This window comes from Medicago truncatula, chromosome 6 (assembly GCF_003473485.1).
Source record: "Medicago truncatula cultivar Jemalong A17 chromosome 6, MtrunA17r5.0-ANR, whole genome shotgun sequence".
NCBI classification, from domain to species: Eukaryota; Viridiplantae; Streptophyta; class Magnoliopsida; order Fabales; family Fabaceae; genus Medicago; species Medicago truncatula.
Genome location: NC_053047.1, coordinates 18,407,963 through 18,480,051, shown reverse-complemented (window position 1 = coordinate 18,480,051; position 72,089 = coordinate 18,407,963). Strand labels below are relative to the sequence as shown.

Here is a 72,089-nt window from a genome sequence, read left to right as displayed (position 1 = left end):
GACAGATTAACGAAGTTAATTAGAGATTCTGTCAAGATTGTGATGGATCAGGTGTATACATTGTTAATATTTGAGACATTATATTTTTAACAATTATGTTCCTGTTTCCTGGTGTTTTTGATAAACAAAAATGCTAGTTTTAAATTTATTGTTTGTAAGATCAAACTAGAATATGATTTTATCGGACCTTAAATTCGAATCTATATGTTTTGTTAAACTTTAAGAGATATCTTACCCTTTGATTCAAATTTTATTGAATATTTAAAGATTACGATTATTTGTCAATGTAAAAAATTGTCAAAAGATTACGATTATTTGTTAATGCATTAATTTAATTATGCAGCCTACATTGCGTCCCTTAGTTTTGGGATGTGATCAATCCGTATCATTATCTGTTGTTAGAACTATATATGAGCAGCTTGCCGGTCCTGTTGATGTTCTTCATTTTGGTGCACATCTTGATCATGAGAATCCCTTAGTTCAATCCAAGGAGAAGGGCTATGTGAACCGACTAGTGCAGGCACTTTTCAATTCTATTCTTTTCTTTTGTGGTTATAAATACTTTTATTTCATATTTTCATGCCTTTAATTCTTTAATTTATTATAGGTCGGTTTGCGATCAATAACACCTGAAGGACGTAAAGAAGCCAAAAAAAATAATGCAGAGATACATGAAATGAAAGATTTTGAAAAAGAACGCCATGATTTAGAGAAACTGGTATATTTCTTTATCTTTTCTCTCGCTCTCTCCACGCAACACTAATTAATTGTGAAAGCTTGCATACCAATTGAAAACTTGATGAAACAATTGTATGGTGATTAATCAAGAAACAAATGAATGAAAGTGTGCTACACCGATCCGAGTGAATCCCTAGCCGCACAGTGCATCTCACAAGTAAACCCTAGCAGAATAAGGACTTCCATAAGACTTCAGTAATAATTTATGTTATTCAAACGTGAATATACCAAACGTTATATTTTTCTACGCATAATTATTATTACGGTTTGACAAATAAACATAATTAATTTGACAACACATAAATATATATTTTATTTTTTAGGGATATTTTTGACCAAATAATTATATTTTTGCAGAAACTAGGAGTTGGTGAAGGTGTTAAAGGAGTATATGTATCAATAGATGTGGATTGTCTTGATCATGATTACGCTAGAGAAGTGTCTTTACATGAATCAAGGGCACTTTCTTTACAAGATGTTCTCAATATTCTTCAAAATCTCGAAGGTGATATCGTTGGTGGAGATGTTGTCGAGTACAACCCACAACATGATGATACTAATTATAAGACGACTGCCCGGGTTACTGCTAAACTGATCAAAGAATTAGCGGCAAAAATGTCCAAATGATGAATCCATCTCTGAACTGCCATCTGCTATTTGAATTATTGCGTTCTTTTTAATTTTGTTTTGTGTCGACTATGGCGATACTTAAAATACGGAGCAACTCTTCGCAGAAGACACTCAGTTCCAATAAAATAAGAGTTATGTGTATTTGTGTTTTAGGCTTTAGCAGGTCTACTCAAAATCACATAACATTTGTGTATTTGTTTTTAATTAAGTTGTTTTGAATTAATTCTACGTTCCCAATGTGTCATCACAGTGTACCAATTCGATTTTGTGATCATTAATGGCATAAATTGAATTTCGAATAAATGGCACAATGACATAGTTTGAATTTCGAATAAATGAAACAATTAATAATAATAATAATAATAATAATAATTTTATGGCAAGAAAGGGATAAAGAAAATATAAGTTTTGCATGGAAAGTCTGTTTACTCTCAATCAATAGTTATGATATGTAACCAAAAAAAATCAATAGTTATGATATTAGCTGTGTTTTTATTATTATTAAAGATCATTAATGTTAACTTTATTTTTTTTAGAGGAAGATTAATTAACTTAAATAAATGTGAAACTCACAAGAAGGAATAAATAAAATATGATTATCAAAATAAAAAGGAATGTAGACGAAACTGTTTTTTCAATATGTCATATTATTTCTTCGTTACGACAAACGTTCTCACAAAGGCTACAAAAACTTACGTAAGTTTTATTATCATTTTGCTGAAGTAGACATCATTCATTACATTATTTATACTAGGAGCACTTAGTTCATCATTTCCATCATAGCATTCACAATATCAATTCAATTAAATTTTTGTAACCACAATTTCAATTAATCACAAAGATTCAACAATTTCAAACCAATATTAACTCAAAATAATAATATTTCCATGGTAGAAAACTATTTGAACGAAAATTTATACTAAATAAATTAGCTTCTCTGTTAGCCGGCCCTAGTTTTCTAGTGGGAGAAACTCCAACTTCTTTCTAAACTTTCTTTCTCCTTCGTTCATTGAGGAGGGGTGATTTTAGGTCACTTTTTGACCTAGAATCATCCCTCTACATCTTTTTTCCCCTTTTCTTTCAATCTAAATAAGTGGTTTTCACATCTATCAAGTTTTTCCTTTTGTGTTTTTCGTGATTTCGTCGTCTAAGTGCGGCGTTGTGTTGTTTGTGGCGTTTGATTTCGCGTTTTGTCGCGGTGTTTGTTCATTTCCTCTTAAAAGATCTACGTTAGTCAATTACAAATTCAACCAATGATTTGGACGTCAACGTTGCAGATCCGGAAGCATGGATATTTCGGTGACTTAAGTTTTATCATATTATTTGTAGGCATTTTGCCATTGTATGCTATTAACTTGGGTGCTGTGAGTTTGTTCGCAGATTCACCCTTTACATTTTTAATGAATGAATGTCGTTTTGTTTTTGTCAAAAAAAAAAAAAAATAGCTTCTCGCAACTATGAATCAACATCTTTGAAAGGACTACCTCCAAGCATTTCAAAATTTGTATAATCTCACTCTAAGAGATAACTCTGTTTTTTGAAAGGTCTTTGTTATTTCACTTGGTTATTGTTTACCGTATATTGATGAAGTTGGATTAACTAATAATTATTCCCTCCGGTCCTTATTATTATAAAAAAAAAATTAAAAAAAACTTTGGTTCTATTTATAAGTAAATGTCACAACTTTTAAGGTGTATTTATTGCTTAAAAGATTTTTTTATCCCTCATTTAATAATTCTCTTTTTAATTTTAGTTGGTGTATTTAATGTTTCACAACTTTTTATGAGGGTATAATTGTAAAAATATTCAAAATGTTACATTAATTAATGATTGTATTGGTTATCATTTTTTTATTTTATTTTGTTTCTTATAAAAAAGATCGGAGGCCCTCCGGCGGAGGGAGTATATTTGAGAGATCTTCAAGAAAGATATTCCAAGGTTGATCGTATATGCATTGCTAATCTACGTTCTACCATTAACAACCTCAAGCAAGGTACTAAGTCTGTTTTGGATTATTTTACTGAAATGAAGACACTTTGGGAAGAATTAGCTTCACACAGACCTATTCCTAGCTGTGTTTGCATTCATATACTTCGTTGTGAAGCTTCTACGTTTGCCAAAACTCATAGGAATGAGGATCAGATCATGCAGTTTCTTACATGTCTCAATGATCAGTTTTCAATTGTCAAAACACAAGTTTTACTCCTTGATCCAGGAGCTAATGAACATGTTTGTTGCAATCTATCTTGTTATAGTTTCTTTTATAGAATTAAACTGGTTCATGTTTCTTTATCTAATAGAAATTCAATTTTGGTTCATTATGGTGGCACTATCTCTTTTACTTCACATATTTATCTCAGCCATGTTCTTTATTCACCAACTTTTACTCTTCATCTCATTTCAGTTGCTAAGCTGTGTCAGTCCTTATTTTGTTCTTTACAATTTTCTCTTGATCATTTTCTTATAAAGGACAAAATGTCTTTGAAGATGATTGGTTTGGCTAAGCAACCGGATGGCTTATAGAAATATTTTCCATCTTCATGTTCTTCAAATTTTGTGTCTTTTAGTATTCTCAATAAATCTTGCAATGCAATTTTTCCTCTTTCATGTAAATCTAGGAAAATAATTCCTGCTAATGCTTTGGGGCACTTTAGGCTTGGTCATTTATCACACCAAAGATTACGTTCAATGTGTCTTTCTTCTCATGCTTCTAACAATTTTGAACTAATTCACTTAGAGATTTGGGGTCCCCTCTCTATTGCTTCTGTACATGGCCAAATATATTTTCTTACCATATTAGATGACCATAGCAGGTTTCTTTGGGTTATCTTACTTAAATCAAAAGCTAAAGTTTCGACACATGTAAAAAATTTCATCACCATGATACAAATACATTTTCATACTACACCCAAATACATCAGAACAGATAATGGCCCTGAATTCTTGCTATCTAAATTTTATGCTTCTCATGGTATTCTTTACCAAAAATCTTGTGCAGAAACTCCTCAACATAATGGTACGGTAGAAAGGAAACATAAACATATCCTCAATGTAGGCAGAGCCTTACTTTTTCAATCTAAACTAGTTACAAACCCGTGCTTCGCACGGGTTGAATAACATATCTTGTAAAAAATTTGTTCCAAAGGAAAAATGAGCAAATTAATGAATATTGCACAAACTCGGATATTATAAATGAATCACTTTTATTGTATTTTTGAAAAACTTTGTTATAAAGAAGAAATGAGCAAATTAAGGGAAATATCTGCATTTTTCTTAAGAAAATGTTGTCGTTCATAAATGTGAAAATCAAGCAAGCATATTGCACAAATCTCAACTATATGTACATTTCTAAAACATTTACCAAAGCATTATAAAGATTTGATGTAGGAAAAGAGCATGTTCTATTTTGTTCAAGAGATTAGGAAAACAACTTTATAATTAACATGATACTAATTGAAACCAACGAAGGAACCAACAATGTGCATATTAACGTTACATAATAGTTAGGTTTATAAAAGAGACTACAAGTGTCATAGACTAACAAAAAATGAATTTTTGCCAATATTTACATCAGATAAAATGAAAAGAACAAATGGCATCCCAAAGACAAGATAGTTTACGATTACAGTCCAAAACGGTATGCCAAAATAGTAGAAGTTCAAATAGTTCAGCAGCAAAGATCTATTTTAACTCGAACGTGCAAGTTCTTCAGTGACTTTTCGAGATCAAAGATGAGCTTGCCACCTTCTTCCATGACACGTTCTCTGCAGAAATTAAACCACTGCCCATCCAAGTATTTTTCATAGCATGCTCTTTCGGCGGTAATGAGGCGACACTTATACTTTCTCTGTCTCTGGTCATAAAAGAGAATGTTTGTTTTGCGCTTTTCTTTCAGAATTGTTCTTGAAACCTTTTTTGGGAAATGCTAAACAGGGAAATAACTGCAATATTAGTCTAATGCATATTAACATGGATAAGATGTATGGGAATATAGTTACATATAATTTATAAAATGAAGGTAGCATGACAAATTTTAAGCTAAAGAAACCTGATCAATTTTTGTATCATCAAATCAACCTGATCATAAATCAAATATGAAAACTGTTACAACTTTATGATTACTCAGAAAACCTAAAATAACTCACATGCATCAATTTTTTTCAACTATAGTACGAGAAGCTAAAATAACAATTGTGTCAAAATCTTACCATGAGCTAAAATTCAATCATCATGACCTCTACTATACTCCACATCACAATGGAAGATTTTTCTACAACCATGCAACATAAAAATTTCTGGTACATAATCCACTAACAATTGGAAAAAAAAAAAAAAAAAAAAAACTCTTAAAATGTAGAATCGTGAAAAAAGGAAGAAAATCACCTATGATGAAGCAAAAACTCAAACAGTGTCAAAAATGAACCCCTCAAGCCATAAAAATCAGTCAACTCAAGTCATGCATGGTCTCAGAACCATGAAAAAAGGAAGAAAATGACCTCTTAAGAAGAAGAAAGTGTAACAGTTTTCCCATCCGAACTCTGATATCGTTTGACCAATGGTTTTTACGGTCTAAATGTTATTTCAAAACAAAGTTAAAATAAAGGCCTTTAAGAAAGAATCTAAAGTTGTTTGGTTTCTTTGTTTTCTTAATTTTAAAGCTATTTTTAAGTTAAATGTTGTTTGCAAAAATATTGTACAAACTTTGAATTTTTTTTTATGGTGTCCGGGGTTCAAAACCCGGACCTGACATATATTTGTGCATTGTTCCTATCAACTGAGTTAAGCTCACAAGGACAAAACTTTGAATTTATTATGAATTAACATAATAAATAATAAAATGTTTAAAATATTTTCTGAAGGCTAAATATGTTAAAAAATAAAAGATATTTTTTGACAAATACTATATTTACTCAATAACGTTTATTTTGTGTAACATGATACTAATTGAAACCAACGAAGGAACCAACAATGTGCATATTAACGTTACATAATAGTTAGGTTTATAAAAGAGACTACAAGTGTCATAGACTAACATAAAAGGGATTTTTGCCAATATTTACATCAGATAAAATGAAAAGAACAAATGGCATCCCAAAGACAAGATAGTTTACGATTACAGTCCAAAACGGTATGCCAAAATAGTAGAAGTTCAAATAGTTCAGCAGCAAAGATCTATTTTAACTCGAACGTGCAAGTTCTTCGGTGACTTTTCGAGATCAAAGATGAGCTTACCACCTTCTTCCATGACACGTTCTCTGCAGAAATTGAACCACTGCCCATCCAAGTATTTTTCATAGCATGCTCTTTCGACGGTAATGAGGCGACACTTATACTTTCTCTGTGTCTGGTCATCAATGAGAATGTTTGTTTTGCGCTTTTCTTTCAAAATTGTTCTTGACACCTTTTTTGGGAAATGCTAAACAGGGAAATAACTGCAATATTAGTCTAATGCATATTAACATGGATAAGATGTATGGGAATATAGTTACATATAATTTATAAAATGAAGGTAGCATGACAAATTTTAAGCTAAAGAAACCTGATCAATTTTTGTATCATCAAATCAACCTGATCATAAATCAAATATGAAAACTGTTACAACTTTATGATTACTCAGAAAACCTAAAATAACTCACATGCATCAATTTTTTTCAACTATAGTACGAGAAGCTAAAATAACAACTGTGTCAAAATCTTACCATGAGCTAAAATTCAATCATCATGACCTCTACTATACTCCACATAACAAAGGAAGATTTTTCTACAACCATGCAACATAAAAATTTCTGGTACATAATCCACTAACAATTGGAAAAAAAAAAAAAAAACTCTTAAAATGTAGAATCGTGAAAAAAGGAAGAAAATCACCTATGATGAAGCAAAAACTCAAACAGTGTCAAAATATGAACCCCTCAAGCCATAAAAAGCAGTCAACTCAAGTCATGCATGGTCTCAGAACCATGAAAAAAGGAAGAAAATGACCTCTTAAGAAGAAGAAAGTGTAACAGTTTTCCCATCCGAACTCTGATATCGTTTGACCAATGGTTTTTACGGTCTAAATGTTATTTCAAAACAAAGTTAAAATAAAGGCCTTTAAGAAAGAATCTAAAGTTGTTTGGTTTCTTTGTTTTCTTAATTTTAAAGCTATTTTTAAGTTAAATGTTGTTTGCAAAAATATTGTACAAACTTTGAATTTTTTTTTATGGTGTCCGGGGTTCAAACCCCGGACCTGACATATATTTGTGCATTGTTCCTATCAACTGAGTTAAGCTCACGAGGACAAAACTTTGAATTTATTATGAATTAACATAATAAATAATAAAATGTTTAAAATATTTTCTGAAGGCTAAATATGTTAAAAATAAAAGATATTTTTTGACAAATACTATATTTACTCAATAACGTTTATTTTGTGTAACATGATACTAATTGAAACCAACGAAGGAACCAACAATGTGCATATTAACGTTACATAATAGTTAGGTTTATAAAAGAGACTACAAGTGTCATAGACTAACAAAAAAGGGATTTTTGCCAATATTTACATCAGATAAAATGAAAAGAACAAATGGCATCCCAAAGACAAGATAGTTTACGATTACAGTCCAAAACGGTATGCCAAAATAGTAGAAGTTCAAATAGTTCAGCAGCAAAGATCTATTTTAACTCGAACGTGCAAGTTCTTCAGTGACTTTTCGAAATCAAAGATGAGCTTACCACCTTCTTCCATGACACGTTCTCTGCAGAAATTGAACCACTGCCCATCCAAGTATTTTTCATAGCATGCTCTTTCGACGGTAATGAGGCGACACTTATACTTTCTCTGTGTCTGGTCATCAATGAGAATGTTTGTTTTGCGCTTTTCTTTCAGAATTGTTCTTGACACCTTTTTTGGGAAATGCTAAACAGGGAAATAACTGCAATATTAGTCTAATGCATATTAACATGGATAAGATGTATGGGAATATAGTTACATATAATTTATAAAATGAAGGTAGCATGACAAATTTTAAGCTAAAGAAACCTGATCAATTTTTGTATCATCAAATCAACCTGATCATAAATCAAATATGAAAACTGTTACAACTTTATGATTACTCAGAAAACCTAAAATAACTCACATGCATCAATTTTTTTCAACTATAGTACGAGAAGCTAAAATAACAACTGTGTCAAAATCTTACCATGAGCTAAAATTCAATCATCATGACCTCTACTATACTCCACATAACAAAGGAAGATTTTTCTACAACCATGCAACATAAAAATTTCTGGTACATAATCCACTAACAATTGGAAAAAAAAAAAAAAAACTCTTAAAATGTAGAATCGTGAAAAAAGGAAGAAAATCACCTATGATGAAGCAAAAACTCAAACAGTGTCAAAAAATGAACCCCTCAAGCCATAAAAAGCAGTCAACTCAAGTCATGCATGGTCTCAGAACCATGAAAAAAGGAAGAAAATGACCTCTTAAGAAGAAGAAAGTGTAACAGTTTTCCCATCCGAACTCTGATATCGTTTGACCAATGGTTTTTACGGTCTAAATGTTATTTCAAAACAAAGTTAAAATAAAGGCCTTTAAGAAAGAATCTAAAGTTGTTTGGTTTCTTTGTTTTCTTAATTTTAAAGCTATTTTTAAGTTAAATGTTGTTTGCAAAAATATTGTACAAACTTTGAATTTTTTTTTTATGGTGTCCGGGGTTCAAACCCCGGACCTGACATATATTTGTGCATTGTTCCTATCAACTGAGTTAAGCTCACGAGGACAAAACTTTGAATTTATTATGAATTAACATAATAAATAATAAAATGTTTAAAATATTTTCTGAAGGCTAAATATGTTAAAAAATAAAAGATATTTTTTGACAAATACTATATTTACTCAATAACGTTTATTTTGTGTAACATGATACTAATTGAAACCAACGAAGGAACCAACAATGTGCATATTAACGTTACATAATAGTTAGGTTTATAAAAGAGACTACAAGTGTCATAGACTAACAAAAAAGGGATTTTTGCCAATATTTACATCAGATAAAATGAAAAGAACAAATGGCATCCCAAAGACAAGATAGTTTACGATTACAGTCCAAAACGGTATGCCAAAATAGTATAAGTTCAAATAGTTCAGCAGCAAAGATCTATTTTAACTCGAACGTGCAAGTTCTTCAGTGACTTTTCGAGATCAAAGATGAGCTTACCACCTTCTTCCATGACACGTTCTCTGCAGAAATTGAACCACTGCCCATCCAAGTATTTTTCATAGCATGCTCTTTCGACGGTAATGAGGCGACACTTATACTTTCTCTGTGTCTGGTCATCAATGAGAATGTTTGTTTTGCGCTTTTCCTTCAGAATTGTTCTTGACACCTTTTTTGGGAAATGCTAAACAGGGAAATAACTGCAATATTAGTCTAATGCATATTAACATGGATAAGATGTATGGGAATATAGTTACATATAATTTATAAAATGAAGGTAGCATGACAAATTTTAAGCTAAAGAAACCTGATCAATTTTTGTATCATCAAATCAACCTGATCATAAATCAAATATGAAAACTGTTACAACTTTATGATTACTCAGAAAACCTAAAATAACTCACATGCATCAATTTTTTTCAACTATAGTACGAGAAGCTAAAATAACAACTGTGTCAAAATCTTACCATGAGCTAAAATTCAATCATCATGACCTCTACTATACTCCACATAACAAAGGAAGATTTTTCTACAACCATGCAACATAAAAATTTCTGGTACATAATCCACTAACAATTGGAAAAAAAAAAAAAAAACTCTTAAAATGTAGAATCGTGAAAAAAGGAAGAAAATCACCTATGATGAAGCAAAAACTCAAACAGTGTCAAAAAATGAACCCCTCAAGCCATAAAAAGCAGTCAACTCAAGTCATGCATGGTCTCAGAACCATGAAAAAAGGAAGAAAATGACCTCTTAAGAAGAAGAAAGTGTAACAGTTTTCCCATCCGAACTCTGATATCGTTTGACCAATGGTTTTTACGGTCTAAATGTTATTTCAAAACAAAGTTAAAATAAAGGCCTTTAAGAAAGAATCTAAAGTTGTTTGGTTTCTTTGTTTTCTTAATTTTAAAGCTATTTTTAAGTTAAATGTTGTTTGCAAAAATATTGTACAAACTTTGAATTTTTTTTATGGTGTCAGGGGTTCAAACCCCGGACCTGACATATATTTGTGCATTGTTCCTATCAACTGAGTTAAGCTCACGAGGACAAAACTTTGAATTTATTATGAATTAGCATAATAAATAATAAAATGTTTAAAATATTTTCTGAAGGCTAAATATGTTAAAAAATAAAAGATATTTTTTGACAAATACTATATTTACTCAATAACGTTTATTTTGTGTAACATGAATACAAATTTGTATCATCATATAAATGACTTGTTAAATATTTGAATAGGAGAAACAATTTAAGAAGCCTGAAATAATAACATAAATAATATCAAAAGAGTTAGTTTTTTCTATTTCAATTATACTCTATAACAAATTTCGTTATAAGAATACCATATTTTTTGTGTCTTTCAAAAATATAAGAATTTATATTATATGATATTATATTTGTTACATTGTTTGTGTCATAGAAACAAATTGTTTAGTTTTTTTTTAATAAGAAAAAGATATGCATAGTTTGTTATAATATAAAGGTGCAATATATATGTGTGAGTTTTATAATGGCTTTGCCATTTCGTCTATCTACCCAAAAAAAAGGTGCAATATATATATATATATATATAATTTTTTTAGGCATCTATACCTTTTTTGAAGAAAAGACATCTACAATTTTGCTTTTAATTAAAATAAAAATTTTATAAAAATAATCATACGTGTTATGCAACGCCAAAAAAAATTATAAGCATTAGCGTAACAAAAAACAGACACACATAAATATTACTCTAAATGCTAATGTGTGTGTGTATATTTTAGCGAGGTTGAAGAAAGAAAATAAAACTATTTGAAAAACGTGAATAAAAATATTTGTGAGGTTGTGATGATTAAACGATATTAAAATTAAATAGATAAGTGATAAAAAGATAATAAAATTCCTTTAAAAAAGGTAATAAAATTAAATGGAACCTCCTTCAAAAAAATTAAATGAAACAGTTAAAAAATATTAAATGGAAGAAAAACACATATAGAAATATAATATTAAAAAAAAAAGGAATAGGTTCCAAACATAAATTGAAGAGAGATACTTGTGAAATAAATTGTCGAGAAATAGTTTTTTGAAGTAGAATTCAACAACTTTTGGCAATAGCTCATTTCCATTCAATTTTATGCATTAAAAAAGTACATTTTTAAATAAGTATTTAATCGATATTTTATTTGGCCTAACTTCTCCTTAAAAATGTAGATAAGTTGAAAAAAAACCGAGTCAAACAGTATCTTAATATCTCACAATGGTAGTGTAGAAGCAACTGAATTTGGGAGAAAAAATTGGAAAATAGTTAAAAATAAAAAAATTGAAAAATAGTTAAAAGTTTTCTAAAATATTAAAATTGAAAAATAGATAAAAAAATAAATAAATAGGTGAGGTAGCACTCAACCAAGCAACAATAAAAAAAATTATATGCATTCGCGTAACAAAAAAACAGACAGACCGACATAAAATATTACTCTAAACGTTAATGTGTTTGTGTATATATTCGCGAGGTTGAAGAAAGCAAATAAAAATATTTTGTATTATTAAATGACAGCGTGATGATTAAACGATATTGAAATTAAATATATAAGTGATAAAAGAATAATAAAATTCATTTGAAAAAAAGATAATAAAATTAAATGGAACCCCCTTAAAAAAAATAAATGGAACGGTTTCAAAAAATAAAATAAAGTTAAATGGAAGAAAAAAAAAAATTGAAATATAATATTATAAAATAAAATAAAAGGTTCCCAGCGTGAGTTCAAAAGAGATGCTTGTGAAATAAATGATCGAGAAGTAGTTTTTTAAAGTAAAATTCAACAACTTTTGGCCAAAGTTCATTCCATTCAATTTTAGGCATTCAATTTTTTTTTTTAGTAAGTACTAAATTGATATTGTGTTTAGTCTAACTTCTCCTTAAAAATGTAGAGAAGTTGGAAAAAGTCGCGTCAAACGATACCTTAATCTCCCACAACGGCAATGTAGAAACAACTGAATTTAAGATTATTTTTATTAATATAAAATAAAAAAGAAAATAATATAAAATAAATAAAAAATAATAAATATAAAAAAGAAAATAATACAAAAGTAAAAAAAATTGGATGAGGTGGCAATCCCCAAAGTTAAGAAATTATGGAATTACCAAATTGCCCCTTTTAGGGACAAAATTGTAAATTTATATGGCATTAATTTTAATAAATAGTTAGTAGAAGAGACTCCATTCTTCCTTTTGATCATATGTTATTCTTCATGCTGTCTTTCTCATCAATAGAGTCCCTACACCTTTGCTCAAAAACCACTCACCTTATTTTTTCATGCATAACAAGTTACCTGACCTCAATCTGTTTAAAGTGTTTGGTTGTGTATGTTAGGGTTCAACACTTAAATCTCATAGAACCAAATTACAACCTAGAGATATAAAATCTATTTTTTTAGGATACAAGTCAGGTTATAAGGGATTCACTCTTTATGATTTGGAACCAAACATGTTACTTTTCATGAAAATTTTCTTCCTCGCCATCTTACTTCTTCTTCCACACTGTAACGCCCTAGTCGTTATTTTATTTATTTATGATTTATTTAGAGTCTTCTATATGATTTTAAATAATTATTGTTGATTATGTGGTGTGTTATATTTTATTATATGATTTATTTTGACATTAATTAGAATAAGTGAGAATTATTATTATTTTGGAGTTTGGGGGATTAAATTATAATTAATAGAATTAAGAGGGAGTTAAATAAAATAAAGGGGAGTTAAGTTAGGAGTTAGGAAAGGGAGAGGTCAGAAGCAGTTTTACGTACAATCAAGTTTTGGGAGAAAAACCAAGAACAAGGGAGAAGAGCCAAGAGAACCAGAATTCTATAGAGTTTGTTCGTCTGAATTAAGGTAAGGGTGAGGTTTGTTCGTCTGGTAGAAATTGGGAATTTGGGTCTAGGTTTTGGTTCTTTGATTTTTGGATGGAATGAGTGTAGGAATCATTGTTTTAGTGTTAGAAATATGTTCAGGTTGCATACAGCATTTCATTACACTTCTGTAAACTGTTTTGGGGAGTGAAATTGAGGAAATTGGGATTTTTGGGAAAAATTTGCATTTTGCCCGTACAGACATTCATCGCTTGCCCCCGCGAGTAGGCTGTCTCGCCTCGCGAGTGAACAACTTCATGGCTTGCCTCGCGAGCAGAACCACTCGCCATGGCGAGTAAGTGAGTTAGAGATCATGATTTTCAGATTGTTGTTATAAGGTATAAGTTGGTTATTTTTGAGTGCCTGAATGTTTTTAGAGAGGACTGGGACAATTTTTAGATTAAAAAGATGAATAGGGAGCTTAAAAATTAAGATTTAGTGAGAAAAATTTCAAAACTTCCGAGAGCGCCTTTTTCTCGTTCGCCTCGTACTCGCCACGGCGAGTAACCCATTGCCTGAGTTCGCCATAGCGAGCAGATGTGCTCGCGAGGCGAGTTGTCCAGTACCAGAAGCTGATTGTTATGTAATCGAATAATGTTGATTAACTTTGGTGTAGGACCAGGATTATAATTAATTGTGTTACTTTCTGGAGCTGTTGAATTAATTATGATGGATTGTTGATGGTTGTGACGTATATTTATATTTAAACAAATTATACATGTTGTTGAATTCTTTTCGAATGTTTAAGTATCATTAATTGAATTGTTGAGGTGTAAGTCATATTTACATATATGCATTGATGAGTAGTGGCTGTCGTTGTATGCATTGTTGAATTGTATGTAGATATACACAAGTGGAGTCCATTGCATAATCATATAAAGTGGTGAGGGCTCATGCCCTGGAACGCCTTGTCGTTCAAAGCGGTAAGGGCTCATGTCCTGGAACGCCTTGTCATTCAAACGCGTAAAATGGTACCACATGCATGTGCATTGGCGCATTTTGTTGTTGAGTCGTATTGGGATCGTCATGTCATTGCATGAGTCGTTGTTGTTGGTTGAAATTGCCATATGTTGATGATGTTGTTGATTATGATATATATATATATATATATATATATATATATATATATTGATGAATTATATATTTGTTATTATTGTTTGTGAATCGCATCCCTTCTGCTTGGAAATGTTGTCCTTCCTATGGGTAACTTGCAGGTGATCCAGAGTAGTAGATATGTTGGCTCAAGTGTCTAGGGCTTTGATACGTAACGGGATGGGAAATAATTGTTTTAGTTTTTCATTCCTTATGTATCAAATTTTGGATCATGTTGTGGAGCCTTTATTTGTTGTTTGAAACAATATTTGATGATTAATTATGTTGAGGCCTTTGTGCCAGAATTTATTGTTGGAGAATTTAATGTTGAATGATGAAGTTTAATGATTGAAAAATATTCCGCTGCAAAGTGTTGGTTTAACTATTAAGTTGATTTATTAAATAGCATTTTATTCTGTTTAGAAATTTAAAAAGCAGTGTGACATTCTCGATTGATGGTTGAGCTCTGATTTATTTATTTAATATTTAGCTGTTTGGAATAACGGGATGTTACACACACCACCTGATTTGGAATATTTCTCACTTTCTTCTCCTTCTTCTTCTGACATCCCCACCCGCATACCTACCTCTAGATGACATTATACCTATTCCTCACTATTCACATCTTCCTTCTCCACCCCCTTTACTTGTTGTTCTTGTCATTCCTAGACATTCCACTAGACAAACCACTACTCCTTCTTACTTACAGGATTACATCTGCAATAATATTTATGCATCCACATATCCTATCCATCATTATATTTCTCATCACAATTTATCTAACAATCATTCTTCTTTTGTTATGTCACACACATACTGAGCCAAAATCATATGCTGAAGCAAGCAAGTGTAATAGCCCGATTTTCGCTAGATTTATTTTTAATTGTTTATATGTGTTTGTGTGTGATTATTTATCATTGGGTGCATTTTAATGGGTTTTAGTGCAAAAAGGATAATTTGGTCATTTTGTGAGTAAGGGTAAATTAGAAATTTAGTGGTGAGGGTTATTTTTTTAGTGTTTCTTTTATAGTTTTTCTTTTATAGTTGTGCGGACATGGGATTATTGTTGTTTAACTTGTGTGCGATAATAAATGTGGTACCCTAGCTCCTTGTGGTTTACTTTCAACGTTGTATTAATTGTACTCATTTGTTTTCTATATAATCCACCACAATAGATATTTATACAACCATAGAAAGTTTAACAAACCAATATGAAAAAAATTCTTAATAAAAAAATTAATTAAAAAGCATTAATATAGGCACAAGATGTGCAAAGATTAGGACCAAATCCTACAATGAGCTGTATATATTAATTCCAATAACTATACCATAGATATAACCTTAATCTAAGAAAAATAAAGCACCAAAACTACTTGTATCTCAATCACAAACAAAATGACATCCTGACTCCTTTCATTTAATTTGAACAGAGCAGTCTCAATTGAACTCAAGCACATTTTTCATGTATACTTGACAACGTTACAACAACCTACTAACAAAATAGCAGTAATGCAACGATTTTTATGAAAAGTTCAGCTATCAAATTAAATATTAATGCAAATTGATTACCATATGTTGGCTGAACCTTTTAGGGTTGTTCAAACTAATTGATTACACTTAGAGAAAGAAAACGGAGAGACCAGTTAACAAAAAACCCTATAAAACCCTAACAATTTAGACTTCACACTCTAAAAAAGTTCTTAGAGAAAGTGTTTAACCTGAAGAAGGCGTTGAGAGAGAGAGAGAGAGGATTTGAAGATTTCTGAGTCTATTTGCAAATTGATTCAATGAGTAGAAAAGTGTGTGAGTATGGTTATATATATGTGTAAGTAAAAAGAGTTAATTTATCAAAAAAACATTGATATCAAGCCATTTTCCAAATGATGGTTGAATCGCTTCAAATATGCATGGGCAAGAAATCGAATCGAATCATGAAGTCCAGATGAAGTTTGATACGATTCAAAGAACATTGATACGAATCAACCAAGCCATGATCAAATATCAAAGAGCCCAAACGAATTGATTCAAAAAACTCAATGGAAGGTTTGAATCGAATCACATCCATAAAAAACCAAAGACGACCGAGACAAGGGATGATTTGATTCAGAAATGCTTGGCAACAATTTGAATCAAATCAATAACACATAAAAACACAATTTGAGAAAACTTGACTTCCAAGAAACTCCTAAACATAATACAAATGTTTATTATCTTAGGACATTATTGTAGAGGACCTAAGATCATGGATTGACTATATGCTTTCACAATTAAACTAATTGAACAAGAGCAAAGAAACATAAAACATCATCTACATAAAAACATCATCAAAACTAAAACTAAATGATTGAAGGAGCAACTACAATCACAATTTATCTAATAAAAAGAGATTGATTTTACAGTTGATATACAATCAAATGTGCATTTAACTTAAAGAACAAGTGACTTAACAATTAAGAAATTCTAAGATTGTAAGTTTGTACTAATATTTCTAAGTGTTTGTGCACTTTTTAATTTGAGAGAGTATTTGTACTTGTAAAATAATAGAAGTCAATTATAATTCTTCAGCCGCTCAGGTCCTTGTATAGGATAGAGTAAGAGAGTTGTTGTTGAAGAAGTGCTAGCGCATGAAAATCTTTCTTGAGAAGCTTGATCAAAGTCGTCGGAACTTTGCTTCTTATGAATAATATCGTTGAATAGTCATTCGAAAATCCTTTGATTCTTATAGAATGATTCGTTACATTCTCATTGTCCTTGAATTTTCTTGTTTGTTTATGCACGTGGTCAGAAGAAGACAAAATGTATTATTCACAGTCTGAAAGCGATATTCCATCAAGAGAAGCCAAACCAGATTCGAGTCTCCTACACTGCTGATGCCATCTTCAAATGCACTTCCTTTAGATTCTCATTCCAACACAAAAGAGAGTTTAGTTATCCATGAGATGCATGACTAACAAGGGAGAATTGATGAATGTTGGAGAAGCATCAACAAGCTTGTCTCCAAGCTTTCCTAGCCCTCCAATGACTTCAGCTCCTCTTTGCCCTCATTCTATCTCTATATTGTTTCTGTATGTACAAGTGATTTCATATTACAAATGACCTACACCTCTAATTATAGAGGTTATGAAATATGAGATTCGCTAGGTGCAATTAAGCTTGCGTAGTGAATCGAGGTTACTTCAAAGGAAGGAAAAACCATTTGTCTTCATTTATTTTCCTTGAACCGCCTTAGCTCACTTAGCGGACCGACTTGTGCCACTACAAGAAACATTGCCTTTTGCCAGGGGCAAAATCCCTGTCAAAAGGACAAAATCCCTGGCAAACGGGACATTTGTGAGGGAAAAAACGAGGGGCAGATGGCCTGGCAAAAGCGCTCATCGCAAACACTTTGCCAGGGGCTACACCCCTGGCAGAAAAACGAGGGGCAGAACCCCTGGCAAATCGCCACGCTTCCTCCCTGGCAGAACCCCTGGCATGTTCCCTCACTTTCGTCTGCAGCTTTCCTGCACCTCTGACTACGACTGACGTCTGACTGCTGCGGCTCTGACTGAAGTGACAGCAGCAAAAAACGAGGGACATGCGAGGGGTTTAACCCCTGGCAAATGTCCTTATTTTTAAAAAAAAAATATTATTTTTATGAAAACGATTTTTTTTATTAATTAATAAAATATATTTAAAAATCGATTTTTTTTTAAATTGTTTTTGGAATACAATTAAATGGTTAAAAAATCAATTTAATTAAAAAATATATATTTAAAAAATTAATTTTTTTTTTAAAACACAATTAAATGCATATAAATAAAGTTTAATCAAAGAAGACATAATTAAGATATCATTAGAATTGTTTTCCAACAATAGAAATTTTTAGTATAGTATTTTTTATGAAGCATGTTTATAAACAGACTATATAAAGCAGTTTCAACAAAAAAAACACACACAAAACAAAATCTTTCTCTCTCTAAGTATGTTTTAGAGAGAGAAGCTTTGCAACACAAAAGCTTCTTCTCCGATGAGATCATGTTTACCGGCGCGGTGGCCGGTGGTGGCACCACCGTGCCGGAGTTCGAAACCCTTCCGATTCACAAACTTTTTACAATTTTAAACATCCTTTTTCCTCCTCTTTTCAAATATCAACTCAAAATTTTCAAAACAACAACACAGAAGTCTAGATCTAAACTTTTATTTTCGAAATTTTTGAAACAACAACCTCATAAAACTCTAGATCTACACTCCTATGTAAAGAGGAACACGAAATATTACTCCTTCTCTTTCTTCGATTTGGTTCGTGAAACTCTTGAGGGTGTGATTTGTGGTGTTAGTGTTAGTGAAAATGTATGAAGGTCACAATGAAGTGTTCATGTGTTCTTCATATGTTCATCAATTTTTGTGAGTTTTTGGTGTTTGATCCGTATTTGGTATGAGAGAGAATTGAATAATAGAATTATCAAACCGGTGCTACACTTATATAGGAAAGGGAAAAAATCAGGGCCTTTGCCAGGGACATGTCCGTCGGAAAAAGCAGTCAAATCCTAGCTTAGGTAGGCGCAGAACGGGTTGCAAATTGCGACGGAATTTGGCAAAAACCGAGGGGTTCCGCCCCTGGCAGGCCGGCAGCGCTCAGCTTTTGGCAGGCCCTTGTCAAGTCAGCTTGGAAAACCCAGGGATTCCTTTGATTTTCGCAAACCGAGGGGCAGTTCCCTGGCTTTTTCCGTCGGTTTTCTCTGATTTTCAAAATTTAAACTGGCGCCTTAATAAAACCGACGGATTTTGGCAAAAAGCGAGGGGCAAATCCCTGTCTTTTGTGCCACCGGTTTTCCTTGGTATTTTCCCTGGCAAATTTGCCAGGGGTTTCAAAACCTTGTCAAAATCCCTGGCAAAGGGTCATTATTCTTGTAGTGTGCTTAGCGAACCGCCTTTGGCTTTTCCATATGGAACCTGACCATGCTTGCGTAGAGAATCGTCATTTCTGTAGATGTCTTTGCAAGACTTTGGCGCGCGCTTGCCTTATATTGCTCCGTAGAAATGTATTGAGATTGAACATAATAGCTTTTGGCACTATTTACTAATATAAACGATATTTTTTTCAAATGAGGGGGGGGGGGGGGGGGGGGGGGGGGGGTTGTAATAGATTTCTCGCAAAAGAATTCGATAAATGCTATATAAAACAACGGTAATTTGGTTGGCAATCTCGGGGGGATTCTATGATCGTCATCAGTCTGTATATACACATATGCTAAGATTGATTATTTTGTCATAAATATCATAGTGAATCTCGTCGTCCTCGGGCTCTCTTGGAATCCCTCATAAGCAGCTCGTCTTTCTCTTCTAGTTCCCTCCGGGCCTTAGCTAGCTCTTTCTTCAACATCAGATTCTCATGAGTCTTCTGCTCATCTCTACCATCCAAAGTCATGATTAGATTCTCGGCTTGATTGTACCGAGCTTTCCACACTTGCTTCTCACGACTCTCCATAGCTAGATGCTCCTGATACATATCCTGAGTCGCGGGGAGCAACGGTAGAGGCATAGATGGGGTAGATGAAGACACATATCTCATAGCTGGATAAGGCATACCAATCTCCTCAGCTCGATCTATCACCCACTGAGTATAGGCTTCAAGAGCGACACCGGATCTCACACCTAGATGCCTCACACTTTTCCTTCGAACCTTGGACCAAGCATCCACGAAAGCTTTCCTTTGTCCGGTAGGAGCATTCGTGTAGAAGAAGAACTCTGGAGATGTGGCAAGATTGATGGGCTTCGACTTCATAGGAAAACCAAACTGTCTCATAGCAAGCTCGGGATTGTAGTTGATTCCTCCACGGGTACCAAGAAGAGGTACATTGAGAAAGTCTCCGCAACCCATGATGATTTCCTTTACCTGAGCGGCCGGAGTGAGCCAGACGACCTCATTAGGAGTGAGAGCCATAATCCGCTGAGAGTAGGACCAATTTTCCGAGTTATCATGGAAGGAACTCGGAAGGTGCGAAATAAACCACCTATACAAAAGAGATGTGCAGCAAAGAATATACCCACGGCCCTTGAGAGTCCTGTCATGGATGGCGTGGTAGGTATCCGCTAGCAAAGTAGGAACCGGGTTCTTGGAATGAAAGATCTCGATAGCATTCATGTCCACGAAGTTGTCGAGGTTCGGGAAGAGAATGAGCCCGTAGATAAGCAAAGCAAGAATAGCCTCGAGTGTATCCTGACGAGTAGTACCGAGATTAGCCTGATCAAGAAGATACTTCGAAGTGAACCCCCGGATGTGAGACTTGGTAATAAGATGGTTGGAGACGTCGGAAGTCTTGAGGTAGAGATCCTTAGCGATAACCAGAGGAGTAAGAGAAGTCCCGGGACCGGTGAAAGGTGTCTTCTCGGCTATAGGTAAACCCACTAGATTGGAGTAAGCCTCGAGAGTAGGAACCAACTGGAAGTCCGGGAAAGTGAAGCAGCGGAAGCTCGGATCATAAAATTGCACCAGAGTGTGCACTAGCTTCTCGTCCACATCGGTTCGGAGCAAAGTAAGCAATCCCCCGTACCGGAGTCGGAACCCTGTTTGACCCTTGACCTTGAGTGCCAACTCTCTCAAGCTAACCAAATCCACTTCCTTGAACTTGTAGCACTTAGTCTTCTTCATACCTGTGATTATTTACAAAAATTCTCATTTGTTTAAACCCTTCGATGAATGCATGAAAAATGTTTATGCATGAATGCATGTATGCATGATTGTTTTGTTTAGTTACAAAGAACAGGGTGGGTTGAGATTCAAAGTAACAGATGGACACGGCGTCCGGTGAACTAAGGCTTTGGATAGTAGTAACCAAGGTTCTAACACAGTTCCCAAACTGCAACCTCTCTCACATATATCATGGTAGTACAGGACGACACCCGTTCCATGATTATTTGTGAGAAGGTCTAGTTTGAGTGTAGTATCGCGTGACGACTAAAGTTTGAGACAACACTCAATTTAGCCACCGCACTACGTCCTAAAAAGGCTAGGATGGGTTTGGTAACTACGGTTCATAGCTTCGTCGAACAATTGAAAGTGAAGTGCCTAAGCATGACAACACACGCCGACAATATCACCTTCAAAATGCCTCAGCTATGTGAGATTGATCGCATAATCCAATACACGAGGCAACCCCCGGATCGAATTGTCGATTATATCTCTACCTAAACATAAGTTCACTCAGCCCGGGTTAGGACTTTTGATATTCTCACCCCACACGTTGAATGAAAGTAAACAAATATTCACATATGTAAGCAATAAAATAAAGCGTAAATATAAACTAAGGAAAACTAGGCGCGACCCGCTAAAAAGGTCCCCAGTGAAGTCGCCATTTCTGTTATCATGGTTTTTGGGTGCCAAGCCATTTAATTGGACTTGTACCTTTCGACCGTTGATATCTCTCTTTTTTCTTGGGAAGGGAAAAATTGAGAAAAAACCCTTAGATTCTAAGTTCGGGGGTCGGTTTTACTACGGGAAGGTGTTAGGCACCCGGAGTAACTATAGTCCTCTATAGGAGCCGTTTTCCTAAGTTTATTTCTACGCTTTAATTTTATTGCTTATTTGTAAAAGGAGGAGGTATGTTTAGTGAAGAATGGGGGTGAGAAGAAGTAGAATTTGATTTTTATTTCGGCTTGGATGAGTTTTGACTCATTGCCTACGTACCGTTTTACGGGATCAAAACCGGCGTAGTTCTTGCTCAAAGATGGTTTTTGTTTTTATTGGTTGATTTTAAGTTTGAAAAGAGATTTTTGAAGAATAGAGATGAGAGGCCTCAAGGGCATTAGATTTAGCAAAAAGTGAGGTTTGATTAGTGATTAAAAAGAAAGTCTAAATGATTAAGATGAATTGAATTTTTCTTAAGAAAAAGAAAAGAAAAAAAAATGAAGTGTTGACTTCATATTTATTATGAAAATTTTTGAAGTGAAGTTCAATTGTTTTTTTTTGAAAAAAAGATGGATTTTCTCTAAGTGTTTAAAACCTAAACGCTTATTTAACCATACAATCCTATGCATACATCTAAGGTGAGTGTGTGCGTGTCGGTGCGTCATAGTGTCCATAGTCCATATTACAAAAATTGCCTAAATACATTCTATGGCCCCTTTGCCAAGCTACAAAATAATGATGACAAATTACATCTCTAAAACGAAGTAAAACTTGCAAGAATAAATGCTAGGCTAAAGAAGGTGGAGGGAATGCTAAATGAGATGCATGAAACATGGAAATAAACTTGTTAGTAAAAAGAAAAAAACATAACAAGTGCTAAGAAATAAAAGCATGCAAGATGGCACAAAAAGTTAACAAAATGACATTAAACCCTAAAAACTTAGGTATGAAACCTAAAGCATTCTTGGCCTCTAATTCTCATGCTTCAACAAATTTTGAAAGAGTTTTCTTTATCTCAAGTTATAGCATGGAATTATTGGAAACATGCAAGCATGGTTTCATGCCATATTTTCTAGAATAAACTTGGCATTTTATATCTTTCAAAATAGGCATATATTGTTCATAAAATCAAGAACTTATGAACCAAATCAAAACAGCAAATCAACATGAAATTATAGGCACAAATTTCTCATATTAACACATCAAGTAGTTTTTATTACATATTCTCACATCAAGGACAAATGTGTGAAGAAGAATCCATAACAAATAATTCAAAAAGAATTAAAATGCTATGAATTAATTATACAAAAATTTCATAGATCCTTAATGTGCAAAAATGTCATAAAAACACTAAGAAAATATCAAGAAACATGTATGAATTTTTCTAGGAATTTTATCACAATTTTAATCAAGACATAGGTGCAGATAGCAAAAAACAGGGGTGTGAATAGCACAGGAAAAGCAAAAACGTAAAAAAAAAAAGGATAAAGTCCAAGCCCAATAACCACAAGATCCGGATGCACAGGAGACGCACGATTGATCCAGGATCATAAAACCCTAGATCAAACGGCCAGGAATCAAAGGGGAATGGACCGGTTCTGGACCGGTCCGGTTCACTGGCTATATAAGGGTACAGGCACCGGTTTTTTCATTTTACTCTCTTCTTCCTCTCTCTAAACTCCTCTCTCTCTAAAACTCTTCTCTCTTCTCTCACCTCCCTCCTCTCACCGGATTCTGGAAAAGATGGAAGATCTTCATCTTCCCCGGTGAGGCTTGTTCCTCCGGCACGGTGGCCGGCCGCCCAAGGTGGTGGCGCCGCCGCCGGAGTTGAACGAACTTCACCATTTTCAAAAAAAACTTACGTTTCCAGACATCCTTTTTTATCCTAAACACGAATATGGCACTGGATTTTGCATGCAAGGTCTGAATCGTTGTAGATCTGAGGTTTTATGTCACGGTTTTGAAACTCTTTTTTTCTTTGAAACTTTCTTGGATCAAATCCTCTTTTATCCTTCTTGATCTGTAACGATTCGCTTGCGTTGATGCTTTTTGAAAAGAGAAAAACGAGATTCACGCGTTTTACGGTTACGGTTACGGTTACGGTTTTTTTTTGTGATTCTGGAAAATTGTTAAGTTTGCTGCTTGCGTGATTTTGCAGGTTTAAACTATGATTTTATTTTGCAAAGAGGTTCTGAGTTTTTACCTGAAATTTTTGATGGAGATTCTGTGCTTTCTGTGTTGATTTCCGGCCTTGAAACTGAAAATAAATCAGTGATTCTTCCTGTTCTTCACCGGTCCAGATTCTTCGTTTTCTTTCCCTCTTCTTCTTCACTCTGATCTCTGTGATCGTGCAGGGATTCGTCGCCAAACGGTGATGGATCTGCGCTTGAATTGCAGAGAAAAAGTTCTATGATGATGATTCTTCAGTGAATCACTGAGAACTGTGATGGATCTATTGTATTTCGTATTGGTTCTGGATGATTTTTGGTTGAATCTGAAACGGTTAGGGTTTGTGATTGTTCAGTGTTCTTAGTGATTTCTGGGTTTTTGATCCGTAACTGAAATGAGAGAGATTGTAATTTCTGTTTGTGATGTGGCGTGTAGTTAATGGCTTTGACTCTGACTCACTGCTTTTATAGCTGACATGTGTGCATCTGAACCAATGAAAACAGGACACCTGGATTTGGAGAAGAAAATGGCACGGCTTTGTACAAAAAAATGGACTTTTCTGCAAAAAACAAAACTTAAGGACTAAACTGTAATTGACCAAAAAAGGACTGAAATGAAAATTGGAAAAGAAACCGGACCAAAATGTAATTAAAAATAAAAATTGAATAAAAAACGTAATTTGACCAAACGTAAAGCGAAACAAAAATACAATTGACAAAACGGACTAAAACGAACCAATGGCCTAAATGAGGTACTTCAAAGTAACCTCCCCATGCCAAAATTTTATGTGAAATGACCAAAATGCCCCTAGGGCTAAAAACGACCTAAACTGAATCAAATCGACTCGACACTGACTCAGATGCAAGTTTGAAATGAATTTTAACAAAGTTTACTGATGAAATGTTTAAAAGTAATCTGAAAAGACTCAGAGACAGTCACAAGGATGAAAATGGGTCCCACTGCAGGAAATGACCAAAATACCCTTCTGTATGACTTTTTGCAAATTTTGAAATAAACTGTAGAAAAAGCAATGTAATGATTCAGAGACACTTTTGAATGACTTACAAGACAAGTAAAGATATTTTGAAAGATCTTATGCAAGAAAAACATAGGTAAAATTGTGATTGAAAATACTGCGAGGCAGAGACAATTTGAACTGTGCAGTTGAAATTTGATAATCGACAAAGTTTGAAATGAAATTGGGCCCAGTATTTTTAGGTCCAAAAAACGGGGTATAACAGCTGCCCCTATTTAAGTTTCTTTGTCTGGAGAGTCAAGAGACGGAGTCTTTGGCTTGACAGGACGAAGATACTTAAATATTAGCATTTGCACTGTGTTTGGACGTAAAAATACGCCTACCCATTTTCAAATAATATGCATGCCATGCATCATTTGGATTATGAATGCAAGACCTCATGGGGATTGGAATTAACAAAATATGTCGTATCCATGGCGGGATTGATAGACATTGACAAAGATAGTGAATAGCAGAGTAACGGGAAACTAGAAACAAGTTGGACAGGTATAAGCTGTTCTTGGATTCGAACTGGTAACTTCACAGGGGATAGAGGTTACTGGACAAACATGAGTTGTTCTTATGGATTCGAACTGGTAACTCACTTGGGGATATTGGAAAGTGCGAGTTGTTCTTATGGATTCGAACTGGTGACTCGACTGGAAAAAAAAGGAAAATTGACAAGTACGAGTTGTTCTTACGGATTCGAACTGGTGACCCGACTGAAAACATGGCAAATAGACAGGTGCGAGCTTGTTCTTAAGGATTCGAACTGGTTACTCCACCGGAGACAAATACAAAAATGGACAGGCGCAAGCTGCTCTTGGATCGAGCTAGCCACTTGAGCGAACAGAAACAGATAGACGGGTACAAGCTGCTCTTGGATTGAGCTAGTCACTTGACTGAACGGAAACATATTGACAGGTACAAGCTGCTCTTGGATTGAGCTGGGCACTCGACCGGTAATATAAGCAAATTGATAGGTACAAGCTGTTCTTGGACTTGAACTAGCCACTTGACCAAACAGAAACATATTCACTGGGGATTGTTTTTTATTTTTTTTGACAAAATATAGATTGAGATTGACTTGACGCCGATTTAAATTGAAAAGTAGAAATCGACCGATATTATTGGCTCACAAGGTTTTGACAGAGAACCTGACATGAGTATTGAATTGAGACTGATGTTGACATTGGAAATGCGATATGCATGAATGATATAACAGTTTCATTAAATGGATGGGCACGTAATATGCATGATTATGCATGTATGAATGCTTGTAATGCATGACTGTTGGCAGTTTGTAGGCACGACTTCACGGGGAAGACAAGACATTAGAGTATTGGGCACGTAGTGGCTCGTGCTATATTACACATTCTTGGAAATCCTCTTTGGAAATGACGTCGTTGGGAGACGTATTGGAACCATGGCTGAGGGCAGGTAGGTATGCAACTTGCTGGGGATAGAATCTTGAGAGACTTTACTGGGGAAAACGCCGTTGTGCTGGGCATTTCAAAGCTGGGTATGTTGTAGACATTGCATCTGTGGTCAATGCTTTTTGCATGTTATATTCTCATTTTCATCATTCATTTTTTTTGCATCCCATTTTTGCCTGGATCGCCCTTTCGGGTTTTCAATCCAGCGGGGTGCTCATTTTTGCCTAAGCCGCCCTTTCGGGTTTTCAACTTAGCGAGCTCATTCACTTTCATGCATTTTCATTCTGTTTTTTCATTCTTGCCATTGACCACAGACTATCCTGGAGGAGAACCTGCTTGTATTGAAATAGACATTGACATACTCTCGCTCATGCATGTTTCATTTGAATGTACCCTGTTGCTCAGGTTTGCTTTTCAAAATAGACAAAAAGTTTTTAATTTTCAAAAATGTTCGTTTCAAGCATTGTCATTATCAAAATAGAAAGAAAATGTTTCGTATATAGCTTTGAAAGTAGAAGAAAATAGAATTTCAAACAAAAGCACAAGCTCAAATTGATGTATAAGAGTGGTGGTCAGCCAAAGGCGTGACTCCACGGATTTACAAAGCTTGGAAAATGGTAATTTTATTGGTTGGTGGTACATTGAACACAGTAATCATGACATTTCCTAGGAACTTTGAATTCGCAAGCATAGGAGCTTTTGATGAAGATGGTCATTAACAGCTGCAGATGTCCCAAGGGGGACGGTGGTTGGCCAGATATAGTTACTTGCTTTTTGTTTCAATCTCATTTTTGCATGAACCGCCCTTTCGGGTTTTCGGCTCATCGAGACGCTCATTCTTGCCTGAGTTGCATACAATCTCAGCGAGCTTTTCATATATTTTTTTTGTCCCTTATTTTTGCCTGGACCGCCCTTTCGGGTTTTCGATCCACCGGGAAGCGCATTTTTGCCTAGGCCGCCCTTTCGGGTTTTCGACCTACCACGCTGTTCTTTTCATATTTCTAGGCAAAGTATTTCTTGACTATATCGGCATTCACTGGATTCGGAAGTTCTACACCGTCCATGTGTGTAAGGATTAAAGCACCACCGGAGAAGGCCTTCTTTACAACATAAGGACCTTCATAGTTAGGCGCCCACTTGCCCCTTGGGTCAGGTTGCTGGCTTATCCTCCTTTTCAATACCAGTTCCCCTACCTTGAATTCTCGAGGATGGACTTTCTTGTCAAAAGCAGTCTTCATTCTTGCTTGATATGAATGTCCACGAGCCATGGCATCCATACGTTTTTCCTCAATCAAATTCAACTGGTCATACCGGCTCTGGCACCATTCAGCCTCGGATAACTTTGCTTCCATGATCACACGGAGAGATGGGATCTCCACTTCCAAAGGAAGAACTGCTTCCATACCATATACAAGAGAGAAAGGGGTTGCCCCGGTTGAACTGCGCACAGTAGTACGGTAGCCATGCAGAGCATAGGGTAACATCTCATGCCAGTCCTTGTAAGTGGTTACCATCTTCTGGACAATTCTCTTGATATTCTTGTTGGCGGCCTCAACTGCGCCATTCATCTGAGGTCTATAAGGAGAAGAGTTATGATGCTCAATTTTGAATTCTTCACAAAGAGCTTGCACCACATTGTTGTTCAGGTTGGTACCATTGTCGGTAATAATCTTGCTGGGAACACCATATCGACAGATGATGTTGTTCTTGATGAACTTAGCTACCACTTGCTTGGTCACATTGGTATAAGATGCTGCTTCAACCCACTTGGTGAAGTAGTCAATTGCCACTAAGATGAAACGATGACCATTTGAAGCCTTCGGTTCAATCCTTCCAATCATGTCGATGCCCCACATTGAGAACGGCCATGGGGATGACATAACATTGAGAGCGTGCGGAGGCACATGAATCTTATCAGCATAGATTTGACATTTGTGGCATTTTCTGGCGTACTGGTAGCAATCATGCTCCATGGCCATCCAGTAGTAACCTGCCCGTAACAACTTCCTCGACATAGTATGCCCTGTAGCATGGGTCCCGAAGGTACCGTCATGTACATCATGCATTAACTGCTCCGCTTCATGTTCATCAACACATCTTAACAATACCATGTCATAGTTTCTCTTGTACAGAATATCTCCATCTAACAGGAATCTACTGGCCAATCTTCTCAAGGTCTTCTTGTCTTGTTTGGAAGCACCCGGCGGATACTCACGGCTCAGCAAGAACTGTTTGATGTCGTAGTACCAGGGTTTACAGTCAACCACATTTTCACCAGCCTGATCGATCACATCCCCAATAGCAAACACATGTGAAGGTCTTTCAAGGCGTTGCACTTTGATTAATGGCACATCATTCCAATGGTTTACTCGAAACATGGAGGATAGAGTAGCAAGAGCATCAGCCATTTGGTTCTCATCACGAGGAATATGGTGCAGCTCAACCTTTGTAAAATATGTCAGCAAACGTCTCGCATAATCACGATAAGGAATCAACTTAGCATGGTGGGTCTCCCATTCACCCTTTATCTGATTGATGACGAGCGCAGAATCTCCATAGATGTCGAGGTGTTTGATTCTCATGTCAATTGCTTCCTCGATCCCAAAGATACATGCTTCATACTCAGCCATGTTGTTGGTACATTCGAACAGAATTCGGGCGGTAAAGGGAATGTGATGCCCTTGCGGGGATACAATGACTGCCCCAATTCCTTTGCCATAAGCATTGACAGCACCATCAAAGACTAAACCCCACTTGCTATTGGGATCTGGACCTTCATTAATCAACGGTTCTTCGCAGTCTTTGGATTTTAAATACATGATCTCTTCATCAGGGAAATCGAATTCAATTGGTTGGTAATCATCAAGAGGTTGATAAGCAAGGTGATCGGCGAGGATGCTGCCTTTGATTGCCTTTTGAGTTTTGAACACAATATCATATTCAGACAAAAGCATCTGCCAGCGTGCGATCTTCCCAGTAACGGCCGCTTTCTCAAAGATATACTTTATCGGATCCATTCTGGATATCAGCCAAGTTGTATGATTCACCAAATAATGACGCAGGCGTTTGGCAGCCCAAGCTAGAGCACAACAAGTCTTCTCAAGCATTGTATACCGAGTTTCACAATCGGTGAACTTCTTGCTCAGATAGTAGATAGCATGCTCTTTCTTTCCGGTTTCATCTTGTTGACCAAGTACACATCCCATGGATTCATCAAATACTGCCAAATACATGATCAAAGGCCTTCCTTCCACGGGTGGGACAAGGATAGGTGGTTCCAGCAGGTAATTCTTGATGCTATCAAAAGCTTCTTGGCATTCATCATTCCATACAACAGGCTGGTTCTTTCTAAGCAGCTTGAAAATCGGCCCACAGGTTGCGGTCATATGAGATATGAATCGGGAGATGTAATTCAAACGTCCCAAGAAACCTCTGACTTGCTTCTCTGTCTGTGGAGCCGGCATTTCTCGGATGGCCCGGACTTTATCAGGATCGACTTCAATGCCCTTTTGGCTGACAATGAAGCCTAATAACTTTCCGGACCTGACACCGAATGTACATTTGTTGGGATTCAATCGCAGCTTGTATTTTCTCAACCTTTCAAACATCTTTGTTAAATATTCAACATGCTGCTCCTCATCTGTTGACTTCACAATCATGTCGTCCACATATACCTCGACTTCTTTGTGAATCATGTCATGAAACAGAGTGGTCATTCCCCTTTGATAGGTAGCACCAGCATTGATTAGGCCGAACGGCATCACTTTGTAGCAGAAGGTACCCCATGGAGTGATAAAAGATGTCTTTTCTCTATCTTCCGGAGACATTTTGATCTGATTGTAACCGGAGAAACCGTCCATGAAGGAAAACACCTTAGATTGAGCAGTATTATCAACAAGCACATCAATATGAGGTAATGGAAAGTTGTCTTTTGGACTGGCCTTGTTCAGGTCTCTGAAGTCAACACACATCCGAACTTTACCATCCTTCTTTGGCACAGGCACAATATTGGCAACCCATTCGGGATACTCAACTGTCATGAGGAAACCCGCATCAATCTGCTTTTGAACTTCATTCTTGATCTTGAGAGCCATATCAGGATGAGTCCTTCTCAATTTCTGCCTGACGGGAGGACATTCAGGCTTGGTAGGGATCCGATGCTCCACGATCATAGGGTCTAGACCTGGCATATCTTCATAGGACCATGCAAAAATATCCGGATATTCCCGGAGGAGTTGGATGATCTTCTGTTTAACCCCTTCCTCTAGAGTAGCACCAATCTTGATTTCTCGCTTGTTTTCCTCGGTACCTATGTTGATAAGCTCAATCTCTTCTTGGTGAGACTGAATGGCTTTCTTTTCTTGCTCAAGTAACCGAGTGATCTCATACGGTATGTCATTACTTTCCTCATCTTCGGCTTCATACCCAGGGAAATCAAAACTTGGAGGAACCGTAGGATTACTGTGTTCAACGGGTTTATTATGGTTCAACCTGCATATAATGATTGGATGATTTTAGAAAGAGTTTTTTTTTTTTTTTTCATGCAGATTTTTGAAATTAATAAGAAAATACAGACGTTTTGGTTTTTTCTGGCATTACCATTGTTTCCAAGGGAAAAAGCACTAAAAAAAAAAAAAGTAGTCGTGGAAGAAACGACAAAATTTTATTAATCAACGGCAATGCCGAAACAAACATGCCCTTACAGAAAATATCACTCTCACTTTGGGCAGAGCGAGAGGATTGTCATTTTGAAAACAAAGCAATAAAGCAACAAGACACATTACTCAGAAACATGCATGATTGAAGGAATGTCAATGGCATCCCAATTTGTCGTAATGCCTCCTGGTGTAACAAATGCAGGTCTGAGACCAGATCCAGTGGCTTCTTCAGAGATAGCATTAACAAAACCTGCACTGTGGAAGACTCCCGAGGAAACCCTTGATGACGGGGAGAACCCGAGACCTTCTTTACGCTTGTTCTCACAGAGCTGTATTACCTTGCCCCAGCCGGCAGTCTGACCTTCTTGAATGGCTCTCTGAGCATCCTTCAATGAAGCCATAGCGGCCCCAGCTTCCTTAGACTCTGCACCTTCAATGGTCAAACCTTGGAAAGCAGTTCCCTCAGCAGACCCTGCTTCAATACAAGAAAAAGAAGACAATTGGCTGACTAAGTACGCTTCTTCACCATGGATTGTAACGAGTTTTCCATTCTTCACAAATTTCAACTTCTGATGTAAGGTGGAAGTAACCGCACCTGCATCGTGTATCCACGGTCTTCCCAGCAGGCAACTGTAGGATGCATTAATGTCCATCACCTGGAAAGTAACCAAGAAATTCTCAGGGCCAATGGTTATCGGCAAGTCTATCTCCCCCAGCACGTTCTTTCGAGATCCATCAAAAGCTTTGACCAAGAAAGTACTTCTTCTCAAAGGGGTCCCACGGTAGCTCAACTGATCTAGGGTTGTCTTAGGCATTACATTGAGAGAGGAACCAGTGTCCACCAACACATTTGATATCATGTCCGATTTACAGTTCACCGAGATGTGCAAAGCCAGATTGTGACTCTTTCCCACTTCCGGCAGCTCTTCTTCACTAAACCAGAGATTGTTACAAGCAGTAATATTTCCCACTATGCCACCGAAACGATCTACCGTAACTTCGTGGTCAACATAAGCCTGCTCCAGCACCTTTAACAAGGTATTCCTGTGAGCCTCGGAGCTCAAGAGTAATGACAATACAGATATCTTCGAAGGAGTCTGCAGCAACTGATCAACGATCTTGTAGTCGCTTCTCTTTATTATCCTCAAAATCTCATCTAAATTTGAATCCTCAATAGACTTGCCTGACTGGTTCACATCTGTAGCAATGGGTGAAACAACGGTTGGAGTTGCTTCTTCAACTGGTGGAATGGTCGGCGTAGCTACCTTCTTCTGAAATAACGGCGGACGGACCTTCCCGCTTCTTAGCGCTGCAGAAGTCCCTTCGGCAATATTGCTTACTGTGGCAAACGAGGCTAGAGGCACCTCTACTCCATTTTCTATCATAGTAGCATTGTACTTGTATGGCACTGCTTTGTCCGAAACATAAGGAATTGGTCCTGGCAACCTTATCACCAAAGGCTCAGCATTCTTCTTCAAAGTTACACTCTTGACAGGTGGATCGTGAAAAACTGGCACGATCACGCAAACATCACTGACAGTCAGAAGATTATCATTCATCAAGCTTTGAATGTCGTCTTGAACAGCATGGCAACCCAAAGGATCACGGAGACATCCCAGACACTTGGCATGATCATGATTGAACAGAGAAGCTTTGCACAGCTTGATGTGTAGAGGTACCAGAGGAGTTGCGACGTTGCGGACATCAAGTCTCGGAGCTTCTTCACACACTTCGATCATATTCACAACGGCATGATTTGGTAGCGGATTGTCGAGGACATGTGGGACATTATTCTCAAAAGTCAGCTTCCCTTGATCGATGAGCTTCTTCACGATATACTTCAAAGCATAACACCCCTCGACGTCATGACCCAAGGCACCTTGATGAAAGTCACATTTGAGATCAGACCTGAACCTTGGAGGCAACGGATCAGGTGGGGGCTTACCCTGTCTAGTTGTACAATGACCTCTCTGGAGTAGAGTTGGAAGAAGTTCTGCATACAACATCGGTATAGGAGGGAAGGTTGGCCTGGCTTGCTGATTTTGTTGTTGTTGTTGAACCGGCATCTGTTGTTTCATCTGTTGGGCAATTGCATTGACGGGCACTTGAGGCTGGCCCGGCGGCAAAGGGTACTGATGATAAAACGGTGGGAAGAACGGATGCTGAGAATACGGCATATATGGGTATGACGGAGGCATTTGAGCTGCATTGATAGGAGCAACAGTAGCCATTGATTGCCCGGCTCCAGCTGACACCATCCCCACTTCCGTTTCTTTCTTCTTGTGGTGTCCATTACCATATCTCTTCGACGCATTCACAGAGGATTCAGCTTTCTCAAACACGATGATTCCATCCCTTACGGCTTCCTCAAGACGGGTTCCCATGGTGACCATCTCCGAAAAGTTGTTCGGGGCAGCGATGATCATCCTCTCAACATAATCTTTCTTCAACGTTTTTAAGAACGTCTGGGTCATTTCTTCCTCATCTAAAGCAGGAGTGATACGGGCAGCCGCCCCTCTCCACCTTTGCGCATATTCACGGAAACTTTCCTCCTTCTTCTGAGATAGGGACCTGAGAAACTCCCTATTTGGCCTCAGTCGAGTGTTAAACCCATAATGGCTCTTGAAAGCGGTGGCTAACTCATCAAAGGTATGGATGTCATTCTTACTCAAACTAGTATACCACTCTGCGGCATCCTCCATCAGACTATCCTGAAAACAGTGGATCATAAGGGAATCATTGTCTTTGTAATTGCCCATCTTCCGGACGTATTTGATGATGTGATTTTGAGGACAAGTTAGCCCGTTGTACCGGTCGAAGTCCGGAATCTTGAACTTTTTAGGAACATCCACTTTTGACACTAAGCAAAGGTCTTGAGTTTTGACAGAGTCTGCACTCCCTCGATTGGCCTGGATTTCGTGACGGAGTTCTTTAGCAAGTTCCTCCATCATCTCTTCCATAGTCTTGGTTACGGGGATGCTTCTGTGCTGTGTGTTGATGTTAATACCTTGAGGCAGAATGTGTACCAGAGGCTCAGTGACAGCTGCTGTTGTTTGTGGCAAAGTAGCAATGATGGAGGCGGCATTTGTTGCAGGAATCAGAACATTGTTAGCAGTGCCCGAGGTGCTTGCTGTAGCAACGGGAGTGAAGAACGGTGGAAGCCCATACGGAAACCCCACTGGCATAGTAAAGCGATTGTCTGCAGAAGTGGTAGGGAGCACGCTTGTAGTTACTGGTGCAGCTGTGGTTGTAGGGATAGCTGTAGCTGATTGCTCTTGAGCAGCTAGTAGAGCAGTCATGACGTCATTAGCTTTAGCCAATTCCTCCTTTAGAGAGGCTAACTCGGTGCGAAGCTGAGCGTTCTCTTCTTCCATAGCCCTTTTCTTTCTTCTGTATTCTCTGGTTCGATCAATTCTATCTGGTTCGTAAACTCTCTGAGCACGAGCCACTTTTCACACTGCGGCAGAGGAACCAGGAGATAGTAAGCACTTGGAAGCCTTTGTGACCAATGCATGATGCATATGATGCATGATATGCAAATGCGAATGCAAAAGACTTATTTTTTTCATCGAAGGAATTTTAAACAAATTAGAAATCTTTGCAAATAATCAAAACTACATAGTATTTTTTTTAACAGGAAGACTTTGAAATTTCAACAAGATAAACACATGGAGTCCTCAAGCATAGGAAGTAGTCGGAGGATCATCGGACTCGGAATCTGAATCACAGTATCTGGCAAAGAAGTCTCGTCGTCCTCGGGCTCTCTTGGAATCCCTCATAAGCAGCTCGTCTTTCTCTTCTAGTTCCCTCCGGGCCTTAGCTAGCTCTTTCTTCAACATCAGATTCTCATGAGTCTTCTGCTCATCTCTACCATCCAAAGTCATGATTAGATTCTCGGCTTGATTGTACCGAGCTTTCCACACTTGCTTCTCACGACTCTCCATAGCTAGATGCTCCTGATACATATCCTGAGTCGCGGGGAGCAACGGTAGAGGCATAGATGGGGTAGATGAAGACACATATCTCATAGCTGGATAAGGCATACCAATCTCCTCAGCTCGATCTATCACCCACTGAGTATAGGCTTCAAGAGCGACACCGGATCTCACACCTAGATGCCTCACACTTTTCCTTCGAACCTTGGACCAAGCATCCACGAAAGCTTTCCTTTGTCCGGTAGGAGCATTCGTGTAGAAGAAGAACTCTGGAGATGTGGCAAGATTGATGGGCTTCGACTTCATAGGAAAACCAAACTGTCTCATAGCAAGCTCGGGATTGTAGTTGATTCCTCCACGGGTACCAAGAAGAGGTACATTGAGAAAGTCTCCGCAACCCATGATGATTTCCTTTACCTGAGCGGCCGGAGTGAGCCAGACGACCTCATTAGGAGTGAGAGCCATAATCCGCTGAGAGTAGGACCAATTTTCCGAGTTATCATGGAAGGAACTCGGAAGGTGCGAAATAAACCACCTATACAAAAGAGATGTGCAGCAAAGAATATACCCACGGCCCTTGAGAGTCCTGTCATGGATGGCGTGGTAGGTATCCGCTAGCAAAGTAGGAACCGGGTTCTTGGAATGAAAGATCTCGATAGCATTCATGTCCACGAAGTTGTCGAGGTTCGGGAAGAGAATGAGCCCGTAGATAAGCAAAGCAAGAATAGCCTCGAGTGTATCCTGACGAGTAGTACCGAGATTAGCCTGATCAAGAAGATACTTCGAAGTGAACCCCCGGATGTGAGACTTGGTAATAAGATGGTTGGAGACGTCGGAAGTCTTGAGGTAGAGATCCTTAGCGATAACCAGAGGAGTAAGAGAAGTCCCGGGACCGGTGAAAGGTGTCTTCTCGGCTATAGGTAAACCCACTAGATTGGAGTAAGCCTCGAGAGTAGGAACCAACTGGAAGTCCGGGAAAGTGAAGCAGCGGAAGCTCGGATCATAAAATTGCACCAGAGTGTGCACTAGCTTCTCGTCCACATCGGTTCGGAGCAAAGTAAGCAATCCCCCGTACCGGAGTCGGAACCCTGTTTGACCCTTGACCTTGAGTGCCAACTCTCTCAAGCTAACCAAATCCACTTCCTTGAACTTGTAGCACTTAGTCTTCTTCATACCTGTGATTATTTACAAAAATTCTCATTTGTTTAAACCCTTCGATGAATGCATGAAAAATGTTTATGCATGAATGCATGTATGCATGATTGTTTTGTTTAGTTACAAAGAACAGGGTGGGTTGAGATTCAAAGTAACAGATGGACACGGCGTCCGGTGAACTAAGGCTTTGGATAGTAGTAACCAAGGTTCTAACACAGTTCCCAAACTGCAACCTCTCTCACATATATCATGGTAGTACAGGACGACACCCGTTCCATGATTATTTGTGAGAAGGTCTAGTTTGAGTGTAGTATCGCGTGACGACTAAAGTTTGAGACAACACTCAATTTAGCCACCGCACTACGTCCTAAAAAGGCTAGGATGGGTTTGGTAACTACGGTTCATAGCTTCGTCGAACAATTGAAAGTGAAGTGCCTAAGCATGACAACACACGCCGACAATATCACCTTCAAAATGCCTCAGCTATGTGAGATTGATCGCATAATCCAATACACGAGGCAACCCCCGGATCGAATTGTCGATTATATCTCTACCTAAACATAAGTTCACTCAGCCCGGGTTAGGACTTTTGATATTCTCACCCCACACGTTGAATGAAAGTAAACAAATATTCACATATGTAAGCAATAAAATAAAGCGTAAATATAAACTAAGGAAAACTAGGCGCGACCCGCTAAAAAGGTCCCCAGTGAAGTCGCCATTTCTGTTATCATGGTTTTTGGGTGCCAAGCCATTTAATTGGACTTGTACCTTTCGACCGTTGATATCTCTCTTTTTTCTTGGGAAGGGAAAAATTGAGAAAAAACCCTTAGATTCTAAGTTCGGGGGTCGGTTTTACTACGGGAAGGTGTTAGGCACCCGGAGTAACTATAGTCCTCTATAGGAGCCGTTTTCCTAAGTTTATTTCTACGCTTTAATTTTATTGCTTATTTGTAAAAGGAGGAGGTATGTTTAGTGAAGAATGGGGGTGAGAAGAAGTAGAATTTGATTTTTATTTCGGCTTGGATGAGTTTTGACTCATTGCCTACGTACCGTTTTACGGGATCAAAACCGGCGTAGTTCTTGCTCAAAGATGGTTTTTGTTTTTATTGGTTGATTTTAAGTTTGAAAAGAGATTTTTGAAGAATAGAGATGAGAGGCCTCAAGGGCATTAGATTTAGCAAAAAGTGAGGTTTGATTAGTGATTAAAAAGAAAGTCTAAATGATTAAGATGAATTGAATTTTTCTTAAGAAAAAGAAAAGAAAAAAAAATGAAGTGTTGACTTCATATTTATTATGAAAATTTTTGAAGTGAAGTTCAATTGTTTTTTTTTGAAAAAAAGATGGATTTTCTCTAAGTGTTTAAAACCTAAACGCTTATTTAACCATACAATCCTATGCATACATCTAAGGTGAGTGTGTGCGTGTCGGTGCGTCATAGTGTCCATAGTCCATATTACAAAAATTGCCTAAATACATTCTATGGCCCCTTTGCCAAGCTACAAAATAATGATGACAAATTACATCTCTAAAACGAAGTAAAACTTGCAAGAATAAATGCTAGGCTAAAGAAGGTGGAGGGAATGCTAAATGAGATGCATGAAACATGGAAATAAACTTGTTAGTAAAAAGAAAAAAACATAACAAGTGCTAAGAAATAAAAGCATGCAAGATGGCACAAAAAGTTAACAAAATGACATTAAACCCTAAAAACTTAGGTATGAAACCTAAAGCATTCTTGGCCTCTAATTCTCATGCTTCAACAAATTTTGAAAGAGTTTTCTTTATCTCAAGTTATAGCATGGAATTATTGGAAACATGCAAGCATGGTTTCATGCCATATTTTCTAGAATAAACTTGGCATTTTATATCTTTCAAAATAGGCATATATTGTTCATAAAATCAAGAACTTATGAACCAAATCAAAACAGCAAATCAACATGAAATTATAGGCACAAATTTCTCATATTAACACATCAAGTAGTTTTTATTACATATTCTCACATCAAGGACAAATGTGTGAAGAAGAATCCATAACAAATAATTCAAAAAGAATTAAAATGCTATGAATTAATTATACAAAAATTTCATAGATCCTTAATGTGCAAAAATGTCATAAAAACACTAAGAAAATATCAAGAAACATGTATGAATTTTTCTAGGAATTTTATCACAATTTTAATCAAGACATAGGTGCAGATAGCAAAAAACAGGGGTGTGAATAGCACAGGAAAAGCAAAAACGTAAAAAAAAAAAGGATAAAGTCCAAGCCCAATAACCACAAGATCCGGATGCACAGGAGACGCACGATTGATCCAGGATCATAAAACCCTAGATCAAACGGCCAGGAATCAAAGGGGAATGGACCGGTTCTGGACCGGTCCGGTTCACTGGCTATATAAGGGTACAGGCACCGGTTTTTTCATTTTACTCTCTTCTTCCTCTCTCTAAACTCCTCTCTCTCTAAAACTCTTCTCTCTTCTCTCACCTCCCTCCTCTCACCGGATTCTGGAAAAGATGGAAGATCTTCATCTTCCCCGGTGAGGCTTGTTCCTCCGGCACGGTGGCCGGCCGCCCAAGGTGGTGGCGCCGCCGCCGGAGTTGAACGAACTTCACCATTTTCAAAAAAAACTTACGTTTCCAGACATCCTTTTTTATCCTAAACACGAATATGGCACTGGATTTTGCATGCAAGGTCTGAATCGTTGTAGATCTGAGGTTTTATGTCACGGTTTTGAAACTCTTTTTTTCTTTGAAACTTTCTTGGATCAAATCCTCTTTTATCCTTCTTGATCTGTAACGATTCGCTTGCGTTGATGCTTTTTGAAAAGAGAAAAACGAGATTCACGCGTTTTACGGTTACGGTTACGGTTACGGTTTTTTTTTGTGATTCTGGAAAATTGTTAAGTTTGCTGCTTGCGTGATTTTGCAGGTTTAAACTATGATTTTATTTTGCAAAGAGGTTCTGAGTTTTTACCTGAAATTTTTGATGGAGATTCTGTGCTTTCTGTGTTGATTTCCGGCCTTGAAACTGAAAATAAATCAGTGATTCTTCCTGTTCTTCACCGGTCCAGATTCTTCGTTTTCTTTCCCTCTTCTTCTTCACTCTGATCTCTGTGATCGTGCAGGGATTCGTCGCCAAACGGTGATGGATCTGCGCTTGAATTGCAGAGAAAAAGTTCTATGATGATGATTCTTCAGTGAATCACTGAGAACTGTGATGGATCTATTGTATTTCGTATTGGTTCTGGATGATTTTTGGTTGAATCTGAAACGGTTAGGGTTTGTGATTGTTCAGTGTTCTTAGTGATTTCTGGGTTTTTGATCCGTAACTGAAATGAGAGAGATTGTAATTTCTGTTTGTGATGTGGCGTGTAGTTAATGGCTTTGACTCTGACTCACTGCTTTTATAGCTGACATGTGTGCATCTGAACCAATGAAAACAGGACACCTGGATTTGGAGAAGAAAATGGCACGGCTTTGTACAAAAAAATGGACTTTTCTGCAAAAAACAAAACTTAAGGACTAAACTGTAATTGACCAAAAAAGGACTGAAATGAAAATTGGAAAAGAAACCGGACCAAAATGTAATTAAAAATAAAAATTGAATAAAAAACGTAATTTGACCAAACGTAAAGCGAAACAAAAATACAATTGACAAAACGGACTAAAACGAACCAATGGCCTAAATGAGGTACTTCAAAGTAACCTCCCCATGCCAAAATTTTATGTGAAATGACCAAAATGCCCCTAGGGCTAAAAACGACCTAAACTGAATCAAATCGACTCGACACTGACTCAGATGCAAGTTTGAAATGAATTTTAACAAAGTTTACTGATGAAATGTTTAAAAGTAATCTGAAAAGACTCAGAGACAGTCACAAGGATGAAAATGGGTCCCACTGCAGGAAATGACCAAAATACCCTTCTGTATGACTTTTTGCAAATTTTGAAATAAACTGTAGAAAAAGCAATGTAATGATTCAGAGACACTTTTGAATGACTTACAAGACAAGTAAAGATATTTTGAAAGATCTTATGCAAGAAAAACATAGGTAAAATTGTGATTGAAAATACTGCGAGGCAGAGACAATTTGAACTGTGCAGTTGAAATTTGATAATCGACAAAGTTTGAAATGAAATTGGGCCCAGTATTTTTAGGTCCAAAAAACGGGGTATAACATAAGGTTTATGTGAATTATAGAGAGAATTAAGAGAGAATAAAAGTTATGATGAAATTGTAATTGATTCTTATTGATTCTACATACGAAAATGTACAAAGGAGATAGCTTATATACAATATCTAGCTAAGTTGCTTGAAGCACAAGCAATGTAACAAACTCTAAATCTTATCTACTAGCCTCTAACAAACTTTTAACAAACTTCATAACAAACTAAAACAAAATGTGATTAATCTCTGATTGTGATTATCACTAAACTAAACTTGAATTCAAAACAAACTAACACGTCCTATATTTGGATCAGCGATGTCCCCCTGAAGGTTGGTTTGTTTTCTTAGCGGCTGTTTCATGATAGGTTGCCAACGAAGGATAACTTACTTTGGTGTCGGGTTATTCCTAATGATTCGAGGTTGTGTGTGGCAAGTTGTGGCTTTGAGGACAACACTTCACATTTGTTTTTACATTGTAATTTTTTTGGTACTGCTTGGCATCATATATCCAGGTGGTTGGGCATAATGATGGTTTCTCCCTTGACTGTGGGGGATCATTTTAACTAGTTCATATTTGTTGGTGGTGGCGCTAAGGCTCGCTGATCAATTTTTTAGGTTATTTGGTTTGCATCTGCGTGGAAAATTTGGAAATAAAGAAATAGCAGACTATTTAAAGGCAAAGTTTCCTTCTCTTTGTTTTAAATACCATGGTTGGTGGCTCAGTCCTTACACCATGTTGGGCATTGGTTGATAGTTACTGTTTTTCTCTTATGCTGTTTCTTGTTTATATTTGTAAATTTTTGTTATGACTTTGGTGTTCTTCTCTGGCATACCTTGTGCTAGGGATGACCCTTTTGCAGTGGTAATATATCTCATTTTAGCCTCTTCAAAAAAAAATTACAAAAAAAATTCCAGGAACAAAATTATGACGACATACAAAATATAAGTTAATTTTTTTAAAGAGATCCTGTCAAAAAGTTTCAAAAATTATATATATATTTTTGAAACAGCCAATATATTAAGCAAGGTTAGCACATGTTTACTTAACCCGCAAAGGAGGAAAAAAAGTTACAATCGAGAGCCTTATAACAAACGACATCTCTCCACGAAACAACAACTTGATAAAAAAAAATCCCTACAAACCTATTACAAGAAGAAATAGGAACCAAAACTCCCAAAGATAAAACAACAATAACACCAACTAAAACATCAATAGCCTCGACACCAAACCAGCCAGCACTCACCTAACAAACCTGCTACATCAGTAGCACACAGCCCCTCTACCTAATCCAGCAACAACACAAACACAGCGCCAGCAGCAGAACCAAAACTCTCAGACAAACCACACAGCTGGACAACCGAGGGCCATGAGCAAAAGATCAACACCACAAACCTGCACAAAACTTCAAAACCAGACCAATCGGATCACCCACCAAGACAAAAGGGCGGGTTCCAGGACCATTTAGAAAACAAACATGTTGCAATTTTCAATCTAGACAAAAATCTTAACAAACAAGCTCCATTGCCATGACAACACTTTAATTTGTTCCACCAACTCATCCACCCCAAAAATCTTATTATTAAAAATCAGATTATTCCTCACCTTCCAAACCATCTAAACCACCGCATGCCAAATCAACCAAGCACCCCTTCTAAGTTTCTTAGAGTTCACCTCTCTTGACCAACACAAAGCGTGAATGAATAGATTAGGGGGAGTAATTAAATTAAAATCTAACCACCGCATTACCTCCCGCCAAACTTTAGAAACCACCTCACAATGGAGAAATAGGTGGACCACCGATTCAACTTCTCTATCACAAAAAACACATCGCTTAGGGTCATATGTCGCTAAAAGCCTTCTCTTAGCTAGATTAACCTTAATCGGAATCCGATCAAGTAAGAAAGTCCACGAGAACGCCAACACTTTTCCGGGTGTCTTACTCCTCCAATTCTCACAAAAAATCACCTCTTCCACATTAGATATCACACCATCCGGAAGGCTTTGATTTTGTAGAAGTAAGAAGCACGACTTAACGGAAAAAACCCCATCTTTATCCGATTTCCACACCCATACATCCACACCGTCCCCCCTAACAACCCCAGCCAACCTCTCCAAAAGAGAATTAACAAGCACCTTTCCCACTCAAACAACTCACACCGCCAACACAACCTCCACATACCCCCATCCGCATTCCTGTCATAAAAATCACTCACCATACCATCTTGAGAATTATCTAAGGAATAAATACACGGAAAAGCCTCCATTAAAGGAACATTAGACACCCACGGATCCTTCCAAAAAAATGTATTGGAAGCAACTCCCACCTTTCTAACCAACTCATTACGAAACCACCACACCCCTTGATCTTCCAACCCCATCAAATATTTCCACCAACGCGAAGAGTAAGAGGGCCAAACCTCCCCCATCAACCTACTTCGAAGACTCACCAAAGGGCCATATTTTTCTTCTAGAACCTCTTTCCATAAAGCCAGATCATCATCAAGAAGCCTCCATTTCCATTTAGCTAGAAGACTAATATTAACAAACTTGATGTCTCTCACCCCAAGCCCCCCTTTACTTCTAGGTTGACAAACCTTACTCCACTTAACCCAACAAATCTTCTTTCTATCCCTACACCTCCCCAAAGGAACCTCCTTTGAATACCTTCCACCTTTTTATTCACGTTGACCGGCATCTTCAAAAAAGAAAGATAGAAAATGGGTATCGAATTTAAGAGAACCATGCGTCCTCCTAAACTTATGCATTTATTCCCCCAAGAATTAAGCTTGGCACTAATCCTCTCCAAAACCGGTTCCCATGATGACAATTTACGCACATTCGCTCCCACCGGTAAACCTAAATACATGAATGGAATCGCCCACCTTACAATTGAGCAAAGACGAAGCCACCCGCAAAAAATCCGCCGAGACATTCACAACAATAAGGCAACCTTTATGAAAATTGACCCTTAAGCCCGACACCAATTCAAACCTCCTTAGTATCGCCTTAAGTGTCCAAAGATTCTCTACCGAAGCTTCACCAATACACAAGGTATCATCCGCATATTGGAGATAAGAAATCACCGTTCCACCTCTCTTAACCTCAAACCCCTTAAAAAGGTTCTGATTCACCGCATTCTTCATAAGCCCACTAAAACCTTTCGCTACCAAAAGAAAAAGGAAGGGTGCCAATGGATCTCCTTGCTTTAAACCCCTTTTGATATCTATTTCTTCGGTTGGGCTACCATTAACAAGGATAGACATACTACCCCTAAACACACACGCCTTCATTAAGCAATCCATTTACCCACAAAACCCATCCTCCGAAGCATATACTCCAAAAAACTCCACTCCACCGAATCATAGGCTTTCTCGAAATCCGCCTTAAGAATTAAACATTCACGCTTCCTCAATCTCGCCACCTCCACCACCTCACTCACAATCAACACACCATCCTCCAAATGCCTCCCTTTCAAAAATGCAGATTGAAATTTGGAAATTAGAGGATTCATAACCTTAGAAAGTCTTTTGGCCAACACCTTCGGAAGAATTTTATAAATACTACCCAACAAAGAGATCGGACGGAATTCTTTTAGAGAAAGAGGACTTTTCACCTTAGGGATAAGAGTAACAAAGTAGGATAAATGGCTCCTTGGAAACACTTCGTTAGCATGAAATTGATAAAAAAATATCATCACCTCATACTTGATAAGATACCAAAATTGCTTAATAAATGCAAAATTAAAACCATCCGGACCCGGACTCTTATTCCCATCACTCTCCTTCACCACCAACTCTATTTCCTCCAAAGAAAAGGGCTCCACAAGGGAAAAATTATCGGCATCGGAAATAGAAGCAAAATCAACCCCATCCAATTTAGGTCTTTCCCACTCGTCACTCGCCACGTGAGCCTTGAAATAATCAACTACCACCCTCCTAATATCATTCACTTCAAACACCCAACCGTTACCCACTTTCAAAGCTTTTATATCGTTGTGATGAGCTCTACTCTTCACACAACCATGGAAGAACTTCGAATTTTCATCTCCCTCTTTAAGCCATTTGGATCTAGATCTTTGGAAAAGTAAAAGGCCTCTTTACTCTTCCATAATTTCCAAAGTTCTTCAAACTTAACCTTCCTCATCTCCACCTCTTCATTTGACAACAAGCCAATGTCACATTTCCCATCAAGCTCCTCTATCTCATCCCTTAACAAGGCTAAACGCCTCTCCACATTCCCATATTCCATCCTATTCCACTCTCTAATAGTCTCCTTCAAACTTTTCAACTTTCATTTTAACACAAAGCCCATCCACCCTCCTCTCCCATACCTCCTCCACGCTTCTTTCACCACCTCCTTAAACTTTCTTTTTCCAACCAATGATTTTTAAATCGAAAAGGCCTTGGTCCCCAATCGATTACATCACCTTTTACTCATTTTTATTTAATTTATTTTAAATCAAAAGAGGTGTTACATTAATGGTTTCAAAGTAGTTCAGTCCAGTAGGATTTGTGGTTATGTTCTAACCATGTTTTTGTTTGAGTCATCTTTTTGATTTTTGTTATCATTGTTTGTGTTTGATATCTCTTTCAAAGTAGTTCAAATTTCACAATAATGTAACATTTTGTTCTTACATTATCTCTACAAATATATACATATAGTGATGCTTGATTGAATATGCACATGTAAATAAAATTTCTCTGTTTAAAATATATCCAAAAAACAAGCATAAACAATTTAAATTAGAGTACCATAACCACCGTCTAATTATACTTAAGGCAATGCATTAAACCTCCCTTCAAAGACGAATCCCCGGTAGAGTCCGTCACCTTTCCCGGGTATATTATCAATCCACCGCCACTCATCTCCCTTCGAATCACTGCGATCCCACAACGCCAACTTTCCGATCCTCTTCGCCGGGAAGAAAACCCTATCTCCACCACCAAAAACCTTAAACTCGCCGGCATCTTGAAAATAACTAAACATCTCTATCGGCATCCTCCCAACTTCTTCCCACTCCATCGTTCCAAGATCAAGCCTCAAAATCAAAATAGTCGAACATGGTGGATTCAACTTAAACGTAGACTTCAAACTACCAATAATCAAGATCTTGTTTCCAACACCACGGACTATTTGTGGCCGCTTAAGTATATCAAAAACAACTCCACACTCAGGGCGCGTTAACCGCGACCATGTCACGTGTGATATGGCCGAAGTAACGCAACACGAGAAGAGTTTCCATTCGCTCCTCTGACGGGAACCAACGTTGCAAAGCACGTAAGCCGAATCCTCAATGAGGATTGGACTCCGTGGTTTAGAAGGGAGGTTGGATGAGAGCTTTTGCCATCCGTGTGTGCTATCGTTGCTATCACCGGAGAAATAATAAATGGCGAATTCGGTTAGAATCATGATTCTGTTTACCGAGTCAACTAAAACGAAACCAGGTGGACAAGGAGGATGGATCCGGAATTGGCGTGTTAGTGGGTTACAAGAGACGAGGGATGTCGTGGTTAGAGTTTGGGAGATTGGACTATTGTTAATACCTTCTGCCCAAAGGTAGATGAGTCCATCAGAGGAAGCTACTGGAAGAAGGGAAGAGAAAGGGAGAAAGTTGAGGGGAAAATGGATCCAATCATTTAGGTCAAGATCGAAGAAACGGAGGGTGGTGGATTTTTTGTGGTGGATAGTGAGGAGGTTGAGTGGTGGAGGAGTGGAGGAGATGAGGTTGAGGAAAGAAGGAGTGGTGAGTAGGTGGTTGAAGAATTTTGAAAGTGATCGGCAGAAAATGATTTGACGAAATGGTAAAGTGGAGAAAATTTTGTGAAGTGTGTCTTGTGGGAGATTGTAGATTAGTACTTCTTCTTCTTCCATTTTTTTATGATGGTGTGAAGAAGTCTACTAAGAAAATTGGCAACGATGGTTTTTTTGGTATTGTCATAGCGAGTTCTCTTTATTCATTTTGTATAGAAAAAGCTAGCTGAAAGTCCAACCTTAGGAAAAGACATTGGAAATTTCCTTAGTCATTCTTTAATTATATTGATCAAATTGCTTTAACTAATTTCCTTAGTCATACTTTGTATGGTCAAAAAAGTAAAAAGGAGACTATACTTTGTCATAGGTCGGTTCACATGTTTCTTTATAAAACATTATCCTCATAATAATGATTTGGATAAAGAAAAATCTTATATGGGTCAAGGAAAAGTTGGATTCCACATTTTCCTCGCACCATGCTTATTTTTGAAAGAGGTCTTTTTCGAAGTTGGATTAACAATAGTAACAGATGTTTTCAAAAGGTACACGGATGTTTTTAATGTTTTTAACTTGCCTTAAAAAAATATCACAAATTTCAAAAGTACACATGAATTGATTTCACAACAAGTACCAAAACTATTGACAGAAAATGTTGTGGAAACTAAATGTCGAAGAAAATTTTGAGATTATAAACGAAAAGTTCGAAATTTTATAAAGACTAACAATGTAGTCTAATTTTCTTGGACTACAAATTTTTTAGTCTAATTTCTAACAAGATTTTTCGCCAGCATAAATCCAACTCCAAGAGAATACACCCTCCGGTCACTAATATAAGCAAAAATCTACTTTTTAGATACATTCAATTAATGATGTATGTGATATATAATAAAGACCACATACATCATTTATTGAATGTATCTAAAAAGTGGATTTTTGTTTATATTAGTGACCAGAGGATGTACATTGATAATTTCCTTGAACTTTCTCAATTTAATATCTATTGAGCATTGCGGATTTAACTAATTTCTACCGTTGACTTGAAAATGTATAGTAGGAGACCATACTTGTCATTGTTAGGTTCACACTTAGAAGGATCATCCATCCATATAATATAAAAAGGATTTTTCTAACCTAATTGCACAGCTTAAGCAATTAATGCATTTCTTTTTCTCTCTCTTATTAACCTTCTTGGACTTTTCTCTGTGATATTAACTAGGTCGTTTTTTTTTGTTTGAAAGATGAGTAGCTTTCTTCTTAAAAATGGATGATAGAAACCGATTATATTTTCTTCCCAAAAAATTTTGTTGAACGAAAGAATCAATCCTTTATATGATTCTTGCTCCAGTCCAATAGTGAACCCTTTTTTTAGAAGAAAAAAAAAATCCAAAAGAAAACTTTGATTGGAATGAACCTCGTTGGCGGTGGTGGTTCAATCCATGTGGCTTTACACTCTGTTTGGTTGTGAAGAGAAGTTGTGAAGAGAGAAGTAGGTGTGAGAGAGTAAAGAAAGAGAGAAATATGTGAGAAATATAATAGATTTAATGGATTGTTTGGTAGAAAAGAAAGATAGAAGAAATAGAGAAGAAAGAAGTGTTGATTACTTTTGAAAGTACTAAAATACCCCAAATTAAAAATCCTTTTTTTATAACACCAAACTAAAAAAATCCTTCAATCATATTTTTTTTTGAGGGAATCAACATATAATTTATCTATACATGTGAATTCATTTAATTAATTTATTAAACTAACAAATTAACACAATTTTTTAATTTGGTTAGATTAATTTAATTTTAGTTTTTTGACAGGATTTAAATAATTTAGTTATGGTAAAAAGAATAATAATTTAGTCAACTAAATCAACTCATAAATTTATTTCCATTGTTGGTAGACCTATCTATCTACTTAAACCAACACGTGGTACCCATTTTGCTCCATAATTATTACTATAATTAATTTGATGATGATAACACTACTTAAAACTATAACCACGCATAAAAAGTAAAAAAAAATTACCTATTTAACAACAACAAAAAACACTACCAGTAATCCAGCTGCTCAATCACTTTCCCCTTGCAATATCAATTCAAGGTGGCCACTACAAAGAAAGAAGGGTAAAAGTGGAAAAGCAAAAGAGTGGAGGTTTCTTCTGCATTTCTTCGCTGTCTAGAGGAGAAGAGGAGTAGCCATGGGGCCCACATATATTTGGTCTCTCTCTCCTTTTTCTCTGCTGTTCCAAACTGTGGAAATGTGTTCTCTCTTCCTTATTTCTCTTGTCTATTTCTCTCTCTCGTCTATCTCTCTTCTACCAAACACACCCTTAAACATGAAAATTTGTCCTTGTTCACCCTGTTATGAGAAATAGCAAAATCGGAATAAATCATATGTGGTTCATCTTGTGCCACGTATGCAAATCATCACAAAAATGGGGTCAGAGACTATTTTCAAAAACAAAAATTTTTTGCAAGGACCAAAAACAAATTTTTTTTTTTACAAGGACTAAAACCAAAACGAAGCATATTTGCAGGGACTAAAACCATATTTTAGCCATTTAAAATTTAATATTTTTGTTCACATTACCGGTATGATCTATATAAATAGACTTCTTCACAAAGTGAAAGAAAGACATTCATATTCCATACCTTGAAATAAAAAAATAAAAAAAAATATCATCCAATAAGAATGCCAAATTATATCATAGGTCCTCCATTACGTTCATTTCCTCTTAATGAAAGTTACATGTTCATGAAAAAAAAGTATGTAGTTTTGAATTATGCTCCCGGAGAGGAGAAGAAAGATATTACTAATGGACCGAATCGTATTATTGACGGGTTTCCAATGTTAGATAACACGATATTTGAAAATGGAATCGATTGTGCCTTGGACATCAAACACAACAAGGCATTCATCTTCTCTGGGAATCAATGTGCCAAAATAAAATACGCTCCAAATTCAACAGACTCCAGATTACTATCAGGTCCTATTCCAATCGCTGCCATGTTTCCTTGACTCGAGGGAACCGTGTTTGAAAATGGAGTAGACGCTGCAATTAATTTCCTCGAGAAGTATGTTCACATATTCAAAGGAGATGAGACTGCCCTTTTAAACCATGATAGAAAGGATTTTTGTGAAACAAGTAAATTTGCTCTAAATCATCTTAGTTGTTTGTTTGGTACAGTCTTTGAGAGTGGAATTGATGCTGCTTTTACTTCTCACATTGAGCATGAAGCTTATATTTTCAAAGGAGATCTCCTGCCTCACCTCCTAAAGGGATACCCCTGCCTTACCTCCTAAACTTAGACACACCTAGCCCTACTACTCAGCCATGCCGCTGTAAAAAAAAAAAAAAAAAAACCAAAACCAACCAGCACCCTGCAGAAAGCCATCGTTGTCCGTCCCAACACAGACCAACAGAAAAACGAAGTAGAAGAGTTGAAATGCAGCAGAAAAACCAGAAAAAACAGCACTGTCAGCCGAAATCAAAAGGTTACAAGCTCAAAAAGACACCATTTATCATTATTTGTTTCAACTTTCTATTTTACCACATCCTTTCTTTCTTTTATATAAATCACTTTTCCTCACTTGCTTCTCTCTTAAATCTCTTCACCCTCTATCACAACCAATCTCTTATTAACCCTTCACTTCTCTAACTTTTCCTTATTGTTCACATCACATTGTTAACATTCAAACTATATATTATCACCAAAATTATTCAGGGTTTGACAATGGACTTTGGTGGCTTTGGTAGCTTTGGTATCCTTCTCAAAGGGTATATGGGAAAATTAAGTTAAGTCAGTATCTTCGATGATTATAAAAATAAGTTGAAAGCACCTTATGAACATGTCATAAGCTGTTTTCACAAGTTCTTGTCAAAAAACAGTCTCACAAAACAATTAGTTCTTGTAAATATCAAGTTATGTTGTTTTTGCATAAACTATTAGCTATTTTCATAACCTATCTTTGATGACTTATGAAAATAAGTTGAAAATAGTTTATGAACATGTCATAAGTTCTTGCCAAACAACATTCTCACAAAACTTATGCCACTATATAAGAGCAAATACATCAATCCAAAAAGTGAAACAAGTGAAAAAGTATAAACCCTAAACCCTAAAAAATGATAACAAGTGAAAAAAGTGTAAACATGGTAACACAATCATGCCACAGAAAGTAAAAACAAAAGAAAACTTAAATTTTGGGATTTGACTTACAGTTACAGAAGCTTCAACCCTTTGAACCTGATGAACAGTGTTGCGATTTGGTTCAGATTTTTTAACCGATGAACAGTGTTGCGATTTGGGAACAGTGACGTGCGGAGGGATTTGGTTCGGTTTCAAACGGTGAAGAATGAGTGATGTTTAGATTTGGCCATTGCTGATTTGGAAGGAGAGATCTGGAATGAGGGGTTTCAGTTTGGAACAAAATAAATGGTTGTTTTTTTATTTGGATTATGTATTTATAGGTGAAAAATTGGAAAAGGTCTTTCCTTGTCTAAAATTTCATTGTGCGCTTCCTTCAAAAAAAAAATTCATTGGCCGCCTACTTTTCACTTTCATTACGCGCGCTCTCAGTGTATTATTTTGCATTTTTTATTTTTTATTTTTATATGTCTATACCTACGGCCACTTCCGTAGGTAAAGCTGTTCAATACCTACGGTTTTTCGTCCGTCACTACAAACCTCCGTAGATATATGGCAATTTTCTTGTAGTGAGATTACTATGCTCGTATCAATATTGCCGGATTCAGACCTAGAAGTGACTATATCGTCGACGGTAGAATCAGTCGAACCAGTGATGATTGGCCTGCTCTTCATGGCATGTTTCGATATTAGATTCAACTGTACGTCACTTCTACAAAAATGAAAATTAGTGATCTTGTTGAAATCCTCTCCATTTTGCTACAATAAATGACAACGTAGAGTACATTGGGTGAAAGTGCCGCCACTATATTAATTATTTTTCTATAAAGTTTTTACTCATTTGATTTTTGTCCTATTATAAATCAAGTATTGATTCCACGTAAATAATATTGAAAATTTTATTTGAGAAAAATTACATTTACAATGGTTTATGAGATGAATTGTTCAATGATTATTTGGTCATCTACATATAAAAAATGTACTTGTTAGTGTTCAAAAAAAATAAATTAATTAAAATATAAATACAGTAGAGAATTATAATTTATAGATATTAAAAACATGTAATGATTCTTTGGGCAGTCCTATAACGTCTACCATATAAAAGAGATAAAAATAAAATTAAATATGCAATGTTCGGAAAAGAGTGTTTGCTCTATTTTTAGGCTCAGACACAAGTCCTGAGTATGTCTTAATTTAAGTTTTCTTTCAGTTATGTTATAATTTCTATTTAATTTTCTTTATGCAAAAGTCTTAATGCTCTTAAGAGATATAGAGAGTGAGAAGATTCAAGTATACAACAAATAAAGAGAGGTTCATCTTAGAACCTTACCCAATTACTCATGGTAACTAAAAATAAATTACAAAGGAAATAAAACACACTCTAGAGAAAAAGAGAGACGATAGACTCCTCCCTTGATACTTCTAGCACATGTCTTTCTCTTGAAAAGTTCGTTTTAAAGAGTGAATAATTGCGAATGAGAAGACTTGTATTTATATGCAAGTTTTCAAGTGGATTTGAGCTGAAAACTTAGTTTTTTTTGCCCAAAAACCGCATCTAAAAAACGGAAAAAAGTTGTTTTTTCACATAACTGGATGCATAGGGCACGCAGGGGTACGGCCCCTGGCGCTGGAGGTGGGTGCTTGGGTTCATCTTAATGTCCGAATATTTCCTTTTTCTTTTTCTTTTTGAGTGCTCTTTTCCTTGAAACTTGTCTTGTGACATATAATTGAATTTCTCCACATTGTAATGTGTTCTGAGGCTTCTTGAATCTTTATTAATTGTTTTTCCAAGTATTCATGTGCTGCTTTGCTTTGCCGATTTGCATGATTTTTCATTTAATTATATTAAAAACACCCTACAACTGTTTCGTTTCGGAAAAACTCGAATTACATGCATGACTCGAAATAAAAGCATTACAAAATATCCCATAAAACTTAGAAAATAGGTGAAAAATAATGTAATGAACTGTCATCGTCACATAATCAAGTCCGGCTAAAAACGAACTGCTGAACGCAATGGCTGATGTTGTTATATGTTGTTATACTGGTATGGTACTGTTGTCCATTCCTCCTATAAATGTTATGCCCTTTCAACCACATGCGCAATAACTTTATTCACATCTTTTCAACCTTCAAATTACGATGTTTCCATGTATTCCATAACGTAACAACCATTTAGTTTCCAATGTGCTATTTCCTCTGCATACTTTTTGAGCAGTGATATTTGAACATCCATTTTTGACAACTATGATGACAACTTCTTTTTCCTCTCTTTCTATTGGGCAAAAACAATGCATAGAGAAATATGAAGAAAGAGAATAAAAACATAATCTGAGTTTGAAAGATAGGGTTGTCAAAAAGTTGTCATAGTTGTACAAATATCATTTCTCATATTTTTTATTCTGATTTTAATAAGTTTTATTCATTTGAATATTTGTATATGCCAGCGTAAATTCCAACTCCAAGAGAAAACTTTGTTAATTCACTTAGGAGGTCTTTAACAAATATTATTTAACAAATATTATGTTGGTGGTTTAACAATTTTATTAAAAAGACCAAACTGTCCCATCTAATTATAAACAAATTGGCAAGAAAGGATAAATGCTTTAAACAATCGTAGAAGCCCTTTGAAGATTTTATGTCCAAACGTATCAAATTTAATATTGTGTTCACATATGTGGTTAATATTGTGTTCTTACTTTTTATTTTGAAAAGAATATTGTGTTTTTACTTGTTAGTTGTTAATATTAATTTTCAGCAAATCAATGTAAGATATGTACCTTTTAAAAACATAATGGCGGTTTGGTTCTATTATAAATTAATAATTTAATAGTCTAACATGTGTAATATTGTATATGTTAAGAGAATCAAAAGTGAAAACTTTACCATATTTTATTAAAAAGATATATGTTTATTAAAGCGATAAATAAAGTGGTATATTGTGGGTGTGTGTGTTACTACATCATTACATAGCCTCCTAGATACATTCTAAGGTCCTTAAGCAAAAATAAATGAAAGAAATAAAATATGTAACTTAAATTACATCAATTCTTAAATACAGAATATCATGAAATTTAGACCAATTAAAATACTAAACCATCAATAATAAAACAAAAATACGAAATGCAAGAAAATAAACATATATGCCAAATAAAGCAAGACTAAACAAAATATGCATGCAATGATTTTTCTTACCAAAAAAAACCCACAATTCATGAGATAAAAATTAAACATAGATGAAAATGCATGATGTAAAAATTAAAATACTAACAAAAATTAAAAAATGGAAAAGAAACTGCATAAAGGCTCAAATAAATTTGATATTATGATATAAAAGGTTTTAAAATTAAATGAAATGCAAAGAGGAAGAAAATATTCAAGAGAGAAAGTTTTTACAAAGAAACTGGAGGTGCAGTAAGCAAGAACGGGGGTACACATAGTAAAACAGTAGTGAAATTAAAACAAAACAGCTGGGCTCAGACTAGATGGATCTGGACCGTCTTGATGAATCAGAAGGTCCAGATCTAACATCATTGGATCTTATCATAGCCACTGGATCAAAGATCCAAAGGTTAAAAAAATAGCACAAAATAGAGAAGCAACACAGGAAGCACAGTGTCCGTCAGATCAAAGATCCGACGGTTCAAACAAGAAACATACAATAACTCACACAGGGGAATACACACAGGGTTCAAAATCAAAACAAACAGTAGCCATCAGATTAAGGAACGATCCAGATCTGATGGCTACTAACGCGATGGAACAAAATAACAGCATGGACGCGCGTGTAGCATAAAATCAAGGAGTATATAACGCTTTTAGCAAGAAAAATATAACACAATAACAAAAACTTCTCTCTAAGTTGATTTAGAGAGAGAAGCTCTCTCTACTCACCAAAACCAGACAAACGAGAAGAAAGAGAAGGGATGGTCAGAGTTCCTCCGACGCGGTGGTCCGCCGCTTCGGAACTTAACTTCTATTTTTTTTGAAAATTTTTAAGTCCAAAATAATCGAGAGAGGAAGATAAATATTAAAGATCAATGTTAACTTAGAGAGTGATGAAATATATTAATAATTAATTGTTAAGCCTAAAATAATCACAATGTTAACTTTACTTTTTTTTTAGAGGAAGATAAATGTTAACTTAAATAAATGAGAAACACGCAAGAAGAAATAAATATGATTATTTAAATAAAAAAGAATGTAGGCGATACTATTTTTTCAAAATCAGCTTACAAGTTAGAATGTAAGTTGCATTATCTCTTCGATGCAACAAATGAACTTCACACATATCATATTATCTTGTCGTTACGAGAAACGTTCTCACAAAGGCTACGAAAACTTAGCATTAAGTTATAGGTGGGGATTAGTATGGGAAAAGGAAGTTATTTCCCATGATGGGTAAGTTTAATAACATCCATAGTTTTAATAATTTTTTATGTGGATGGTCCAGATCTATTACCTGGTAAATGCTGAAGCTTTTTGGTTATTTTGTAACAAAAAACCTGATCCCACCAAATGATTAAATAACAATTTTGCATTTGGCCAAATTAATTTCTCCAATCAATGAAGGAAGAACATTTTAACAGTATGAAGACCAATATGGGTTTCTTCTTTCTCTCAACATCACACCAAATTGAGTTCCTATTTCTTCTTTTTCTCAAGTTCTCCCCCCCCCCCCCCCCCCTCCCCTCTCTCTCTCTCTCTCTCAGGTTCTCCTCCCTCTCTCTCTCTCTCTCTCAGGTTCTCCTCTCTCTCTCTCTCTCTCTCTCTCTCTCTCTCAATTTTCAGATCTGCGATTCTCCCCTTGTTTTCGGTTAGATCTAATGAAACACATCTTTCACATGGTCAAGTCGGATGGAGTAGGAGAGAAACTCAGATTGGCTTTATGTTGATTCTAAATCTTTTATTTTTTAAGTAATTTTATCGACAGTTGTAATGGTGTTGTATTTCTTAAAGGCTAAAATATGATTTTGGTCCCTGCAAATATGTCTCGTTTTATTTTTAGTCCCTGTAAATTTTTGTTGTTGTTTTTGGTCCCTGCAAATATGCCTCATTTTGGTTTTGGTCCCTAGCTCAACTTTTGTGATGATTTGTACACGTGACAGATGATGACTGAACCCATTTATTAGAGAAATAGTCCCTGCAAAATCTTTTGATTTTGAAAAAGGTCCTTACAAAATATTTTGTTTTTGAAAATAGTCTCTGCAGGGACTATTTTCAAAAACAAAATATTTTGCAGGGACCAAAAACAACAATTTTTTTTTTACAGAAACTAAAACCAAAACGAGACATATTTGCAGGGACCAAAACCATATTTTAGCCTTTCTTAAATTATGCCGCAGGCTTTGAACTTCGATTTCTATTGTTCAACCGATGAAGGAGGATATTGTGTTGTCAAGTTCTTCCTCAACTCATCTACATTGCTGATGTTTTTTATTTCTTTTTACAGAAATTAAAAACAATAAAATGCAATACTATGACTATTTGTCAATTGAAGGTGAATTTATTTCGAAAATTATGTCCAGAATTTTTGAGAGGATAATAATACCCAAAAATAATGCCTAAATTTCAATGGATGAAGTCAAAAAAACGAAATGGAAGAAGGTAAATTAATTTCTAAAACCATGGTTATGTAATTGCGCAAAGCTAATGTCCTCAATTAAATCAAGGAAAATATTTTAAAGAGCTAGACCTTAAAAAAAAAAAAATAGAAAAAAGTGAAAATGTATAAAATTAATGCCCAGAATTTATTTTATGATATGGACAAAAAATATCTTTAAACATATAAGTAAATTTGTAAGTTTACAATTTTTGTTATCATTAAACATATAAAGTTGACAATTTTATCAAAAAAGCATTAAAAAAACTAATTTCATTTTTCTTTAAACAGGTTACATACTACCACCTGGCCTGAGAAATGGAACTTTCCCATAGTAGGAAAGAACTATCCATTCCCAAGCTAAATACCACCTAATTGTATTATCTTTTCGTTAATCATCCTAATTTACTACGAGACTTAAGTCATAGACTGCATTTTCATTTCATTGCATCGAACATCATTTTAGCATTCACAATATCAATTCATATATTCATAATCAGAATATGCCACATCAATTACATTTTTGTAACACAAAGATTTAACAATTTCAAACCAATATCAACTCACAATAATTTAATTCCCATGGAAGAAAACTAACATACATATTGAGGCAAGGTAACATTTTAAAATCAAGATGCCTCTCACATATAAAAAATAATATTCAAACAAAAGTTTATAGTACTAAATAAATTAGTTTCACACAACTTTGATGGACCGACTTTATTTCTATCAACATCTTAAAAGGGACTACCAAAGCAATTTCCATTCAATGTAGATTGAATTATTCATAGTACTAAATAATTCTCAAATCTAGAAGACTTTGGGGTTTCTTTGTTTGGTTCTCCAAAAATGTGAAAGGAAATAAATTTTTTGCTTTGCCCCTGGTGGAAAAAATGGAAGGAGATCAACAATATTGTTTAAAAATATCAATTTGACCATTTTGTGCAAACTCCTACTACGCATTAAGTATACTATTTTTTTAATTATTTTTATTCCTTTATTTATTTTGTCAGAATAAGCTTTTGTTTAAGGATATTTTGATCATTTCATAAATGTTTTTTATATTTTTTTTGCACTTTCTACGAACTTTAATCTTTGTTTCCTTCAACTTTCTCTCACAAACAATTAAAAAAATAATCTCACTTTCCTTCAAGTTTTATGCATTTTATGATATTTCCATCTACACGCTTTGAAGAGTTCACTTTGGAGTCAAATCCAATATTTTGTGTTCACATTACCGGTAACATAACATCTATATAAATGGAGCCTTTCATAAACCTAAAGCATAACATTTCATATCCAAATAACATTTCATATCTAAAGTTAATGAATGCTATGTTTCTGCAAAACAAAAGTACATGTGTTGTGAATTCGGGACTCAAATTTCACACCAATATAAACTATGATGTGTGGAGCAAGTATCAATGACAACCAATAACCAAATGTAAATAATCACAAACAATAACAACAATCTAGATCTAATCTAGATAACAAGTGCATAGCAAAACTACAATCTAACCAAAGGATGAACAAGATAAAGAGAGTAAAAGAAAAGATAACAACACCAAGAAATGTTCACCTAGTTCGGTCCAAACTTGATCTACTCTGGAGGAGAGATTGATCACTCCAATCCACTATCAATGAGTTCTTCCAAAAAGATACAAATGAGTTACAAGAAATTAGCTTCAACAAGCTCACAAAGAACAACCCTAATTTCTACCCATTTTCTCAATCTCACCAATGAACAAGACACTCATGAATTTTCACTCTCTCAAAGTGTTTACAATTGTTTCCCAACTCTAGAATCTAACCCCCAAAAGAGAACCAACCCTTAGCCTTTGATTTCACTAAGGATCTTCTCTTTTTGTTTCACAAGACTCACCCAAGTTGCTCCCAAAAGACTCTCCACTCATGTGTTTCCCAACCCCATGAATCTAACCCCCAAAAGGCACCAAACCTTTTCACAAGAGCCCCCTCTTTTGGTTCTCCAAGATTCACATCTTGAAGCCTTGAACTTCACCCAAAGATCCTCAACCTTTAGTATCTAAAACCCTAAAAGTTCTCTCCTTTTGTTTCCATGAGATTCACCAAGCTTACCCAACAAATGGGCCATGGAGTGCTTACATAGTGTTCAGATCCGGACAAAATCGTGACACGTTTGGTACGTATGACCGAAGTTACGACCAACGTGTTATACCCTGATTTTGGACCTAAAAATACTCATTCAAATTTCTTTTTTTTAACAACTGATATTTGTCAATTCTCTGTTATTTTACTCTGAATCTTTACTCTCTTTTTAAACGTATTTTACTACCTCTGTCTTTTCTGACATTACAAGTCATTTAAGAACTCTCTGAAACGTCGCATTACTTTTCTTGCATTTTATTTCAAAAATCATACAAAAGGGTATTTTGGTCATTTCCTGCAGTGGAACCCATTTTGGTCCCTGTGTTTGCCTCTGAGTCTTTTCAACTGGTCTGTACAAATCATCGTTGAGTCTTTGTTTAAGAATCATTTCAAAAATTGCATTTGAGGCAGTTTAGGTCAGTTTAGTCCCTAGGGGGCATTTTGGTCTTTTCCTGTCAAAATTTCGGCAGGGAGGTATTTTAAAATACCTCATGTCAGTAATTGGTTCGTTTTAGTCCTTTTATTGATTTTATTTTAGGTTTCACTTTACTTTTTTTCAAATTACCAATTTTAGTCCAATTTTATTTTAATTACATTTTAGTCCCTCAAACAATTCTCAAAATTGCACTTTAGTCCAAAACTTTTCAAAATTACATTTCTAGTCCATTTTTTTATTTACAGTCCAGTCCTCATTTTTTACATTTTGCAGAAAGGTCCTTAAAGTCAAAAGTCCAAGGCAGACCCAAATTAAGTCCAATTCCAGGTGGCAGTGTCCCATTGGGTCTCAGTTACAAGTGGCAGCCTATAAAAGGCGCATTCAATGCACAAGTCAAAAAAATTCAGTCACACGCCATCATCAAAAACACCTGAGAAGTTTCTCTCTCTTGTCAGTTAGATCAAAACTCAGAAAATCACCAAGAACACCAAGAACAATCGAAAACCCTAAATCACCAGAATCACTGAATCATCAACAAATTCATCAAATTCTCTGCAATTCTCAGAGATTCAATACTGAATCTTCATCATTGAATCGACTCCTTCACAATACGAGTGCGAATCCATCCCTGTTAGCGACGGACTCAAGCACGATCACGAAGAAGATAGTGAGAAGAAGAGGGAAAGAAAACGAAGAAGATTGAACCGGTGAAGAAGAAGAAGATATCAAATCAGTGAAGAACCGATTTATTTTCGGATTCAAATCCAAAAATCAACAAACAGAATCAAGTTCAAGTGTTTCCGAAGATCTTCGCTCAAAATCTCCAATTGAAACCACAGGTAAACACGTAAAACTCCACTTTCTTTCTCAAAAATAAAAACAAACACGAATCAGTTATAGATCTGCAAAGTTCCAAAGCTTTCATTCAACAAAACACTAAAAAGAATCAAGAAAAATCTTTTTCAAAACCGTGAACAAAAGTGTAGATCTACAAAGATTTAAGCCTTGCATGAAAAAACCAGTGCCGGATTCGTGTTTAGAACGAAAAAGGATTTCCAAAAGTGTAAAAAATTTTGAAAACGGGGAAAGTTGTTCAACTTCCGGCGGTGGCGCCGCCACCCTTGGGGCGGCCGGCCACCACGCCGGAGGAACAAGTTTCACCGGAGAAGATGAAGTTCATCTTCATTTTCCAGAATCCGGCGAGGGAGGAGAAGAGAGAAGTGAGAGCTTCTCTCACTAGGAAGAGAGAAGAGAGAGAAAGACAAGAGAAGAATGAAAAAACCGGTGCACACATGCTTATATAAGCCAGTGAACCGGATCGGTCCAAGACCGGTCCAATCCCTTTCGTTCCTGGCCGTTGGATCTAGGGTTTCCTTCCCTGGATCAATCCAACGCTCCTTGTGAATCCGGATCCTTTGGTTTTGGTTTGGGCTTTGCTTTTTTCGTTTTTGCTATTTTCCTGCTATCTGCACCCTGCTCTTTTGCTAATTGAACCTCTGCGTGCTCAATCTTTTCCCTAAAAATTCCAAAAAAATTGTTATATGTTTCTTAACACATTTTAATACCTTTGTAATATTTTTCAATGGTTTAAAAAATGATAAAAATGTGTGTGTTATTTTTCTTGATTAATTTTGTGTTTGATCTAAGTTTGTGTATTTTTGTGGTATATTTTCTCATAAAATGTTGGCATGTGATGTGGATGATTGGTGTGTAATTTCATGGTGAATATGTTGCTGATCATATGTATGTCTTGCTGATTGTGGATGTAGATTTTCATTTCTTTCTTGCTTTGCAAGAAATATGTGTTTTTATCAAGAAATAAAGTGCAAAATATCTTTAAAAATGTGTCATGATTCTTGGCTTGAATGTGTCCTATTTGTTCCCACATTATAGCTCAAAATCAAACCCCTTTAACATTGCTATAATGAGGGGATTATAGGTCATGTGCATGTCTAAGTGTCATAACCAATTTTAGGTATATTTTGCCATTTTATTTCATTTCATTACCTTTTTTTCTCTTGCTATTCTATTCAATTTTGTCTACCTTTTTTATGCCTTATGATACTAACCATTTCATCTCATATTTCATCCATCTCATAGTTTAGGCATTATTTTTTTTTTTTTTTTTTTTTTTTTCTATTCATTTCTATATCAAATGAGTTTTTAATAATTTTAGGTAGATTAGTTCCTTTTTTTTAATTCCTTGCAAGACCATAGCATGTATTTAGGACTCAATGTAAAGGACTATGGACACTATAAGTGATGTACACCGACACGAGCACCGACACATGCACACACCCCACATGGATGTTCTAGATGCATGATTAGGGAATGTATTTTTAGATGTATGCTTAGGTTTTACAACGCTTAGACAAAAAAATCATTTTCCAAAAAATGCGAATAACCTCACTTGAAAACCTTTTTTCTAAAATAGGAGTCAAAACTCCTCATTTTCCTTTTGTTTTCTTAAGAAAAATCCCAATAAATTTTAATCATACTTAGACTTTATTTTGCAAAATAACTACTTCCACCTCACATTTTCTAAATCTCATGCTCTTGAGGCCTCTCATCTCCATTCTTCAAAATTCCTTTCTCAAACTTAAAATCAACCAACAAAAACAAAAACAATTTTCGAGAATGAACTACGTTTGGTTTTGATCCCTTAAAAGGGTACGTAGGCAATGAGTTAAAACTCCTCCAAGCCAAGTAAAATAAAATCTCAATCATCTTCTTCCCCCATTCTTCACTCAAATAAAACCCTTTTTCATAAATAGCATTAAAAATAAAGCGTGGACATAAAACTAAGAAAACGGCTCCTATAGAGTACTATAGTCACCACGGGTGCCTAACACCTTCCCGTAGTGAAAACGACCCCCGAAATTAGAATTTCTAAGGGTTTTCTCAATTTTGCCCTTCCCAAGAAAAAATAGAGAATATCAAAGATTGAAAGGTTCAAGCCTAATTAATGACTTGACACCCGAAAATCGCGATAACACAACCTTATCCTGAAAACTTGTCCAGCAAGCCGAAAATTGTGTCACGTTTCCCCAAAATCGTGTCACGGTTGGGCACCCTAAAATACAACTCTCGACATTGCAAAATTGTGACACGCTTCACAAATCGTGTCACGATTCCAAGTTTTCCAAAACACCAAATTGAGAGTCATCCTCAACAATTCTCCACCTTGACTCTAAATTTGTGTTGATGCCAATTTAACCATCAACCACCTTGCTCCTTAACATTGCCTTGAACTATTCCCTAAGACAAAATCAATCAAGTCTAAAGCCCTGCTTGAACCTTGATCCACACACCGACCTCCACTTGCATCCAACCTCCCTTGGTAGTTCCACAAGCTTCCATATCTTATTCCTTGCATTCAACTACACTTTGTAGTTCCACAAGTTTTCACCTTTACCTTTTCAAACCTCGGAATGCCTTCCGCCCTCTTGAAGTTCCTTGCACTACACTAGGATTTTAGGTAGTTCCACAAGCAACCTCTTCGGTCGCCGGAGTGATCAAACCTGTCCTCCCGAAGATTCACTTGCCTCCAATTACCATTGGTATTTTCCGGTAATTCCATAAGCCATGCCAAACATTCTTCAACCCTAGGAATGCCTTTCATACTCTTGAAGAATTCACATACTCACAACTAGTGCATAACACCCAAGGCCTCCATTGTTTTACCGCTTTGGTGTCTTCAACTTGTCTCCTCCTAGTCTCAATAGAGAAACACTCCACCTCAAGCTAAGATTTCTCCACCTCAACATCTAAACGCGTACACACACTATGTCTACACCTTGCAACTCCACCTCTAAGGTTGATCACGAGTATTCTTCACACCGCCTCTCCAAGCTGAACTTACCCATTGAGAACATACACATCACCGCACGACATCACCATCATGACCTCCTATCTTCACCTTAACTTTCTTTGATTCTGCTAGGTTGACCAACATCACCGTCTCAACCTTCAATGCTTCCATACACTTCCATTCAACCATGCTTGTTTCCACCTCCAAGATGTAACCTTTAGTACCCATGGTGCACACTTGACAAACTTCTCCCCTTGCCCCACGGTGGGCGCCAATTGTTGTGAATTCGGGACTCAAATTTCACACCAATACAAACTATGATGTGTGGAGCAAGTATCAATGGCAACCAATAACCAAATGTAAATAACCGCAAGCAATAACAACAATCTAGATCTAATCTAGAAAACAAGTGCATAGCAAAACCACAATCTAACCAAAGGATAAACAAGATAAAGAGCGTAAAAGGAAAGATAACAACACCAAGAAATGTTCACCTAGTTCGGTCCAAACTTGAACTACTCTAGAGGGGAGATTGATCTCTCCAATCCACTATCAATGAGTTCTTACAAAGAGATACAAATGGGTTACAAGAAATTAGCTTCAACAAGCTCACAAAGAACAACCCTAATTTCTACCCATTTTCCCAATCTCACAAATGAAGAAGACACTCATGAATTTTCACTCTTAGCCTTTGATTTCACTGATGATCTTCTCTTTTTGTTTCACAAGACTCACCCAAGTTGCTCACAAAAGACTCTCCACTCATGTGTTTCCCAACCCCATGAATCTAACCCCCAAAATGCACCAACCCTTTTCACAAGAGCCCCCTATTTTGGTTCTCCAACATTCACATCTTCAAGCTTTGAATCTCACCCAAAGACCATCAACCTGTAGAGATACTTGCGATTACGTACCGAGTACCCACTGTAACACCCTGTTTTCCCAACTTGATTTTTTTTGCATAAATCAGAGTAAACAACTAAAACAAGATGCTACACTTCTTTCAGATATAAATATAGTAAAATTACTATTTATTTAAATCATCTCATGTCATCAATTTAAATCTTAATGCAGCAGAAAATATTAAGTTAAACATTGTAATGGCATAATGGCCTCAACTTCGACAACTTATTAAAATCCAGTCTAGGTAAATCTTCAACATAAAATCATAACAAAATACATAAGACATGGAAAACAAGTAAGATCCCCATCCTGTTACGTATCAGAGCGACTCCTAAGACGACACGAGGAATCAACTCACATCAGCGGTTACTCCTAGTTATCTGCACGTTACCCACGTAGAGGCAACATTCAAACAGAAGGGGTGAGATTTTACATTCAATAATAATAAGCATACTATTCATCAAATGCATTTAACAACATAAAGATCATCAATTAATAATAATAATTATTCATAAGGTACTTCATTAACAATTCATTGATAGACGACAACTTAACAACAACGACAATGCGACATCAACGGCTTCAACTTGACAATGCAACTACAACTTCTTATTCATGCATGTGGTACCAACCAGGGCATCAAGCCCTCAACATATAGAGCATAAATATACTCACAGGGCATCAAGCCCTCAACATAAAGAGCAAATAGGCTCACAGGGCATCAAACCCTCAACATAAAAAGCAAAAGCTCACAGGGCATCAAATGTAACGCGCACTTTCGTTTAATCGTTGAATTAATTGAGTTTAGGCAATTATATTATAATTATATAGTATATGCATGATTTTGGTATGTTTTGATGATTTGATTGATGACGTGATAAGTTATGAGTTTTGGAGGATTTGATTATGATATGAGATTTATTTTATTGTTAAATAAAATAAAGATTTGAAAATAATATAAAATATTTAGTTGAGGGCTGTTTTGATATTTTAGATAGTTTTGGGGGTGAAAGTGAGATAAGGTAAGTAATTAGGAAGAGATATAAATAGGAGAGGACCTAATATTTTAGAAACTCATTGTACGTGAAAACTTTTGGAAAAGGGAGAAAAAGCTTAGAGAGGAGCAAGAGACCAAGAGGGCTGCGATTTTCTTCATAACCAGGTAAGGGTGGGACTAATAACTCAGTAACATTAATCTCTGTAATTCTGATGATTAGTTGACAAAGTTAGGATTGATTTAGAGAAGTTTTGGAATTAGGTCAAAACCCTAAAATTTGAGAATAAACGGTAAAACTTGTTTAGATTGATGAAAGAACAGTCCTTTAACCTTAGAATATGTTTAGGAAGAATTCTGGAATCAAAACCAAGCTTAGAACCATGCGAATCGACGGATTTTGGTGTTTTTAGGAAGCCTGGCCGTAGCGACATTCATCGCTCGCCACGGCGAGCTATGATCCTCGCCTCGCGAGTGATGAAGTTCATCGCTCGCCACGCGAGCCTTTTCCCTTCGCCTCGCGAGTTGTTTGGTGCAACTCGCCATGGCGAGCAAACCTTCCTCGCCTCGCGAGCTTAGGCAGAGTGCATGTCATATTTTGTAGTTTCGACTTTTTAGTTGGACCTTGAGTGCCTTTAAGTGCCTAAACATACCTAGAGATGATTAGGAATGATTTTAGGACAGGATTGAACCCAAAACAACATTATTTGGGAATCTGAGTGGTACTCGCCATGGCGAGTAAGAACTCTCGCCTCGCGAGCAAGTCCAGAATGTAGCTGTTTAAGTGGTTGTGCGATCTGTGTCGCACCTTTTGATCAAGAGTGAACCCCTAATTGGTAATGAGACCTTATGATAACGTTTAATGCAGTCTGTAAAAGCTATTAAGATATGTTGATATTAATTGAGCATGATTAATGTATTATGCAATTTGTGAGATATAATGAAACGATTATGATTCTATTGAATTGCTGTTGATATATTGATATCTCCCTGCTGATATGTGACTTGACTATGCTGCTGCTGTTATTTAACTGCGTATGCAATGTTTATTTATGAATATAATGAAAATGATGACGTTTCGCTTCAAGTTATTGAATGCACATGATTACGATGTTTTGTTGTTAAGAGTCCATGCATAGCATATCATTGAGCTTAGTCCTCACCACGTTTTATTAGGAGCTTTGTCCTCCGCACGATTATTAGGAGCTTTGTCCTCCGCACGATTAAAGTATATTTATACTTATGATGACGATTGGTACCACATGCATATACGGAGTCTAGGAGCATTGTCACATTGTCATGTCTATTATGCTATGTTGATGATTGATTATGTGATTACGTGATAACGTTATATTGTTGAAGATGATTAACTATGTGATTACGTGACAAATACTTATTAAGGATACAATGATGATTATGCTTTAAATTGATTATGATCAAGATTAATTAGGATGTTAATTCATGATTCTTTATTGCATTGATTAATGTCATTCTGTTATGAAATCTCACCCCTTCTGTTTGAATGTTACCTCGACCGTGGGTAACGTGCAGGTGATCGTGCTTAGTGTGCTGATTCCGTCGTGAGTGGCCTTGCCTTCACTGTGTCGTCTAGGTCGCTCTGATACGTAACGGGATGGGGCTTTATGATTATGCATGCTTCATTCTCTTACGTGACTATCATGTTTATGTTTTATGATGTTGAACATTTATTATGTTTTGTTAAGTTGATTTAACTCATTTGAGATATTTTGATGGGGCCTACGTGCCAAACTGATTTATGGATTATGAACTAAATTCCGCTGCAATGTTTACGACCATTTGGTTAGATCATTATTTAACTGTTTTGGATTACGTTTTATGTGATATCCCGTTGTTTACGATGCTTACTCTGATAAATGTTTTAAGAAATTTGTATATTGGGAAAACGGGGTGTTACAATTGGTATCAGAGCAGGTCGATCCGTCCGGTCAATTAGAGAGTCGTGTCGAGTCTTAGTAATATTTATATTACTATCTTATGTTGTTGTTGCTACTTTTGTAGAATCTCGGAAATGGCTGGAAGAAACGATGCTGCGTTAGCTGCTGCTCTACAAGCTGTTGCCCAAGCTGTGGGACAACAACCTAACGTGAATGCTGGTGCAAATTCTGAGTTCTCGAGATGCATCAAGTTCGAGAACGGTTTGAGGCCCGACATTAAGAGGGCGATTGGGTACCAACAGCTGAGAGTTTTTCAGGATTTGGTTAATAGCTGCAGGATCTACGAAGAGGATACGAAGGCTCACTACAAGGTAGTGAATGAAAGGAAGGGCAAGGGACAGCAGAGTCGTCCTAAGCCGTACAGTGCCCCCGCTGACAAAGGGAAACAGAAGATGGTCGATGTTAGGCGGCCTAAGAGGAAGGATGCTGCAGAGATTGTGTGCTTCAATTGTGGTGAGAAAGGCCACAAGAGCAACGCCTGTTCTGAGGAAATCAAGAAGTGTGTCCGGTGTGGTAAGAAGGGTCATGTGGTGGCTGATTGCAACCGTACAGACATTGTTTGCTTTAATTGCAACGGAGAGGGTCACATTAGTTCACAGTGTACTCAGCCTAAGAGGGCGCCGACTACTGGTAGGGTCTTTGCTTTGACTGGGACTCAGACAGAGAATGAGGATCGTTTGATCAGAGGTACTTGCTATATTAATAATACTCCTTTAGTTGCTATTATTGATACTGGTGCTACGCATTGTTTTATTGCTTTCGATTGTGTTTCTGCTTTGGGTCTTGATTTGTCTGATATGAATGGAGAGATGGTTGTCGAAACTCCAGCTAAGGGTTCGGTGACTACTTCTCTCGTATGTTTGAAATGTCCTTTGTCTATGTTTGGTCGTGATTTTGAAATGGATTTAGTTTGTCTACCTTTGAGTGGTATGGATGTGATTTTGGGTATGAACTGGTTAGAGTACAACCACGTTCTTATTAATTGTTTTAGCAAGTCAGTACATTTCTCTTCCGTCGAAGAGGAAAGTGGTGCAGAGTTTTTATCTACTAAGCAGCTGAAGCAACTGGAACGCGACGGTATCTTGATGTTTTCGTTAATGGCTACTTTATCTATTGAGAATCAAGCAGTGATTGATAGGTTACCGGTGGTGTGTGAATTTCCTGAAGTTTTTCCAGATGAGATTCCTGATGTGCCTCCAGAGAGAGAAGTTAAGTTTTCTATTGATCTTGTTCCTGGAACGAAGCCGGTCTCGATGGCACCTTATCGTATGTCTGCTTCTGAGTTATCTGAATTGAAGAAACAGTTGGAAGACTTGCTTGAGAAGAAGTTTGTTAGACCAAGTGTTTCACCTTGGGGAGCGCCGGTTTTGTTAGTAAAGAAGAAAGATGGTAGTATGCGGTTGTGTATTGATTATCGACAGTTGAACAAGGTAACTATCAAGAATAGGTATCCACTTCCGAGAATTGATGATTTGATGGATCAGCTAGTGGGTGCACGAGTTTTCAGCAAGATTGATTTGAGATCAGGTTATCACCAGATTAAAGTAAAGGATGAAGATATGCAGAAGACAGCTTTCAGAACGCGTTATGGTCACTATGAATATAAAGTTATGCCTTTCGGTGTGACCAATGCACCTGGAGTGTTTATGGAGTATATGAATCGCATCTTCCATGCATTTTTGGATCGGTTTGTGGTTGTGTTTATCGACGATATTTTGATTTACTCCAAGACTGAAGAAGAACATGCTGAGCATCTGAAGATTGTCTTACAAGTGTTGAAAGAGAAGAAACTTTATGCTAAATTGTCTAAGTGTGAATTCTGGTTGAAAGAAGTGAGTTTTCTAGGCCATGTTATTTCTGGTGATGGAATTGCAGTGGATCCGTCTAAAGTTGAAGCGGTATCACAGTGGGAGACTCCTAAGTCAGTTACTGAGATTAGAAGTTTCTTGGGTTTAGCTGGTTACTATAGAAGGTTTATTGAAGGGTTTTCTAAGTTAGCTCTTCCGCTTACACAGTTGACTTGTAAAGGTAAAACTTTTGTGTGGGACGTTCATTGTGAGAAAAGTTTCGGTGAATTGAAGAAGCGTTTGACGACTGCTCCAGTGTTAATTTTGCCGAAGTCAGATGAACCTTTTGTGGTTTATTGTGATGCGTCCAGGTTGGGTTTAGGAGGTGTACTTATGCAAGAAGGTAAAGTGGTAGATTATGCTTCAAGACAGTTGAGAATTCATGAGAAGAATTATCCTACGCATGATCTCGAGTTGGCGGCCGTAGTCTTTGTATTGAAGATATGGAGACATTACTTGTATGGTTCGAGATTTGAAGTGTTTAGTGATCACAAGAGTTTGAAGTATTTGTTCGATCAGAAGGAATTGAATATGAGGCAGCGAAGATGGCTCGAATTGTTGAAGGATTATGACTTTGGTTTGAATTATCATCCAGGTAAAGCTAATGTTGTTGCAGATGCCTTGAGTAGGAAGACATTGCATATGTCCGCCATGATGGTCAGAGAGTTCGAATTGCTTGAACAGTTTAGAGATATGAGTTTGGTTTGCGAATGGTCACCTCAGAGTGTGAAACTGGGTATGCTGAAGATTGATAGTGAATTTCTGAAAAGTATCAAGGAAGCACAAAAAGTTGATGTAAAGTTCGTGGACTTGTTGGTTGCTAGAGATCAGACTGAAGACAGTGATTTTAAAATCGATGATCAAGGTGTGTTGAGATTCCGAGGAAGAATTTGTATCCCAGACAATGAAGAGATTAAGAAGATGATTCTTGAAGAGAGTCATAGAAGTAGCTTGAGTATTCATCCGGGAGCTACGAAGATGTATCATGATCTAAAGAAGATTTTCTGGTGGTCTGGTTTGAAACGAGATGTGGCACAGTTTGTGTATTCCTGTTTAGTTTGTCAGAAGTCGAAAGTTGAGCATCAGAAACCTGCTGGGATGATGGTACCTTTAGACGTGCCAGAATGGAAATGGGATAGTATATCGATGGATTTTGTGACGAGTTTGCCGATACTCCGAGAGGGAGCGACGCAATTTGGGTTATTGTTGATCGGTTGACGAAGTCAGCTCATTTCCTACCTATTAATATTAGCTTCCCTGTTGCCCAGTTGGCAGAGATTTACATCAAAGAGATTGTGAAGCTGCATGGTGTTCCTTCGAGCATTGTATCAGATAGAGATCCAAGATTTACTTCTAGATTTTGGAAAAGTTTGCAAGAGGCTTTGGGTTCGAAGTTGAGATTGAGTTCGGCGTATCATCCACAGACAGATGGTCAGTCGGAGAGGACAATTCAGTCGCTAGAGGATTTGTTGAGAATTTGTGTTCTTGAGCAAGGAGGAACTTGGGATAGTCATCTTCCGTTGATCGAGTTCACTTATAATAATAGTTATCATTCTAGTATTGGAATGGCACCGTTCGAGGCTTTGTATGGTCGGAGATGCAGAACTCCGTTGTGTTGGTTTGAATCAGGAGAAAGAGTGGTCTTAGGACCAGAGATTGTTCAGCAAACTACTGAGAAAGTTCAGATGATCCAAGAGAAAATGAAGGCGTCGCAAAGTCGACAAAAGAGTTATCATGATAAGCGTAGAAAAGATCTTGAATTTCAGGAAGGAGACCACGTGTTTTTGAGAGTCACTCCTATGACGGGTGTAGGGCGTGCTTTGAAGTCAAAGAAGTTGACCCCGAAGTTCATTGGTCCGTATCAGATATTGGAAAGAGTTGGAACGGTGGCTTACCGAGTGGGTTTACCGCCGCATCTTGCGAATTTGCACAGCGTTTTCCATGTGTCGCAACTTCGAAAGTATGTTATGGATCCATCTCATGTAATCCAAAGCGACGATGTGCAAATTAGAGACAACCTTACGGTAGAGACTTTACCGTTGAGGATTGATGATCGTAAAGTGAAGACGTTGAGAGGCAAGGAGATACCTCTCGTGAGAGTCGTTTGGTCGGGAGCGACTGGTGAAAGCTTGACGTGGGAGCTTGAGAGTAAGATGCTGGAGTCTTATCCAGAGTTGTTTGCTTGAGGTAAATTTTCGAGGACGAAAATCTTTTAAGTGGGGGAGAGTTGTAACGCCCACTTTCGTTTAATCGTTGAATTAATTGAGTTTAGGCAATTATATTATAATTATATAGTATAGCATGATTTTGGTATGTTTTGATGATTTGATTGATGACGTGATAAGTTATGAGTTTTGGAGGATTTGATTATGATATGAGATTTATTTTATTGTTAAATAAAATAAAGATTTGAAAATAATATAAAATATTTAGTTGAGGGCTGTTTTGATATTTTAGATAGTTTTGGGGGTGAAAGTGAGATAAGGTAAGTAATTAGGAAGATATATAAATAGGAGAGGACCTAATATTTTAGAAACTCATTGTATGTGAAAACTTTTGGAAAAGGGAGAAAAAGCTTAGAGAGGAGCAAGAGACCAAGAGGGCTGCGATTTTCTTCATAACCAGGTAAGGGTGGGACTAATAACTCAGTAACATTAATCTCTGTAATTCTGATGATTAGTTGACAAAGTTAGGATTGATTTAGAGAAGTTTTGGAATTAGGTCAAAACCCTAAAATTTGAGAATAAACGGTAAAACTTGTTTAGATTGATGAAAGAACAGTCCTTTAACCTTAGAATATGTTTAGGAAGAATTCTGGAATCAAAACCAAGCTTAGAACCATGCGAATCGACGGATTTTGGTGTTTTTAGGAAGCCTGGCCGTAGCGACATTCATCGCTCGCCACGGCGAGCTATGATCCTCGCCTCGCGAGTGATGAAGTTCATCGCTCGCCACGCGAGCCTTTTCCCTTCGCCTCGCGAGTTGTTTGGTGCAACTCGCCATGGCGAGCAAACCTTCCTCGCCTCGCGAGCTTAGGCAGAGTGCATGTCATATTTTGTAGTTTCGACTTTTTAGTTGGACCTTGAGTGCCTTTAAGTGCCTAAACATACCTAGAGATGATTAGGAATGATTTTAGGACAGGATTGAACCCAAAACAACATTAGTTGGGAATCTGAGTGGTACTCGCCATGGCGAGTAAGAACTCTCGCCTCGCGAGCAAGTCCAGAATGTAGCTGTTTGAGTGGTTGTGCGATCTGTGTCGCACCTTTTGATCAAGAGTGAACCCCTAATTGGTAATGAGACCTTATGATAACGTTTAATGCAGTCTGTAAAAGCTATTAAGATATGTTGATATTAATTGAGCATGATTAATGTATTATGCAATTTGTGAGATATAATGAAACGATTATGATTCTATTGAATTGCTGTTGATATATTGATATCTCCCTGCTGATATGTGACTTGACTATGCTGCTGCTGTTATTTAACTGAGTATGCAATGTTTATTTATGAATATAATGAAAATGATGACGTTTCGCTTCAAGTTATTGAATGCACATGATTACGATGTTTTGTTGTTAAGAGTCCATGCATAGCATATCATTGAGCTTAGTCCTCACCACGTTTTATTAGGAGCTTTGTCCTCCGCACGATTATTAAGAGCTTTGTCCTCCGCACGATTAAAGTATATTTATACTTATGATGACGATTGGTACCACATGCATATACGGAGTCTAGGAGCATTGTCACATTGTCATGTCTATTATGCTATGTTGATGATTGATTATGTGATTACTTGATAACGTTATATTGTTGAAGATGATTAACTATGTGATTACGTGACAAATACTTATTAAGGATACAATGATGATTATGCTTTAAATTGATTATGATCAAGATTAATTAGGATGTTAATTCATGATTCTTTATTGCATTGATTAATGTCATTCTGTTATGAAATCTCACCCCTTCTGTTTGAATGTTACCTCGACCGTGGGTAACGTGCAGGTGATCGTGCTTAGTGTGCTGA

The 72,089-nt window shown here is 36.5% G+C and overlaps 4 protein-coding genes across 7 annotated transcripts in view; 2 read left to right on the top strand and 2 right to left on the bottom strand.

The window, feature by feature from the left end:
- LOC25480222 (arginase, mitochondrial-like) overlaps positions 1–1,600 on the top strand; it is a 3,604-nt gene extending 2,004 nt beyond the window's left edge. For all 4 annotated transcript variants that reach the window (XM_024774567.2, XM_024774565.2, XM_024774566.2 and 1 more), the window contains exons 5-8: positions 1–51; positions 344–520; positions 608–718; positions 1,096–1,600. The exon at positions 1–51 is cut by the window's left edge and continues 83 nt beyond it. In XM_024774567.2, coding sequence (XP_024630335.1) covers positions 1–51; positions 344–520; positions 608–718; positions 1,096–1,365 — 609 coding nt within the window. In that variant the 3' untranslated portion in view covers positions 1,366–1,600. The remainder of the gene's footprint in view (positions 52–343; positions 521–607; positions 719–1,095) is intronic.
- A 40,208-nt stretch (positions 1,601–41,808) lies between these two features.
- Positions 41,809–43,739, bottom strand: LOC112422788 (uncharacterized). Its single transcript, XM_024786451.1, has 5 exons — positions 43,341–43,739; positions 43,071–43,171; positions 42,690–42,984; positions 42,223–42,585; positions 41,809–41,868 (listed from the first exon to the last, which is right to left on the bottom strand). Exons 1-5 carry the CDS (start codon positions 43,737–43,739, stop codon positions 41,809–41,811), a joined length of 1,218 nt encoding a protein of 405 aa, XP_024642219.1.
- Positions 43,740–45,074: 1,335 nt separating this feature from the next.
- On the bottom strand, positions 45,075–46,453 carry LOC25496462 (SKP1-interacting partner 15). Its single transcript, XM_013596789.3, has one exon. It carries the CDS (start codon positions 46,345–46,347, stop codon positions 45,250–45,252), a length of 1,098 nt encoding a protein of 365 aa, XP_013452243.1. The 5' UTR covers positions 46,348–46,453; the 3' UTR covers positions 45,075–45,249.
- Positions 46,454–48,906: 2,453 nt separating this feature from the next.
- Positions 48,907–49,233, top strand: LOC25496461 (albumin-2). The gene has a single exon (XM_024786450.1). The coding sequence runs from the start codon at positions 48,907–48,909 to the stop codon at positions 49,231–49,233; it is 327 nt and encodes a 108-aa protein (XP_024642218.1).
- The last annotated feature ends 22,856 nt before the right edge of the window (positions 49,234–72,089 follow it).

What these genes read in the sequence shown, in the direction of transcription:
- LOC112422788 (XM_024786451.1), bottom strand. Translation starts at nt 43,739, where the DNA reads ATGTCTATCCTTGTTAATGGTAGCCCAACCGAAGAAATAGATATCAAA. An exon ending in AGGTGGGCGATTCCATTCAT is followed by an intron (nt 43,172 to 43,340) that starts GTATTTAGGTTT and finishes TCTTTTTTGAAG; the next exon opens with ATGCCGGTCAACGTGAATAA. An exon ending in ATAATTCTCAAGATGGTATG is followed by an intron (nt 42,586 to 42,689) that starts GTGAGTGATTTT and finishes TCTCTTTTGGAG; the next exon opens with AGGTTGGCTGGGGTTGTTAG.
- LOC25496462 (XM_013596789.3), bottom strand. Translation starts at nt 46,347, where the DNA reads ATGGAAGAAGAAGAAGTACTAATCTACAATCTCCCACAAGACACACTT.
- LOC25496461 (XM_024786450.1), top strand. Translation starts at nt 48,907, where the DNA reads ATGCCAAATTATATCATAGGTCCTCCATTACGTTCATTTCCTCTTAAT.